The sequence below is a fragment of the Malus sylvestris genome, chromosome 2, assembly GCF_916048215.2.
Source record: "Malus sylvestris chromosome 2, drMalSylv7.2, whole genome shotgun sequence".
Classification (NCBI taxonomy): Eukaryota; Viridiplantae; Streptophyta; class Magnoliopsida; order Rosales; family Rosaceae; genus Malus; species Malus sylvestris.
Window position 1 is genome coordinate 16,676,307 of NC_062261.1, and position 71,530 is coordinate 16,747,836.

A 71,530-nucleotide genomic window follows, 5' to 3' on the forward strand; every position below is an offset into this window, starting at 1 on the left:
TCCGTCAATCAAGCGGGTTCCCTAATAACGGATTATGAAGGTATGTTAGTGATAGGGATGAGTCCAAGGAACAGCTTAACGTGAAAAGTTTCGTGTGACAAAATATTTCATTGCATTTCGAACCTAATTTTGTCGCATAAACATTCTTGCACAACAAAGCTTGATTGTTCATCGCGCAAACATTTGCGTCTCGAACTTCGCCCGATTACAACTGGGTGATAAAGATTTGGTTGCCCAAAGTTTTTAAAGATGAATTTTCACGTGGCGCCAAGAATTGTATTTCATCGGGAAAACACTTTTTTGTAGTAGGGTAAACTTCATTGCGTAAACTTTCTTGCGCGACGATCTATATATTTCGTCATGCAAGCCCTCTATCTCAAACTTTGCCCAAGTACAACTGCACGATAAAAATTTTGTCGCCTAAAGTTTTTAGTTACGAATTTATACTTGGTGCAACAAATTGTTTTTTGTTGGAAAAATACTTTTTTATAGTATTGTAAAGATATGATATGATGACATGTGGGCAAGGGAGAAAAAAAGAAGAATTTGGTTTAGGTGACATTACATTACTGTCCATAATTTTATATTGTGATAGAAGATATCTTTTTACGCTCTTTTGATTGATAAAAAGTGTTTTCTTTGTAATGAAAAATAAAAGTCAATAATTATCAGCTAAAACATAGAAAAAGGGCATTTAATTCAAAAGACTAAAGTCAATATTCAATCTTACTCCCCGTTTTAACGAGAAACGGATTTTTTCAAGGATGATAATCTAATTATGCCGTTTACAGTTGTGGTGAACTGCTTGCTCATACAAGGATTGATTATTAATAACACACCAAGAAGAAATAAAGTATTGAATATTATTTGGTAGAAGGACCTCTAGGTTTTAGTTTTGCTTAACGCTTGCTTATTGTGGTTGTCTTCCCAAGCATCCATCTTGGTCAATGAAAGAAGCTGTATTTGTTAAAAATGCCACTGTTTGGGTTAAAACTTAAACTTTGGGCTCAAAAGGGAGTTGGCCCAAAAAGAGGAGAGAAACTTGAAGCCCAGCCGAAGCCCAGAAGGCAGAAAAGGCTTTTCCCAACTAGGTGCAGATCATTTGCACCACTTGCTCACCTACTTAGGGACCAAGTGGTATAGACCAGCCAGATAAATCAGCCCAAAAGTACTTTACAGTGGCAATACAAGTAAATAGCTGATGAGTCATCACCCTTGCATTCGGGCAAGATTATTGCTACAGGAGGCCAAACTGAAGTGTCTATAAAAGAAGAAAGAGAAATCAGAGATAAAGACACTTAATCAAACAAACAAATACAAGCACAAACTCTTCTCAAAGCCAGATTTGCCTTTAAACGAAGCTGTAGTCAGCCCAAACCTTCATCCCTTTTGGGATAAACCCTCACCAAAAGCCTTTGTAATAGCTCTGCTACCTTGTCCCAAGCTTGCTGTAGTATCGATTTCTTTCTGTAAACTCATCTTCTTACCCCCTTTCTAAAAGCTCTCAAACCCCTTGATAAACCACAAAGATAGGAAGTTGCAAGACGATCAGCCTTGCCCAACAAGGTTAAACCTTGCCCGACCCTCTTTGTTTTTGTCTTTTCATTCATTAGCCTAGCAATATGTTGTATACTTCAGGTTGTATTCAAGTTATTTCTAGTAAGATGACTATTAAAAGACCCTTTCAGCTCTTGAATCCGATTTGAATATGTCTTCATAGTTCAAACCAGATCTAAGTTTTAAGCTCTCGGGCATGTAAGATTGATCATTTAAAAGTCCTTGGCCTCAAGGCATAAAAAAGAACCTTATGTGGACTTAACCCATCCACGACAAGCTTTGATAACAAGAAGTCTGAAGTTACTTGGGGCGCAAGTAATTGATCTATTTCTTAGTTTTATTTATATTATATTATGATTATAGTAGAATGTTTGAGTATAGAAGGGATTCTGATGAGAAGCCTCAAGGCCTATATCTAAGGCACTTATTTGGGTTCATTTTGCTCTGCGGGCTCGGATAATCAGAATTATAATGGTTATAACACTTCTGCAAACAATAAAACAGACATCATATACTCGAGTACTGGGTTAGTTCTTGATCGGAAGCTTTAAGGCCTACACCTAAGGCCCCACAAAGACACCTGTCATAACTAACATGGCCTCTCGAGTATATGTGCAACTAAACCTCAACATCCATTTTATATCTGCCATGCTAAAGATGGCAGTGGCACGCCTGAGCACTTAAAAGTTAATCTTGATTGTGAGCCTCAAGGCCTACACCTAAGGCCCCACAAAGGCACTTTTCAAAGTTAACTTTGTCCTTCTCTTTCAGCCTTGCTCGACAAGCTTTGCCCGACAAGCCCGCCAGTGAAGCAGAAGCCCAACAGAAAGCATCAACCGGCGCCAACCTCTCTGGAGGTTGTGTGCTCGTCAGCTAGGAGACATCCCCAAAGGAAATTCTAGCCACGAACATAGTTTTGGCACGCCCGGTGGGATACATTTGATCAAAAGAGATATGTCACAACGATCAGAAGATTTGCAAACTGCTTTGTTGCAAATGCTACAAAGACTGGAGAACGCCTCCACAGGCTCCAGAAAAGAAGCTGACTCGGTTATAAGACCAACTATTCCTATATCTTTACCTCAACTTGGGGAAAAAAGATGATAGAGAGAAGAGGGGATTTAAAACCAACCAGCCAGATGAAGCAGTGATGGATAAACCTACGGATCCTTTATCAGGGGTCCCAATAAATATGATCAGTATGGCCTGGGCTGAGAAGGGGAAAGAAAATGTCACAAGGGAAGAAGAAAGAAGATTGGTTGACAAACCCACAAAAGGGGTGGTCAACTTGCCTAAATATCCAAGAGCAACTATAATCAAAGGGATGATGCTGTACAGTAAGTGCCAATGCGAGTGTGAGCTCGAAATACTGCCCACAGGAGCCCTCATAGATCATGAACTGATCCGGATGAATGAAGAAGAAAAAAGAAAAGAGGCACATGAGAAAGCTAGGCGGACTGCAGGAAGGGATACCTCCCGAAGTGTTTTTCAGCGGTTAGAAGGCGATTCCCAACCTAGGGCTTTATCAGAGATATTTCGCAATCATGAAGTTTCTGAGGAGGCAGAAGATAAAGATGCCAAGAAGCCAAAAGAGAGGGGTGTAGAACATTCTCAGTACGGCCATATGGGAAGAGAAATCAGGAGAAATGATAGGATAATAAATCCTGTCAAAAAAGATAACCCTGCCCGCCTCGGACGAAAATGGTACGTGGTTGGGAAAAATGGACAGCCCGTTAAACAAATAGGAGCTTCCATGGTTAGAAGGGTTCAAAGGCAACACAAAGCCTACATGAACTCCTTAAAAACCCCTGCGACGTCAGAAGCATCCAAGAATCAAAAGTTGGAGAAAACATCATCTGGGGGAATAGTCAGCTCCGCTAGAGGAGTAAAAAAGAGGTGGAAAAGGCTAATAGCAAGGCTGAAGGCGAGGGAAACCATGTGCCACAAAGCCTACACCCTGGGAAATATAGGATCTTGAGGAGAGCTCAAGAAGATATGATCATGGTGCCAACTCCCGGATGGAAGACAGAGCAGCCTATTTGTTTTGGAACTGTTTCCCCTGAAAGAAAACCACATTCTCTATCATTAATCAGCAAGATGGGGCACTAGAACCACTGCTTCCAGCAGATGTGATGGCTTGGTTAGATGAGTTCATGGACCAGATTGGGAGCAAGAAAGAAGAACTGCCAGAGCTTAGCAATTTTCATATCAACATGGCGTACGTGCTATCCGCCATGTTTAGTGCCAGACCTAATCAGCCTGCCACGATGGAAGGAGACTATGTGACAACTGAGCCAATGATGGCCCATGTCAGTATGGAGGTAGCTGAAAAGGGAGAATCGGGAAAAGCTGAATCATCTGAAGCATCCAAATATGGTCCTTTAAAGATCTACACAGACAAGATGGTGTTCAGCCGCCCGAACATTTCGCTTGCCAATCATCTGAAGCCCATATATGTTACAGCTCATTTGGAGGGGGTGCCCTTCAAAAGGATTTTAATTGATGGAGGAGCAGCTATTAATGTACTACTGGCCAAGCAAATGAAAAAGTTGGGGAGAGGCACAGAGGATCTTATTCCTACAGACATCACAGTTTCTAGCTTCTCGGGCGCTATCACCAAGACTCATAAGATATTGCCTTTAGAAGTGGATTTGGGGTCTAAACAGATTATGCTGGCATTCTTTGTGGTGGACTGCACTTCCACTTATGGAGCCTTACTCGTAAGAGATTGGATCCACCAAAGTCTTGCCATACCCTCCACTTTACATCAACAAGTGGTTGTTTATCATGAGGCAAGCGCAGAGGGACCAGGCTTTTTGGAGATGGTAGAGGTCGAATCATGGCCATTTCTTCCCACAGCGAATGTTGCTGAAGCAAGTTTCTACAATCCCAATGTAGGAATTTTGAAATGTTCAGGAGCAGATGAGAACGGCCGCCCTACCAAGGTGACGGCCCAAAAGCTTCTAGAACAAGGAATGCTCCTTACTAGAGATGAGTGGGATAGACCTTGTATTATCCCAACACCCCTACATCATCAATGACAAAACAAAAAATGAAGGATCAGGTAATGGCAGTCAGATCCCTGATTAAACGACTGTTGGTGTATGGGAAAGGAAGAAGACAAGAAATGGAGCTCTTAGTCAAAGGAGAGCAGGAATGGTAGGTAGGAGCTTCAACCAGCTAGGATGAAAGCAGGGAGGAATCTTGTCGAGAAGAATTGGAAAGGGCCATTCAAATGGTCGAGTGCATATATGACCTAGATGGGCCACACGACCTGCCCGAGAGCCCAGAGCTAGTCGATTTTTGTGTGCAGAACCTGATAAGCTACCACCAGAGGTCCAAGATCCTCTGGAAGTTATTGATCTAGGGATAGAGGAAGATCCAAGACCAATACAAGTTAGTGGTTTATTGGAGCTTGATGATCGGGCAAAAATTATCTGTCTTTTGCAAGAATTCAAAGATTGTTTTGCTTGGCATTATACTGAGATGCCAGGTTTAGATGAAACCTTGGTGGAACACAAAATGCCCATCAAGGAGGGATATAAACCTGTTAAGCAAGCACCACGAAAGATGTCAAAGGAGATAGAAGAGAAGGTCAAAGAAGAGATTGAGAAGCTAGTAAAAACTGGATTTATCAGGCCAGCCAAATATGTGGAGTGGTTAGCCAACATTGTACTCGTTTTAAAGGCCATAACAAAAGCAGTACGATGTTGTGTTGATTACAAAAATATTAATGGCGCTACACCGAAAGATGAGTATCCCATGCCCATGACAGATCTATCCATAGATGCAGTAGCAAAACACAAAGTCTTATCTTTTATGGATGGAAATGTCAGGTATAATCAGATAAAGATGGCTCCGGAGGATATACATAAAACAGCTTTTAGGTGTCCTGGGCATGTGGGGGCATATGAATATCTGGTCATGCCATTCGGGCTCAAGAATGCTGGTGCGACCTACCAAAGGGCAATGAATGCCATCTTTCATGATCTGATTGGCCATAATATGGAGGTGTATATTGATGACATCGTGGTGAAATCCAAGACAGAAGAGCAGCATCTGATAGACCTCAGGCAGGCATTGACAAGAATGAGGGTTTATAAATTGAAGATGAATCCAAAGAAGTGCGCATTTGGAGTGAGAGCGGGCAACTTCTTGGGATTCCTAGTTCATCAAAGAGGTGTAGAAGTGGACAAGAACAAATCGCGGGCAATAATGAAGTCGTCTTCACCCACCAACAAGGTGCAACTCCAGAGGCTGCTAGGCAAAATTAATTTCTTAAGAAGATTCATTGCCAATTTAGCAGGCAAGATCCAGCCGCTGACTCCTTTGCTAAGACTGAAGCATAAGGAGAATTTCGAGTGGGGACCACCACACCAAAAGGCTTTCGACAGTATCAAAGCTTATTTGACTTCTCCGCCAGTGTTGGTACCACCTCAAAGGGGAAAACCCTTAAAGCTATATATCTCCGCTTCAGATAAATCAATCGGAAGTTTGCTAGCTCAAAATAATGAAGGCGGGAAAGAGCAGGTAGTGTACTACTTCAATAGAATTCTGACCGAGGTAGAAACAAGATATTCCCCAGTAGAGAGATTGTGCTTAGCTCTGTATTTTACTGCCAATAAGTTGAGGCATTACATGTTACCTTATCACGTGCACATCATCGCCAAGACAGATGTGATAAAGTACATGTTATCAAAGCCAATGCTAACAGGAAGGATTGGGAAGTGGATTCTAGCATTATCAGAATTCAGCTTTCAGTATGTACCCCGAAGGGCAGTCAAAGGCCAAGCAATTGCTGACTTCTTGGCGGAGCATCAAGAGTCTCAAGATGAGATAATCAATATCCCGGGAACCCTGGAAGTTACTAGTGTTTGGATCCCGCCAAACAAGGGTGTCTTAGGCAAATAGGAATGGGTCCAGCAAGAGATAAAAAGAGTGGATGGTCTATGGATTACTCCTTGGAAGCTATATTTTGATGGTTCCCACACTCAGAAGGCTTCAAGAGTTGGGATTATAATTATCAACCCTCAAGGGGTTTATCATTATTACTCATTTCTCTTAAATTACCAAGGGAATACCAATAATCGGGCAGAGTATGAGGCCTTAATAATTGGTTTGGAAATCTTGATGGATCTGGGGGCAATAGAGGTAGAGGTCTTTGGCGATTCAGAGTTAGTAATAAACCAGCTAAATGGGGAGTTCAAGTGCAGACATATCACTATGGCCGGATATTACTTGGCAGCCACGCAATTGCTGAGTTATTAGGATTTTGAGATATCGGTTAATCATGTTCCCAGAGGATCCAACCTAGCGGCCATCGAGATGGCGCAATTAGCTTCAGGCATGCCAATACAGGAAAGAAAATATGGGTTGGATGTAGAGAGTCAAAGAAGAAATCTTCCTTCTATCCTGGAAAGAGGATTTAGTCTGGATGTAATGGTTCTAAAAACTGAGATAGAAGATTGGAAGTCGCCCATCGTCCATCATTTAAAAGATCCTTCTTCACCCACAAGCAAGAAGGATAGACAGCAAGCAACTAAGTATGTTTTATGGGTGAATGACCTGTTAAGGAAAACTCTAGACGAGTTATTATTGAAATGCTTAGGCTAAGAGGAATCTATGAGAGTAATGGCCGAAGCACATGAAGGAATTTGTGGAGCACATCAGGCTGAAACGAAGATTAGGTGGTTGCTTAGAAGGTATGGTTATTTCTGGCCCGATATGGAGAAAGATTGCAACTCTTATGCCTGAGGCTGTGAAGAATGTCAGAGGCATGGTCCTCTCCAACATGTGCCATCAGTGCCTTTAAATCCAATGGTCAAGCCTTGGCCCTTCAGAGGATGGGCAAAGGATTTCATCGGGCAGATCTATCCGGCTTCTAGCAAGGGGCATACTTTCATAATTGTAGCAACGGATTACTTCACCAAATGGGTAGAGGCCTCGGTTGTAAAATCCATAACCTCAGCTGCAGTAAAAAATTTTATTGAGACCAAGATTCTGTATAGATTTGGGGTGCCCGAAACCATAGTAACGGATCGAGGGCCATCTTTTATTTCAGAAGAAGTTGAAGAGTTTGCAAGCAAATACAAAATAAAGATGATCCGGTCCAGTCCTTACTACCCGCAGTCAAATGGCCAGGCAGAATCCAGCAACAAGATTTTGGATAAACATTATCAAAAGAATGGTGATAAATAGTCCGAAAAAGTGGCATGAAAAGCTGGGGAATACTTTGTGGGCATACAGAACTTCCAAGAGGGCAGGAACAGGGACAACTCCTTATGCTTTAACTTTCGAGCAAGATGCAGTGTTTCCCATGGAGATTAATGTAAGTTCTGTCAGAATTCAAAATCAATTTGGGTTACACAGTGAAGAGTATATCGAAGCCATGTGTCAAGGGATTGAAGACTTAGATGTAGCCCAAATTGAAGCCTTGAACCAAATTCAGGAAGGGAAGAAAGCTATTGCCCGAGCTTATAACAAAAAGGTGAAGATAAAGTCTTTCAAGGAAGGAGATTTGGTGTGGAAAACAGTCCTTCCTCTAGGAGCTCAGCTTAGGGGCTTTGGAAAATGGAGCCCGACATGGGAAGACCCTTTCATGATTAGTCGAGTATTAGACAAAGGAGGATACTACTTGGCGGACCTTGAAGGAAATTGGCAGAAACATCCCATTAATGTTAAATTCTTGAAAAAGTATTGTCCTACATTATGGGATGTTAGAGATTGTTATATTGAAGAAGATGCAAAGTAAAGCAGGCTTCGGGATATTAAAGTGCAGTGCATGTTCATCAATCATTCAAGAAGACACAAAGTAATGTTTATTTCATTTCGACAAATTGGTGAAATTTACAACAGATTCAATTCCGATGTGCTACGTTCGATTCCTTCCAGGTGCAATGGTGTCTCAGCCGATTTTCTGATATCTTCATGGATAAAATTCGATCAGGTGATCGGGTTGTGCAGCCAAGATGAGCTTAGTAGAGGATCCTCAGGCAGAGTCATCACCATACATGATGGTGAAGCCTGACTTACCATAGCAGTAAGCAGGAAGACCAACCTTCATGAGGAAACCGCCTGACCAAGGGTGTTGGGGATAGCGGGGTGTTTGACCAAAGGTGTTGGAGATAGTAGTTATCTGATGAAAACTCTTTTTCGTACGAAAATGGAGTTTTAGAAAACCCCATTTGAATCCTAAAGAGCTCATTTTACAGTTTTGGGAAGAAAACTAAAGAGGCAGAAGTACTTAGGGTTAATAAAAGGGAAGGCTGAAGTAGGATTGTTGGCTGAAGTAGGATTGTTGGCTGAACAGAAGCAATTTCAAGCCTGAATTTATAGAAACCACATAGGATAGCCTAAAGGTCATGAGAAGAGCAAGAGACGCAGGATCGTAGTTATCATGTCTAGAAAACACAAGTTCCAAGAGCAGGTATACAAGCATGCGGATATTCAATCAATATCGGCGCCTGGAATTCCAGACTGAATATTGATTGAAGGGGGCACTGTTTGGGTTAAAACTTAAACTTTGGGCTCAAAAGGGAGTTGGCCCAAAAAGATGAGAGAAACTCGAAGCCCAGAAGGCAGAAAAGGCTTTTCCCGACTAGGTGTAGATCATTTGCACTACTTGCTCACCTACTTAGGGACGAAGCGGTATAGACCAGCCAGCTAATCAGCCCAAAAGTACTTTACAGTGGCAGTACAAGTAAATAGCTGATGAGTCATCACCATTCAAGCTGCATTCGGGCAAGATTATTGCTACAAAAGGCCAAACTGAAGTCTCTATAAAAGAAGAAAGAGAAATCAGAGATAAAGACACTCAATCAAACAAACAAATACAAGCACAAACTCTGCTCAAAGCCAGATTTGCCTTCAAACGAAGTTGTAGTCAGCCTAAGCCTTCATCCCTTTTGGGATAAACCCTCACCAAAACCCTTTGTAATAGCTCTGCTACCTTGTCCTAAGCTTGCTATAGTATCGATTTATTTCTGTAAACTCATCTCCTTACCTCATTTGTAAAAGCTCTCAAACCCCTTGATAAACCACAAAGATAAGAAGTTACAAGACGATCAGCCTTGCCCGACAAGGTTAAACCTTGCCCGACCCTCTTTGTTTTTGTCTTTTCATTCATTAGCCTAGCAATATGTTGTATACTTCAAGTTGTATTCAAGTTATTTCTAGTAAGATGACTATTAAAAGACTCTATCAGCTCTTGAATCCGATTTGAATATGTCTTCATAGTTCAAACCAGATCTAAGTTCTAAGCTCTTGGGCATGTAAGATTGATCATTTAAAAGTCCTTGGCCTCAAGGCATAAAAAAGAACCTTATGTGGACTTAACCCATCCACGACAAGCTTTGATAACAAGAAGTCTGAAGTTACTTGGGGCGCAAGTAATCGATCTATTTCTTAGTTTTATTTCTATTATATTATGATTATAGTAGAACGTTTGAGTATAGAAGGGATTATGATGGGAAGCCTCAAGACCTATATCTAAGGCCCTACAAAGGCACCTATTTGGGTTCATTTTGCTCTGTGGGCTCGGATAATCAGAATTATAATGGTTATAACACTTCTGCAAACAATAAAACAGACATCATATACTCGAGTACTGGGTTAGTTCTTGATCGGAAGCCTCAAGGCCTACACCTAAGGCCCCACAAAGGCACCTTTCAAAGTTAACTTTGTCCTTCTCTTTCAGCCTTGCCCGACAAGTTTTGCCCGACAAGCCCACCAGTGAAGCAGAAGCCCGACAGAAAGCATTAATCACCGCCAACCTCTCGGGGAGCTGTGTGCTCGTCGGCTAGGAGACATCCCCAACGGAAATTCTAGCCACGAACAGCCACTTCCTTAGGAGGTAACTGCTTCTCCCATTTAACACGATGTCTCATATCTGCTCCTCGTCCTGTACAACCCACCTCTGAGAATGTGATTAAATTCCTATTAAAAAAAGTAACACAAAAACACAAGAATTAAAGTTTAGTATTGCATCATCAACAATAGTTTAATATAATGTTATGGAAAATTTTGAAACTTTACTAAAGAGGTTGACACAGTGTGTTCTTTTAGTAGTATAGATTCCATGTGTAATAATTGACACATAAAAACGACTTTATAATTGTTCATCTAATGGAGTTAACCCTTATGTATTAGAGCGTGTCATTAACGATGTTAATTTTACATGCCCTAAATAGTATTGCCCTTTTATTTATCATGAAGAAAAATGCGTTGTTCAAAACAAAAGAAAACTTACTCAGAACCAGAATAATCCCATGCTTACCAACCCTCTGGGTTAATGTTATTTTCCATGTTGGTCGAGGCAAACAACACTCTTGCAAATTGTCTGTAGGCTCTCCCTAAAAGTATAGGACCTGTGCCAAATATATTGCAATCTTTGAATACAAAACCTGTCGTATCGTTAGGACTGTCACGACCTTGAGCTGTAATATAACCACCACCACCTATTTTGTCTGAGAGTGTATGTATATGGCATTTCTGCAAAATAATTTGATGGAGAGTAAATCAATAAATGCATACATGTTTTGTAATATACTAAATTTCTATACATATTTTTATTTATACGCAATATTCAGAGAAAAAAATTTGGAGTGTCAACCTTAAATGTATAATGCTCTTAATCAACTTATATGCAAACTAAAATGTGAAATTAAATACAGGAATGTGAGAAAAAGTAAAAAGGAATATTAGATATTTAACCTCATAAATTGACTGGCCATTGCCCCAAATAAAGTCCATAGCCCCTTCAATAAAGCAATTATAAAAGCAGTGACGACCTTTGAAATCAGTCAATGTATCTTGCAAGCTGATGAAAGAACATTGATAGAAACTTGCTTTGTCTGATTGAATTAAAGCCGCAGGTGCCCAGGTTGTTCTCTTAGTGGCTATCGGTTCGATCAGGTGGTCATATACATTCCGTTGTGAATTCAAGGGTAAGTTAAACAGAGAGACTTCAAAAACTACATATGCACAACCAGCATGTATAACGCTAAAATTAGTAATCTAACAAGAGTAATGCTAGGTAAACCAAAATTTTAAATTAAATTTGCAAACCAAATGATGTGTCACCAATAAGAAATAAGCACGATAATTAACATTTAAATAATAATCCAATTATCAACAACCACATCTTTTAATTTACAAAATTTAATTTAAAATTTTGGTGTCCCTAACATTATCTTATTGGTTGCCAGAAGTGAATTCACTTCGGTGCTACATAGCATTAAATATTATGAGTCTTTGACGACCTGGATTTACGAGACTACAATAAAAATAATTCAAGCCAATTTAGGTTATCCAATGCTCTTAAAATTTAATGCTACGTAGCATGAAAAAACTTTCCGATAATATTGATACTAAAAATATTGTACGCTCTAAATTTTCTATATTTAAAAAGAGCATAATAACTTTTCGAAGCACCAATTACAACAACCTTATATTAGAAAAGGCGTAACTTTTATCGTTGATTATTTTTCAATTCATTTGTGTGCTAGGAAATTATAAGATTTCATTATAGACGTTTAACCTTGAATACTATATTCCGCGCCACAAAATTATCAGCAGACAGCTCAAACGTAGAATTGGTAGCGCTACTCCCAGCATCACCAAATTCAATCGTGGTAAGATGTCTAGGGTTTCCTTCAAGAATAATATATGGTTTCTCCCTTGGAATCAAAACTTTTTCACTGCATGCAAAGAGAGCATATCAAAGTCTGTTCTTTTCTTTTCTTTTTCGATCAATAGCATATTATCACAGTTTGTGATTTATTAAACAGATTGGAAACAAAAACTATGAAAAAGTATTACTTACAAGTAGACACCTGGGCTAATAAGGATACGAGTCCATACTACATTATTTGGTGGTACTGAATCAATGGCTTGTTGCACTCTGAGAAAATTTCCTTTGCCCCTGTGATCGACTGTGATGGTAGTTGAAACAATATCTTGTGGACTGTATAACGTGCATCCAATGTTCTCAGTAAAAAGAATAGAGCAAATATGGTTGCCGCCATAAGGGACTCCATATTGCATGCAATATCGTAATTAAGGCTTCTCAGATTGGCATAAGAATATATATGAAATTCTTCATCTTATTACAAATAAAAGAACACAAATGTTAAGTTCTTTATACAATGTTTTTGGCTGAAAATAGAAACCAAAATCTTAACGAACTAATCAGCATTCTTCTTTTGGTTTCTAAATTTTTTTCATACTATATACACATTAATTTTAACTTTCTTGCTGATAATAAATATAGTAAGTCATTAATCATGCAATTGCATGACACAATATTTTACATATGGAGGGATAATCTTGACCTTGGACGGATTATAATTATTTTGTTCGTATGTGGTACTTTTACCGAAATAATTTAAAACAGTTTTAACTTATACCGCTTTTTTTTTTTTTTTTTGAAAAAGAATAGAGAACAACAAGTAAGCCTTATCTCATTAAATAGGACCATTTGACAGCCTGTCCCGAAATATGGAATATTTTGTCCTCAATAGCATGGAATGACAATTTTGCCCTTGGGCATTGAGTTGTAAATCTGTAAATTGGGCCAAGGAAATGGACCTATTATCTTTGGTCTTATTTCCTTGGAACCAATAGGAAATTAGTAGGGTTGTTAGGTTTAATTTTGGTAGCCCAATTGGAGGTTGAGTTGGGTTATAGGTGTGCCCAATCCAGGCATAGTCACACACATTCACACATGCGTTGACCTCTGTCCCTTTCCTTATCGATTTTCTTCCATTTCTATACAACCCGTACGGTCAATTGCCAACTAGCCTCTTCATTCGTAGATCGAGCTAGTGGACACCATCACCATCTTCTTCATAACCTCACAAACTCGCTTATACCCTTAGTTCCTTGTTTAGTGGCAGAAAACCTAAGAAATTAGAAACCCCGATGAGGTGCACAGTGACCCCATCATGATCACGGAGGTTTCATCAAGTTTTAAGGTTCTAGGGAGCTTTAGAACGTCTTTGTGAAAATTAGGGAAGAAATTTGAAGTGTTTTGGACGTCAGGAAACTCGAGTTCATCGAGCTGCATGGGTGGTCGGATTATCGAGATTTTTCCAGCGAAATCCCGTGAATTTTAGGACTAAAAGTGGTATGGTTTTGTTCTTCTCATTTTAAGCTTCATTTTGGTGAAAATTTCATGGATTTTGGTTGAGAAATGGAGGAGATATTGAAGTTCTAAGTTTTTCCAGAATCCGGCAATCGCAGAGATCAACGGCGCCAAACTCCAGAGAACCAAGGTTGAAGGAAGAGAATATTCCGTCAACTTTGACAGAATATGCTAATGACGTCAGGTATATTTAACAACATATTTTATATTTTAACGGAATGTTCCCTAACGCTGTTAGGGAATCCGTCAATGTGCCAAGCACGTGGGCGGCGCGTTTAGCCGTGGCTTGGCCAGTGCGTGAGGGCCCGTGGGACATCGGAAACTTTTTCTAAAAATATGGGGATGTTCCTGAGGTTGAGTAGGTCACGGTGGTATATTCAAATACCCCAATTGAGCAATGTATGAGAAGTGATTGCGTAGTTTTGTTTATGTGCTTGAAAATAACGTTTAAATAGTTATTGTGCATATAGGTGAGACCTATCCTGAGGGCGAGTGCAGTCAAGTAAGGCTCGGGGGTTACGACCCTTCCACATATCAGTGAGTGGGTTTTTGGTTTTCAATATATATTTATATACTTGGTATTTTTTCCCAAAAAACTTAATTAAATGGTTTTATATTTTGAAATGCCATGTCAAATGCTCTCTATATTTAATTGTGCATTAGTATGGATATATATATATATATATATATATATATATATATTATTGCTCGACGCTCATGTAAGCTTCAGGTGAGTATATTGATGGTAATGATGGTATTGAATATATTAGTGCTGAGATGTATTTCGAGCTTATTATCTTGCACCCTGGTGTTAGTGCTCCGCCCGAGGATAGGTCCTAGCCTTCACGTGATCGTTCACCTCCTGCAACACACGCTCACCTTGGATCCAAGGTAGGTGCCAACCTGTTGTACAAACCACTTTAGGTGGTTTCGACTCGTAGGTGACTTGCGATACTTCGCACAGCTTTCATGTGACCGAAGCACTTGAACGTATTTATTTACACCTAGCCTGTCGTATAGACCACATTAGGTGGTTCCGACTCGTGTGCAAAATTTGATTGATGAGTTGTGGACCCTGCCGTATAGGTTACTTTAGATGACTCCGGCTGGCATACTATTTCATATTGATTTATTGCACCTGGCTTACTTATTTCTTTCTGAGATTTGACATGGTATATTCGGTGGATTTGTTATTTTGAATATGATTTTGAGATATAATCGTATATGCTATTTTCTGGGAATTATACAGGTTTTACGGCGAGTGGTTACTACTTTTGATAGTGAAATGGTTTTGAAAAGCTTTGTTTTTGCCTAGTCACACCTTCTGTTTTGCACCCCTCTAGGTTCTAGTTAGGAGTGCTCGTTGGTGGCTTACGAGGAACTCACGGCAGCTCTGACAGATTATCACTAATGTAGGACCATCTTTTATATTGTATAGTTAGTATTTGTCCTGCTGGACTGCACCTAGGATACCTACGCTCTGGTTATGTTTAGTCACACTTAACTTTGTCCTGCACTTATTCTTATCTAGTGTTTTAGTCAATTTGGTTTCTATTTATTAGCATTTCTTTATATTAATATTGTTTCCGCACTGTGCACATGGCTACGTCACCCTCACGTGACGGTCAGCATGCCTCGATCTAGGTCGGGGTGTGTCAATTTGGTATCAGAGCCTAGGTTTAGCAATCCTGCATATCTTGTGAATACTCTAATTATTTTGGTGTCTTCTGTCAGAACTATGCCTCCTCATAGAGAGCCACGTCCTTCAGCTGAGCCTAGTTTCCCTAATATTGCTCAGTTAGGGGAAGCTATAGCTAATGCTATTCAGTCTTCACTTTGTCCTCCCCAAAGGACACTGTAGACATCGAAATTTTGGTAAATAAATGTTGACCGATAAATCAAAGTGTCAACGCTCATGTATTACATAAATTTTACACGTAGCGTGTGACTCAACGAAAATTGAAATGAGTTGGAAAAGTCATCAAATAGGACACGTGTCAACATCTGGCAGAAACGACTTATTTCATCTGGAATATTATATCCAAAATTAGGCCTTGGAAAATTCTATAAATAGAAGCCAATTTCATTCATTTGGGGAACCAATTCATATTACACCTTGAAGCTCTGAAGCTCTGAAACCCCGAAGCTTTCAAGCATCCAGGTTCCCGAAGAATCAAGAAAGCCTTCTTCATTCTTCGTTCATCGTTCTTCCAAGATCAAGCCCCGACGGCCCTTGAAGAAAGTGTTCTTCGTTCATCGTTCTTCCAAGATCAAGCCCCAAAGGCCCTTTGGATCAACAATCATCCACCAATTCAAGATCAAGCCCTGACAGCCCTTGAAGAAAGTGTTCTTCGTTCTTCGTTCATCGTTCTTCCAAGATCAAGCCCCGACGGCCCTTGGATCAACCATCCACCAATTCAAGATCAAGCCCCGACGACCCTTGAAGAAATCACCATCGTTCATCATCCGTTCATCCAAGATCAAGCCCCAACAGCCCTTTGGATCAACAACGTTGACAAATCCACACATCCAACCATTCTTCAAGATCAAGCCCAAAAGCCCTTGAAGATCCATTCATCACTGTTCTTCGAGATCAAGCCCAAAAGCCCTTGGAGATCCGTTCATCACTGTTCTTCAAAGATCAAGCCCAAAAGCCCCTTTTAAGATCCGCTCAAATCCACCTTCAAGATCAAGTCCACGGCCCTTGAAGAACCTTCATCCTTAGATCGAGCCCAACGGCCCTTTGGATCAATCACACATCCACAAATACACACCTTACGGAGATCGAATCAGATGATCAAATTTAAGAGAGATTGTAACCTAAAATCATCAAACACCAAATATTTGTTTGTGCACGTTGTTCTTGTCTCTTTCGTTTCAGGAATTTTCCGTGTTCACAAATTGGCACGCCTAGTGGGACAATCTCTACCTCTCATCTCTTTCTCCGTTCAAGGAATCCAAGCACACCTCAAAGTCAATGGCATCAAGCAAGGGACAAGCCATTCTCGCAACCACTGAGGGAAGGATCCTAAGCACTTCTGCCGCAAACGGACAATCCATTGGCGCCACAACCGCTCCTCAACATGCCACTTCAAAGTTGGTGCCGCTAAAAGAACAAGGGGAGCATCAAAGGTGTGAGTCTGTCATCAACCTGACCTCGCTGGGGGCACCGAAGCATGCTGCTAAGGCACACAAGATGACATCCCAAAACAGCCAACGACGTTCTTCGTCAACATCTTGGATGTCTAAAGGAAAGTCACGTCTATTGGTTGCACAAGTCATGACCATCGGCGTTACCTCCATCGAAAAACAACTGGCTCAAATGAATGAAGCGATCGCAAGGCTAACATGGATTGTTGAAGAAAAAGACTTGCAAATCGCTGCACTCGTCAGCCGACTAGAGCCACAGGACGACGAGAACCCCGACCCAGAGAATGATCCACTAAAGAGAACAGATGACGAAGAAGATGAGCCTCAGGTGGAGAAAAACGATGTGAAGCCAGAGCCAGACCAAGCAGCGGCACTCATGGGATCTCTTTCTATCCAGCAGCTGCAAGAGATGATCACCAACACCATCAAGGCACAGTACGAAGGGAGCTCAAATACCTCCGGGTTGTACTCAAAGCTATATTCAAAGAAGATCGACGCCTTAAGGATGCCGAGGGGTTATCAACCACCAAAGTTCATGCAATTTGATGGAAAGGGAAACCCGAAACAGCACGTTGCCCACTTCGTTGAAACTTGCAACAACGCAAGAACCGAAGGGGATTACCTCGCCAAGCAGTTTGTGCGCTCGCTGAAAGGAAACGCCTTTGAGTGGTACACAGACCTAGAACCTGAGTCCATCAACAGCTGGGAGCAATTAGAGCGGGAATTCCTCAACCGCTTCTATAGCACCCACCGCACTGTGAGCATGCTAGAGCTAACGAGCACAAAGCAGTGGAAGGACGAGCCAGTCATTGACTACATCAACAGATGGCGCACTCTAAGCCTCGACTGTAAAGACAGGCTCTCGGAAACCTCTTCAATCGAGATGTGCATCCAAGGCATGCAATGGGGTTTGCAATACATCCTTCAAGGCATTAAACCGCGGACCTTCGAGGAATTGGCCACTCGCGCCTATGACATGGAGTTGAGCATCGCCCATCATGGGAAGAAAGAACCGATCGCCGACTACAAGAACGAAAAAGTTCTTGGGACAAAAGTGGAAAAGGCTGCATGGAAACCCACCAAGGAAGCGATGACGGTCAACACATCTCCTGTCAAAATATCCACATGAGGCAAGGCGATTCAAACCGAAGCTTTTCGTGATCAAGAGACGCGTAGACGCACTTTGAATGAGCTTGAAGAGAAGACTTATCCATTCCCCAACTCTGATGTGGTTGCCATGCTAGATGACCTGTTGGACAAGAAGGTGATCAGTTTGCCTGAGTGCAGACGGCCGGAAGAGATGAATTGTACTGACAGTCTAAGATACTGTAAATTCCACCGCTTCATCAGTCATCCGTCAGAAAAGTGTTTCGTGCTGAAAGATCTCATCATGAAGCTGGCTCAGAAAGGAATCATCGAGCTAGATCTTGACGATGTGGTGGAGTCAAACTATACCACCTTCACTTCTGACTCTTCCAACTCAAAGTTTTCACCTCAACCGCTGAGGGCATCCTCCAAGACAAACAAAGTTGAAGGATGGACTCAAGTCACTCCTAAGAAATTGCACAAGAAGCATACGTCTCATCCACAAGTCCGCCAATCGGAAAGGGGGCAAAGCAACTCTTGTCAACCTTCAAAGCAACGTGAAAGTGTTGAGGATGATGAAATTACGACACAAAGATCGTCTGTTGCCATCACAATGCGCGATTTCTTTCCCAAAGACTTCTTCAATCACTCGGTCAAGGCTCCTTGCTATGAAGATTGTGAGGAACACCTCTCCAAAATTGCTTGACAAATCTACCAAATGCTCCTTGTTCGCACGAGCCTAAACTGCACGAACCAAAGCTCTTTGTCTGTAAGAGCCTAAACTGCAAGACACAAAGCTCTTTGTCTGTAAGAGTCTAAACTGCAAGACACAAGGCTCTTCGCCTGCACGAGCCTAAACTGCATGGCACTAAGCTCCTTGTTCGCACGAGCCTAAACTGCACGAACCAACGCTCCTGGTCTGCACGAGCATAAAAGGCAACACCAACGCTCCTTGCCTGCACGAGCTGAAACTGCAACACGGCACCAAATGCTCCTTGTCTGCACGAGTTGAAACTGCAAACGACAACAAACACTCCTTGCCTGCATGAGTTAAAACTGCAAACGGCACAAAAAGAAAAAAAAATGTATGTTTTTGAACTACGTTTTGACTTGATCTCTTCTTTTGAGGGGTACGTAGGCAGCTTGAATATTCAAAAAAATTCGAGTTCAGTCAAACCAAAATAAGGAATAAAGATTTTATTAAAAGTTTGATGCTATTACAATTTCTTTGTACAAAAAAAAAAAAGAAAAAGAGATACATGTTTTATGTATTTACAAAAAAAAAAAAAAAAAACATATGTTTTATGTATTAAAAAAAATATATATATATATATAAAGGGCCTCAGAAGTAGCCCGTGTCCAAAACCAAGCAAAACCAAGCCCATCCACTTGTGTCTCGGCCCAGCAGCAACAAAAGGCTCAAGCCACAAGCCACAAGCCCAATCCGAAGTCAAAACTAATGCCTGCTCAGACTTCACTTACAAATCCAGGCCTAATTCTTGAAGCCTTGATCTGCCGAGCCCACTCTCCTGGTCGTCTTCTTCTACTCCAAATCCAGCTCCAGGAAGAAGGCACCCAAGTCCACCAGCTACAAATCCGGGTACGGCTCTCAAAGCCCATCCTCACTAGGATCAAAGCCTTCATCTCCGCCGCCACTATCTCTAAACGTCTCGCAGGCTGTTGCCGCCTAAATCAGATGGCAGAGGGCCGTTGATCAGATTCGAACCCGCTGGGCAGCTCGCAAGAGATCAAATTGTACGACAAATCAAGAACCCGAAGCACCATGGCGTTAAAGAGCGACTGTGGAAGCGACCCGTTGAGGGGATTGTGGGAAAGATCGAGATTTTGAAGGTGTTCGACCATACCGAGGTTGGCAGGAATGGAACCCAGAAGCCGAGAGTTGGGAAGATTCAAACCCACACGACTCTGGGGTAGTTCTCCGGCGATTGGTGTTTACTGCGCCGCACAAACGACGCCTCCTCCTCTCTCTACCTCGAACCAAGACCTTCTTGCTAGAGGCAGTAAAACCTTCCCAGAATGCCAGATCTCGAAGCGGAGGTGATCGCAAGACCAGATCTGCAGCAAAGGCTTTCAGCGAGACCAGAACCTGTAGCTCGACCGGCGGAGCCACAACTTGCAGTGGAAGCTGAAGCAGCGGACGAGCAAAGAAGTACAGAAGCGGGTCTACGTCTCCGGAGCTCCAGGTCCCTTTCTCCCTCGAAGCAGACATCCTCCTTGCAGCGGTAAAGATCAGTTCACTTTTTTCTTCTCCACCGTGAGAACAATAACCACAGCTGCGCAACCAGAAGTTCAAGTAAAACTTTCATTGCAGAGAGTCGACGTGTGTGCTGAAAAGCGTGGGTTTTGTTCGAATCCGGATCGCGATTTGGATCCCTCGAGCTTTCTTCATGGCAGCCTCGTTTGCCCCGTTTGTAACTCTGCCTGGAAAGGCGTCCTTCCCCACGGCACAACCATCATCTTCTTCTCCCAGCCATTCTCGGCCTACATCGCCACCTATCAAGACCCGAAAGTAATTTTCAAGCTCTCTTTGCAGGTCGTCATTCACGCTGCCGTAGCCTTCGACATGGCTGCTATACTTGCAAGCACTAACCATTGATCAACGCTGACGTCAAAATCTCCTCATCCGCCTTGCCCCGAGCTTGACCATGCCTGAGGTACTGGACATTACATGCCTCATTGCTTTGCCTTGAACTCTAATGGCACCTGCTCTGCCTAGTATCTGCAGGTCTTCGACTGCGTTATCAGGTTTCAGAAGGGCTGCACGATCGAGATCTTTAGTAGCTTCGAGCCCTTGTTTTCTCCATCCCTGATATGTATTGCTAGCTACCTTCGTCTCCTTACTACTCGTTGTCAGATCGCTGCGGCTGCTGCCCGTCATTGTTTCGAGGCTTCCACTGGCTGCAGCAACTGCACCTCCCTCGTCAACACCTCCCCCGATTGCAGCAGCAAGCTCAACCTCGTGCCCTCCATGGCTGAAGCACCGGTGCTCCGAAGCCCTCTCCAACTTCCCATCCTCTCCTCCTTGCTCCACCATGGCTGCAGCCTTTGAATGAGATTGACAAAACCAAAGTTTGACAATCCACACCCAAAGACCTCATCCGTCTCTTGCCTCGCAGCTGCCACCAACTTCAAAGACCGCTATCAAACGACTAGCCGACCGAGAAGCTCTTCCTTAAACTCTACCTCCTCCGTCTCTTGCCTCGCAGTTGCCAACAACTTCAAAGACCGCTGTCAAACTACTAGCCGGCCGATAAGCTCTTCCTCAAACTTGAGCTCCGCTCCCTGCAGAAGTTCCTCTACCCATCACCTAAACTTATACAGAAAAAAAAAAAAAAAAAAAAAAAAGGGTGGTGGTGCACCTGGCACCACGTGAAAAAAGGAGAATGGTGCATCTGGCACCATAATTAAAGGCAATATATATATATATATATAATAATAATAAAAAATATATATATATATATAATAAATTTAAAAAAAAATTTGATCTTTGGTGCGTCTGGCACCATGTGACAAAAGAAAAAAAAGAGAAAAAAACAAAAGAAAAAAAAAGGATGGTTGTACAGCGCCAAAAGAAAAAGAAATAATATATATATATGTGTGTGTGTGTGTGTGTGTGTGTGTGTGTACATAATATATATATAGCAAAAAACAAAATTGCATTAAGAGAAATAAAGTCCATTTTATTTATTTTTCTGGAAATTTTGCATAAATTTGCATTATACATACCTTAAAAAAAATCAAATCAAATCAAATTTACAAGAGGGGATCTTCAAGGACGATCAGGTGCCGCCTCACCACTCGGCAGAGCTCCAGAAATGAGAGGCGCTGAAGGTTGACTATTTGAAGCCTCACCACTCGGCGGAACTCCAGGAAGAAGAGGAGCCAAAGGTTGGTCATTCGGAGCTTCACTACACGGTACAGCCCCAGAAGACGAAGGCAAATGTTGTTGGAACAAACCCACAAACCTCCGATGATCAAGTAAAATCTGACCATCAGATTCCTGCATCTGGTCAATTTTCCTCTTCATGTTTGTGGCATAGTTGTGTGCGAGCTTGTGCAACTGTTTATTCTTATGCTTGAGCCCCCTAATCTCCTGTTTGAGACTCATCACTTCAGCCGCCAACGATTCAACTTGACGGGTTCGAGCAAATAGGCGTTGGGCCATGTTGGACACAGAACCCGCACACTGCACACTAAGAGCCAGAGACTCCTTAACAGCCAACTCATCAGACCGCCTGGAAAGTAGTCTGTTATCTTTGGGGGTGACAAGGTTCCGGGCCACCACCGCAGCGGTCATATCATTCTTCATCACCGAATCCCCAACGGTAAGAGGACCAGTAGGGGATATGAAGGATGGGCGCCATATGTTATCTGGAGAAGACGGGACTACCTCTTCATCAAGGTTCAAATCAAAACGACGGTCGGAGGGCCCAGACATTTTCAAAGGTGTTGAAGAAAGAAGAGGTCGGACAAATCAAGACCTTAGAAGTGCAAGAAGGGAGTTTCTACAAGCGAAAATTCAAGTGTGCTTTGAAACGAACTGCGTACCTCTATAAAAAAAAATAAAATAAAAAAAAAAAAATCGGCACTCGACGGGACTTCAGAGATCGAAGAGGTGAGCTCAGAGTTCGAAAATGCCGATTCAAAAATCGAAGAGGCAAGCTCAGAAATCGGAGAAGCATCTTGCTTTTCCAGACGCGTCAGCACCCATCACACACAAACTCAGCTTTGCGGAAATCACGGGCAATTTGTTAAAGCGCCAATCCCAGATATCGAAGAGGCGCCAGTCTTTTTCAGCCTCGTCAGCACCCGTCACGCGCAAACTCAGCTTTGCAGAAATCACGGGCAATTTGTCGAAGCGCCGATCCCAGATATCGAAGAGGCGCCAATCTTTTTCAGCCTCGTCAACACCTATCACATACACACTCAGCTTGACGAAAATTACGGACAATTTGTCGAAGATTTCTGATAAAGAAGAAAGCACGTGAAGCCATATGATGCGAAATATATAAGCACACAAATTTAACCCTCTTTTTGACAATTGTAGTATAGATGTAAGTAGGGTATCGTTCTAGGCCGGGGATTAGGAGGGCTTGCTAAAAACCTCTCACTTGACTCAAAAATATAAGAAGAAACTTAAAAACACAAAAGTAGGCTTTAAAACACTAAACTAGACTCTAAGAGTTCAAAACAAACTTAAGCACACTTTGATACAAGAAAATAAATGGGGGGTATTGGTTTTGGTTGTGATTGAGATAAATAGTAAAACTAAATATATGGTTGATGGATTAGCTAGAGATCCATTCTTCACACATGACACACTTGAACATGAATTGATTTTCAGTTGCTTTTCGATAAGCTATTAATACTCAATGCCCCAAATTAACCGTGAATTGCACTAATTAACCCTCAGTTTTTCCACAAGTTATTGGGTTGGATGATTGCATACGACAACCCAAAACATTCCCTACAAGTTCCCTACATGAATTGCATAATAGAGAAACAAGCAAGAATCATTAAGTTCTATGAAAAACATAAGCATTGACGAGGCACTCGTTACTATGATTTGCATGAAACTTATGCCAAGAATTTACTTAACGTGATTGTGACTAGCAACCTTCACTACTTGTGAATATAAGTTCATAACGATTAGGTGAAATTCCCTTATATTCTAGCGTCAAATTCATGCATGAAAATTAAGCGTGCACTCTTAACCAACATACACAAATCATTTTTTATACGAACGGATAAGTAAATTGAATTCACAACTTATAAATCACAACTGAAGGTAATCAATTCATATTACAAATATATTCATGGTTTCGAATTAACCTCTAGCCAAAATAAGTTTAATTACACATTATTAAAACAGAAATAAAATAAAAGTAAAATATAGATTTGGAGGGAATTAACCAAAAGATGAGTGCTTCTGTTTTGCTCTTCCAGTTGCTGCGCAAGGGCCGACTGCTCCTCTGCCTTGCTGCCACGGGCAGCAGAGTTTTGTTTTTCTTTTCTCGCACCTTCTCTGACTTCTTCTCGGTACTGCCCAGCTGCAAAGGCAGCTTGTACCTTCTCTGCTGAGGCCTCCAGGTACTGCCCAAAGGGCAGCACACACACACTGCACAAAAATGCCGAGCCCCCCCCAAGCAGTTTTGCTGCTTTTCTTTATTCCCTACGCTTCCACGCAAAACTCACCTACCATGCTGCACTTGCAGCTTATATTATTTTTTTCTTTCTTCCACTATCACCACGCTGCAAAGCAGCCTTCCACCTTTGTATGTGCTCTCCTTTCCGCCCCATCAGCTTATTCTTTTTGTTTTCTATTTGCTTCACCAACCACACTGCCAAAATTTGTAATACAATTCCTCCAGAGACCAAAATTACCAAGGCAGCAAGTTTTCCAGTGTGCAAGCAAGCACTAACCTGAAATCATGTGGTGCTTAAAATAAATATATGGAAAACATAACTCAGCAAATTGACAATAGCAAATAAAAGAAAGCAGTCATGAAAATAACGTAAATAGATCTTATTTGTGCTATTTTTGTTTTCTTTACATAACAGATCTTATAAACACAAAAATAACGTAAATAGCTCAAAAATATAAGGAACTAACTAAGAAAAGACGAGTGAATTTGAAGTAAAAATATATATAAATATGATCCTATCACCATACTGATCAATCACGCATTGGTTGCCGACACGAGTGAAAGAATAGTACCTTTACAGGTATTAAGGGACCTCTTATAACTGTCCACCTTCACCTTCCATAGCAAGGCAGACATACAGAGCATTTCTTCATCTCCAAAAATGCTTTCCCAACGAAACTTCTCGAGTCATTCAGTGTTCCTTATTCCTTGGGGTACCTCTGCAAGCCAATGACTCCAAAGCAAAAGTATCTCATATCACCAGGGTAGAAAGCAAGAGTATCTCATATCATGCACTCTCCCTGTCCTTTCCTTTGTCCTTGTTCCTACCTACAAAGACAAGGATAAAGAAAACAATATGCCGGAACTTCCACTCAAACTCGGGTAAGGAACCGACTGCTTGGAACCCTTCCCTGATTGCCTACCTAGCACCGCTCTCGAGTACTCACCTTCCACTGCTGCTGTACTTTCAAAGAAGCTGCCATATCTGCCTGGAGGACAGATAAGGCAAGTGAAAATGATACCTTGCAGCATGTGGAGACAATGTGCAGAAGGAACAAGCAGAGAAGAATGCGGTCTGCACGGTCAACTCAGCAGAAGGAGTCTGAACTGAGGAACTCGAGAAGCTGCCACATCTGCCTGAAGAAACAAGCAAAGAAGAATGCAGCATGCACAGTCAACTCAGCAGAAAGAGTCTGAGATGAAGAACTCGAGAAGATGCCGCATCTGCCTGAGGACGGTGAATTCATTTTGACCCTCAAATTCTTGGGTCGACTTACTAGGCGTTGTGGGCTGCACGTGTCGTTTCACCACCCTTGAGTCAAACCCTTAAAGATCAAGTCCCCAACTGGAAGAAGAGCCCATCAATCTTGAAGATCATACCGTTGACCAAACTGCTCAGGTGCGAATTAGAAAGATTGAACAGAGCAATAAGCCATCACCTTCACCTCGTGCCTGCTTGTCATGTGTTCGAGTCAACCTTTAAGAATCAAACCTCAACGGCCTTTGAAGAAGTTTCCAGCCAAATTCAAGATCAAGCCTCGACGGCCCTTGAGGAAATCACAAGTCCGATTCAAGATTAAGTGTCTACCACCCTTAAATCAAAACCTAGTTCAAGAATAAGCTGTGGAAAATCAACAATTGGAGGAATCCAGAAAACCCTCCAACCTAGTTTAAGATCAAAGTTGTGGAAAGTCAACAAGCGCAACAAAATACGTGCCGATTCATCCACTACCAAAGCCAAAGATCATCTACCACATGAAGCACCTTGTGGCCCAATTTCAACCTTCAAGATCAAGCCTCGACGGCCCTTGAAGAAATTTCAAATGAAAGTTCAAGAACAAGCCTCAACGGCCCTTGAAGAAATCTCAAGCCCAATTCAAGATCAAGCCTCAACGGCCCTTGAAGAAATCTCCAGCCCAATTCAAGATCAAGCCTCGACGGCCCTTGGATCGACATCTACAGTAAGGGACTTCAAAACGCATCTCCTACACGTGACAAGCACATGTATACGACGTGCCTTGAAGTGGGGGCATTTGTAGACATCAAAATTTCGGTAAATAAATGTTGACCGATAAATCAAAGTGTCAACGCTCATGTATTACATAAATTTTAGACGTAGCGTGTGACTCAACGAAAATTGAAATGAGTTGGAAAAGTCATCAAATAGGACACGTGTCAACATCTGGCAGAAACGACTTATTTCATCTGGAATATTATATCCAAAATTAGGCCTTGGAAAATTCTATAAATAGAAGCCAATTTCATTCATTTGGGGAACCAATTCATATTACACCTTGAAGCTCTGAAGCTCTGAAACCCCGAAGCTCTCAAGCATCCAGGTTCCCGAAGAATCAAGAAAGCCTTCTTCGTTCTTCGTTCTTCGTTCTTCCAAGATCAAGCCCCAACGGCCCTTTGGATCAACAATCATCCACCAATTCAAGATCAAGCCCCGACGGCCCTTGAAGAAAGTGTTCTTCGTTCTTCGTTCATCGTTCTTCCAAGATCAAGCCCCGACGGCCCTTGGATCAACCATCCACCAATTCAAGATCAAGCCCCGACGGCCCTTGAAGAAAGCACCATCGTTCATCATCCGTTCATCCAAGATCAAGCCCCAACGGCCCTTTGGATCAACAATGTCGACAAATCCACACATCCAACCGTTCTTCAAGATCAAGCCTAAAAGCCCTTGAAGATCCGTTCATCACTGTTCTTCGAGATCAAGCCCAAAAGCCCTTGGAGATCCGTTCATCACTGTTCTTCAAAGATCAAGCCCAAAAGCCCCTTTTAAGATCCGCTCAAATCCACCTTCAAGATCAAGTCCACGGCCCTTGAAGAACGTTCATCCTTAGATCGAGCCCAACGGCCCTTTGGATCAATCACACATCCACAAATACACACCTTACGGAGATCGAATCAGATGATCAAATTTAAGAGAGATTGTATCCCAAAATCATCAAACACCAAATATTTGTTTGTGCACGTTGTTCTTGTCTCTTTCGTTTCAGGAATTTTCGGTGTTCACAGACACCTTTAGAGACTGTGTATAATATGAAGTTGAATCATTTCATGGGTAATGAAGGACATGAAATAGTAGAGCGGTGGCTCGATCATATTGAAAAGACTTTCCGTGTGATGCAGAGTCAGGGGAGTCTTCCTCTTGATAAGTGTGTCGAGATGACTACCTGGTTTCTAGGTCCATAACCTGCATCCTGGTGGAGACATGAGTCTTATCAGGTATCACCAAAGGAAGCTGCTGATTGGGAAATTTTTAAGCAGTTATTTTAGAAGAGATTCATTCCTCCAGAGTATATAGATCGCCAGAAACAAGAATTCACGCACTTAAAGTAGGGAAAGATGACAGCTAATGAGTACTACATGAGGTTTACTAATGTGTCTCGCTATGATCCGTAGGTTTCTGCTAATCCAGTTGAGATGCTTCATCGTTTCAGGTTGGGTACTCGAAAGAAATGACATTATTTGGCAACCACAACTCTTTATGCTACTTACCAGGAGTTTTATGAGATTTTACTTCGAATTGAAGATTCAGAAAATATGCCTAGTGAGAGCGAGGAAGAAGAAGATAACCAAAAGAAGAAAGATGATAAAGAAAATGGTCAATCATCTCAAGGACCTCGTAAGACTCAAAGTTTTAAGAGAAGTGGTGCCAGTTCTAGTTCTTCTAGCGGAGGTATGAGTTCCACTAGGCAGATGATAGGTGGTAAATTTTTTGGAGGTCCTTGTTTTCAGAGGCAGAGAGATTATGGTGGTTCTGATAGTCCGTTTTGTCAGAGATGTAATAGTCAACATTTTGGGGAGTGCAGGCAAGGTAGTAGAGGATGTTTTATCTGTGGTCAATTGGGGCATAGGGCTATGCATTGTCCTCAGAATCAGCAGAGGTCCCAACAATCTTCTTTACCACCATCAGTGCCGATCCAGCAAGTTTCAGGACCTAGTGGTTATGCCTAGGCGGGTCGTGGAGGTGCTTATCATTACCAGGGTGATGTAGCTCCTTATTCTGCAGGGCAGTATCAATACCCACAGAACCTGTATCAGCAGAGTGGTTATCCTCAGTATTCTCGAGGTTATATGCCATATCCACCATATTCAGCTGGTGGATCACAATGGTACCCTGGAGGACAATCCCAGCACGTGAAGGTTGCTTCTAGTAGTGCAAAATCATCGAGGCAATCTAATCAGCCAGTCCAGCAGCGTAATGTGCAAGGTCGTAGTGGTCAAACTAGCAGAGGCCGTGGAGGTCGACAGCATGCTCAGAGACGTATTCACCACATGACATTGCAGGATGCTCAGAATAATCCTGATTTGATCATGGGTACGTTGAATATTCTTGGTCCTAGAGTATTAATTGATTGTGGTGCTACATATTATGTTATTTCTCATACATTCGCTAAAATGACATAACCTCATCCTACACCTCTAGGGTATGATTTAGAGTTTGCTATACCTAGAGGGGAGAAATGTTATGTTAGTTGTGTATATCCAGGATGTCCCATGTTAGTGGAGGATGTAGTTATGCCAACTAATCTCATCCCGTTAGATATTATGGATTTTGATGGGATTTTGGGCACATATTGGTTGCATTATAATCATGCCAATATAGATTGTTACGGGGAAATCAGTTACTTTCCATCGTCCTGGATTGCCTAAGGTTACTTTTACGGGCGAGCGTAGTGGGGTAAGGTATGGTGTTATTTATGCCATAAAGGCTAAAAAATTGTTAGAGAAAGGTTGTCAGGGATATTTGGCTCATGTGGTGTTGAATGATAATACTCCTAATAGTGTGGAGAATGTTCGAGTGGTCAGGCATTTTCCTGATGTGTTCCCTGATGATTTACCTGGATTGTCACCAGACCAAGACGTGGAGTTCACTATTGATTTACTTCTAGGTACAGATCCTATATCTTTAACTCTTTATCGAATGACTCCTGCTGAATTGAGGGAATTGAAGATTCAGTTGCAGGAATTAGTTGATGAGGGTTTTCTTCAGCCTAGTACTTCACCCTGGGGAGCTCAGGTGTTATTTGTGAGGAAGAAAGACGGGACTTTGAGGCTATGTATTGATTATAGGCAATTAAATCGAGTAACGATTAAAAGCCGTTATCCGCTGCCGCATATAGATGATTTATTTGATCAGCTTCGGGGTGCCTATGTGTTTTCTAAGATTGATTTGAGGTCTGGTTATTATCAATTGAAGATCAAAAATCAGGATATCCCTAAGATAACTTTTAGGACTCAATATGGTCATTATGAGTTTCTTGTGATGCCATTCGGGTTGACTAATGCACCTGCAGCTTTTATGGATTTGATGAATCGAGTATTCCAGCAATATTTAGACAGTTTTGTCATTGTCTTTATTTATGATATTCTGGTGTACTCTAAGTCGAAATCAAAGCATGTTCGACATCTTACTTTGGTGTTGAAGAAATTGAGGGAACACCAGTTGTATGCCAAGTTTAGAAAGTTCCAATTTTGGCTAGATCAAGTGGCATTTTTTGGACATGTTATATCAGCTCAGGGTATTCTGGTGGATCCTCAAAAGATAGCGACTATTGAAAATTGGGAGCAACCACGAACTGTCACTGAGGTACGGAGTTTTCTTGGCCTAACTAGTTATTATAGACGGTTTGTTAAGGAGTTTTCCGTTATGGCTTTACCATTGACAAGATTGACTAGAAAAGATGTTAAATTTGAGTGGGAAGATAACTGTGAGCGGAGTTTCCAGCAGTTGAAGTATTGTCTCACTTATGCACCTGTTTTAGCACTTCCAGATGATAGTGGTAATTTTGAGATCTACAGTGATGCTTCCTTGAATGGTCTAGGTTGTGTGTTGATGTAGGGTGATTGCTTATGCTTTGCGATAGTTGAAGCCTCATGAGATGAATTATCCTACTCATGATCTTAAATTAGCAGCTATTATCTTTGCCTTGAAGATGTGGAGACATTACCTTTATGGTGAAAAATGTAAGATTTTTACAGATAATAAGAGTCTTCAGTATCTTTTCACTCAAAGGGATCTTAATCTTCGACAATGAAAATGGATAGAGTTGCTTAATGATTATGATTGCACGATTGATTATCACCCAGGTCGTGCAAATGTGGTGGCAGATGCACTTAGTAGGAAGCCTCAAGCGAGAATTAATGCTTTGTACACTTGTCATTTTCCTTTTCTTGCAGATTTAAGGTCCACTGAAGTGAAGTTAGGGGTGGAAAATCGAGAGGAAGCCTTGCTAATATTCAGGTTAGACCAATTTTAATTGATCAAGTGCTCGAGGCTCAGATGAATGATGATGAAACCCAGGAATTAATTCAAGCAAGAAATGATGGGAAAAAGAAAGATCTAAGAATTAGAGAATCGGATGGCATGCTTATGCAGGAGGGAAGAATGTATGTGCCGAATAATGCGGACTTAAAGAAAGAAATTTTGGATGAAGCGCATTGTTCGACATATGTGATGCATCATAGAGGTACTAAAATGTATCATACTATTTGACCATTGTATTATTGGTTGGGTATGAAAAGGGAAATTGCTGAGTACGTAAGTAGGTGTGCCATTTTGTCAACAGGTCAAAGATTAAAGGAAAAAACCATTTGGATTGATGTAGCCACTTCCCGTTCCACAATGGAAGTGGGAAGATATTACTATGGATTTTGTGTACAAGCTTCTTCATACACAAAATGGTTATAATGGCATTTGGGTGATAGTTGATCAGCTTACTAAGTCAGCACATTTTATTCCTGTGAGGGAGAAATATTCTTTAAACCGATTAGCTGAATTGTTCATATCAAAGATTGTTAATTACCATGGAGTTCCAGTTAGTATTATCTAGGATCGAGATCTTAGATTTACTTCTAAGTTCTGTATGGCATTTCAGGAGGCTCTTGGTTCGAGGTTACTTTATAGTATGGCATATCATCCTCAGACTGATGGACAATCTGAGAGGATTATTCAGACGTTAGAGGATATACTAAAATCTTCGGCATTGCAGTTTGGTGATGCTTGGCATCATCGGTTAGATTTGATGGAGTTTGCATATAATAACAACTACCATTCGAGTATTAGTATGTCACCATTTGAGGCACTTTATGGAAAGTCTTGTCGTTCACCTTTATGTTGGCCAGAGGTTGGTGAAAGAGTTTTAGTGGGCCCTGAGATTGTAGAGGAGACTACTCAGAATATTCAGGTAATTAAGTCTAACCTAAAAACGGCCCAGGATTGACAAAAGAGTCTAGCAGATAGGCATGCCACTGATCGAGTGTATAAAGTTGGTGATTGGGTGTTTTTGAAGCTATCACCGTGGAGAGGTGTAGTCAGGTTCAACAAAAAGGGTAAGTTAATTCCTAGGTACATCGGACCATATCAGATCACCGAGCATGTCGATAAGGTTACTTACAGACTTGAGTTGCCTCCGGAGTTGTCTAAAGTGCACGATGTTTTTCATGTTTCCATGCTTCGTCATTATATCTCTGATCCATCACAGGTGATACCTCATCCAGATTTGACTTATGATGAGGAGCCATTGACGATTTTGGATTGGAAAGACAAAGTTCTGAGGAATATGACCGTGCGCTTAGTGAAAGTTTTGTGGATGAATCACTCAATGGAGGAAGTTGCCTGGGAGACAGAGGATCTTATGAAGGAAATGTATCCACACTTATTTTATGGTTATTAGTGGGTTGTATGTTATTGTATGAAATTTCGAGGATGAAATTTTCTTAAGAGGGGTAGGTTGTGACAGCCCGTCCCGATATATGGAATATTTTGTCCTCACTAGCGTGGAATGACAATTTTTCCCTTAGGTGTTAAGTTGTAAATCTGTAAATTGGGCTAAGGAAATGGACTTATTATCTTTGGTTTTATTTCCTTGGAACCTATAGGAAATTAGTAAGGTTGTTAGATTTAATTTTGGTAACCCAATTGGAGGTTGAGTTAGGTTATAGGTGTGCCCAATCCGGGCATAGTCACACATACTCACACGTGCGTTGACCTCGCTCATTCTCATTCTCGATTTTCTTCCATTTATGTACAACCCATATGGTCAATTGCCAACCAGCCTCTTCATTCGTAAATCGAGCTAGTGGACACCATCATCATCTTCCTCATAACCTCACAAACTCACTTATACCCTTAGTTCCTTGTTTAGTGGCAAAAAACCTAAGAAACCAACAACCCCGAAGAGGTGCACAGTGACCCCATCATGATCGCGGAGGTTTCATTGAGTTATAAGGTTCTAAAGAGCTTTAGAATGTCTTTACGAAGCTTAGGGAAGAAATTTGAAGTGTTTTGGACGTCAGGAAACTCGAGTTCATCGAGCTGTAGGGGTGGCTGGATTATCGAGATTTTTCCGGCGAAATCCCTTGAGTTTTAAGACCTAAAAGTGGTAAGGTTTTGTTCCTCTTGTTTTAAGCTTCATTTTGGTGAAAATTTCATGGATTTTAGTTTAGAAATGGATGAGATATTGAAATTCTAAGTTTTTCCAGAATCCGGCAATCGCAGAGGTCATCGGTGCCGGACTCCGGTAAACCAAGGTCGAAGGAAGAGAATATTTCGTCAACTTTGATGGAATATGCTAATGGCGTCAGGTATATTTAACGGCATATTCTATATTTTAACGGAATATTCCCTAACGCCGTTAGGGAATCTGTCAGTGCGTGTGGGAGGTGCGTCTACCCGTGCCTTGGCCGACACGTAAGGGTGCGTGGGACATCGAAATTTTTTTCTAAAAATATGGGGATGTTCCTGAAGTTAAGCAGGTCACGGTGGTATATTCAAATACCCCAATTGAGCAATGTATGAGAAGTTATTGCTTAGTTTTGTTAATGTGCTTGAAAATAACGTTTAAATAGTTATTTTGCATATAGATGACACCTATCTTGAGGACGAGCGCAGTCAAGCAAGGCTCGGGGGTTAGGCCATCTCCAACCGAGGGCTGGCCAGAGGGCTCGTTTTAGCCCTCTGGCCTTCCTAGATATTAATATTTTAATGAACATTACAGGGCCATATTTGCCTCCGTCTCCAACTGAGGGCCAAAGGGCCAGATGGCTCGTTTTAGCCATGTCACAGAAAACCGTCTCCAATCAAGAGCCAAAGGGCCAAACATAATTTATTATTTAAAAACTACAACTTAAATGTTGTTTAAGTTTTATGTTGTTAAATGTTTTTTTTATGTTGGTTAATATTATTTAATGTTGTTTCATATTGTTTAATGTTGTTTCATGTTACTTAATTTAATTTAATGTTGTCTAATGGCTTAGGAAGTTATAGGAAAAAAATAGAATTAAAAAAAATAGGAAAAAAATTTTGTGAAATAGAAGTTATAGAAAAAAATAGAATTTAAAATAAAACGAACCAAATTTTGTGAAATAGAAGTTATAGGAAAAAATGGAATTTTAAAAAAAATATGAAACAAATTTTGTAAAATAAAAGTTATAGGAAAAAAAATAGAATTTAAAAAAATATATGAAAAATAGAAGTTATAGGAAATTTTTTGTAAATAAAAAATAATAATAAAACTATTCAAAAAAAATTCAAAGAATTCATGTCGGTTAGAACCGACAAGATTTCCATTTTTTCTAGCCAGCCCCTGATAGGAGCATATTTATACGATTGAGTTAGCTTGTTCTCATGCATTTATGTTGTTATTTCTTAGTTAATTATGTATTTTAAGCTATTTTCATGTGTTTGTAGGTCCATATGCCTTATGAAGCAATAAGATGCATTTTGATGCATTTTGGAGCAGTTTTGGGCTTGGAATGAATAGCACATGCATGGAGCAAGATGGATGGACGAAATTGAAGACTAAAGAGGTTAGGAATGTGTTAAAGAGAAAGAAAAATTAATGTAAAAAGGACAAAGAGCTCAGCCACAAAGGGGTGTCACTCCACCATTCACCTTTCCATCATTGCCGTGCACCACCATTACACTCCCTTTGGATTCCTATGCCGTGCATCATCATCCATGTTCCCTCCATTGACTCATTTGTTGCATCATTCCACCTCCCTTTCCTTTCTCTACCATGTGCACAATCATTCATGTTCTCTAGCTACAACACCACTCCATTTTACCCCCATGCTTTGCATCATCACTTCACTTTCACCTTTGAATCATTTCAAACACCACTCATTGCACTGAATTGCTACACCATTCCTTGTTCTCTCCATCATTTTAGATTTCATGCATCATTACATTTAATCATTGCACTCAATTGCTACACCATTCCTTGTTCCCTCCATCATTTCAGATTTCATGCATCATTGCACTCAATTGCTACACCACTCCATGTTCCCCTCCATTGCCATACACTTCCTCTATAAAAGGAAGTGTGTGTAACATAAATTTAGTTCATACTTTGTTAGATCATTCACTCCCATTTTCAACACAACCTTCATCCAAACACATCCATTCCTCCATACAAACAAACCTTCAAACACTCACCAACATCTTGTGCCGTAGCAAAGGAAGGGAAGGAAAGTGCTTGGACGTGCTTGTTGTCCAACTTGGATCGTTAGAGCGTTTAAGTGTTTTCTTTCTTTTGTTTCTAATGTTTAAATTCATTTCCTTTCGTTTTGTTGTAAATATGAGTGGCTAAACCCCTCTTAGCTAGGGTGATTTCAAAGCCATGATTATGTGTGCAATATAATTTGATAAATTCCAGTTATGAATTCTTGAATCGTGAATGCAATTGACTTAACTATTTGATTGATAACTTATTTGTATTTGTTAATTAAGGGTCGACACTTAATTGGCATGCATAAATTCGTTGCTAGAATATAAGGAAGTTTCACATAATCGTTACAAACTTATATTCACATGTAGTGAAGGTCGCTTATAAACGATCGTGTTAAGTTCAATTCCTAGCATGAGTGACATGATGTCATAGTTTCAAGTGCTTTGTCAATGCTTATGATTTTCATTAAACGTAATGATCTTTGATTGTATCTCTATTATGATGTCATGTAGGGAACTTTAGAAGAATATTTTGGGTTGTCGAATGATGTCATCCAATCCAATAAAACAAGGAAAATATGAGAGTTAACTAGTGATTTCACGGTTAATTTGGAGCATTATCATTCATAATTCAATGAAGTAGTAACTGGAAATCGAGTTATTTGCATACATGTCATGTGTGGAGAAAAAGCCTCTAGCTATCTCATCCATCATCTTATTTCTCACATTTGTTTTACAATCTGTCTAATTTTTCATACTTGTTTGTTTGTTTCAACTTCATCCAAATCAAAACCCCCCTTTTAGTTTCTTGTTTCAAAGTGTTTCAAATCTGTTTTAGTTTGTGTTCTTAAGTGTTTTGATTCAAGTAAAAGTCAATTTTCGTCCAAAAGTCACTTCTAGTGTCTAGTTTAAGTTTATTTGGTTTTTTAAGCTGTTTTGAGTATTTTAAGTTTGCTTTGAGTCTTGTGAGTCTTGTTAAGTGTTTTTAAATTTAGTTTTATGTTTTTGAGTCAGTTTAGAGTTATTAGCAAGCCCTCCTAATCCCCGGTCTAGAACGATCCCTACTTATACTTGTACTACAATTGTCAAAAGAGGGTTAAATTTGTGTGTTAAGATAATTTTCGCATCACCCTCCAGCCCTCCAACCCTTTCCGATTTTGTGGGGCCCTCTTAGATTCCATAGCCCTTTGGCCTAGCCCTCGGTTGGAGACGGTTTTCGGGGCTATTTTCGGCCCTCTGGCCCTCTAAACCCTTCGGTTGGAGATGGCCTTACAACCCTTCCACAAATCAGTGAGTGGGCTTTTGGTTTTCAGTATATATTTATATACTTGGTATTTTTTCCCAGAAAACTTAATTAAATGGTTTTATATTTTGAAATGCCATGTCAAATGCTCTCTATATTTAATTGTGCATTAATATATATATATATATATATATATATATATATTGTTGCTCGACGCTCATGGAAGCTTCAAGTGAGTATATTGATGCTAGTGAATATATTAGTGTTGAGGTGTATTTCGAGCTTATTATCTTGCACCTTGGTGTTAGTGCTCCGCCCGAGGATAGGGCCTAGCTTTCATGTGATTGTTCACCTCCCGTACCACACACTCATTTTGGATCCAAGGCAGGTGCCAGCCTGTCATATAGACCACTTTAGGTGGTTCCGACTCGTAGGTGACTTGCGATATTTCGCATAGCCTTCACGTGACCGTAACACTTAAGCGTATTTATTTACACCTAGCCTATCGTACATACCACATTAAATGGTTTCGACTCATGTGCAGAATTTGATTGATGAGTTATGGACCCAGCCGTATAGGTCACCTTAGGTGACTCTGGCTAGTATACTATTTTATATTGATTTATTACACCTGGCTTACTTATTTCTTTATGAGATTTGACATGGTATATACGGTGGATTTGTTATTTTGAATATGATTTTGAGATATAATCGTATATGCTATTTTCTAGGAATTATATAAGTTTTACGACGAGGGGTTACTACTTTTGATAGTGAAATGGTTTTGAAAAGCTTTGTTTTTACCCACTCACACTTTCTGTTTTGCGCCCCTCTAGGTTCTAGTTAGGAGTGCTCGTTTGTGGCTTACGAGGAACTCACGGCAGCTCTGACAGATTATCACTAATGTAGGACCATCTTTGATATTGTATAGTTAGTATTTGTCCTGCTGGACTGCACCTAGGATACCTATGCTCTGGTTATGTTTAGTCACACTTAACTTCGTTCTGCACTTATTTTTATCTAGTGTTTTAGTCAGTTTGGTTTTTATTTATTCCCATTTCTTTATATTAATATTGCTTCCGCATTGTGCACATGGCTACGTCACCCTCACGTGACGGCCAGCATGCCTCGATTTAGGTCGGGGTGTGTCAGGCCAGCTCTTAGAATGCATTCAGTTTGGGAAACTTTAGAATTTTTTTCTCCTTTCAAATCAGAGAACTCATCTTTTTATACAAATTCGAATATTCCATTTTAAAAACAAAAGGGTAAATTATTAAGTAAGAAACAAAAGATGCTAGGAGCCTGTAATGCAAATAGTCTATACAAAAATATTCTATTTAGGGGAGATTTGGTCTAAACCATACAGCAAGTTAGTCATAGTTCGATATTGGACTCAACACAAATATTAAAGTCTACTCATCATCCATTTGAGTCAAGTTTGAGACATCTGACTCACAAGTGAAGAGAAATATCACTAAAGCATAACACTAGTTAGTTGGAGCATTAATAGTTAATAAACATTTATGCATGCACTCTAGATTTTGCAATACACTACTACAAAAAAAACACTTGGCCCGACAAAATATTTGTCGCTCATGGTTGGTCTGGCAAAGTTTGAGGAGCAAAGTTTTGCACGACAAAATTTCAAAATTCACTACTAAAAAAACACTTTGCCCAATGAAGCTCCCTTCGTCTCACAAAAGTCAAAATTCGTCGTTCAAGGTTTTGCCTGACGAAATATTTGCCATGCATAGTTGGTCAGGCAAAGGTCGAGAAGCAAAGCTTTGCACGACAAAAGTTTAGACTCTGTTGCGTAAAGGCACTTTATCTGACGAAATATTTCGTCGCACCAAGTTTTTGAATTTTTATTTTTTAATATAATCATATTAATATTTTGCATGACAAATTCGCAACGAAATATGTTTTTGCTCCAGGTTTTTCGAATTTTTATTTCTTACATTTTTATTTTAATTTAATTATATTAACCTTTTGCACGATGAAATAGTTTGTCGCTCAAAGTTTTTTCAAATTTTTATTTTATTATATTTTTTTGTTTTAGTTTAGTTATATTAAATGTTTACACGGCGAAATATTTGGTAGCGCAAGATTTTTTAGTTTAATTTGTAATATAATATAATTGTATGGATATAATTTCTAAATTAATTTAATTTAATTAACATTTTTAAAATAAAATTACTTATAAGAAATAGTGATCAGCTTCTCAATGATATATTATATTAACAGTGTACATAGAAACATAATAAAGTAAAATCTTAATAATATTCTGGTTGGGGGGGGGGGATATGGTGCGATAACGTCATGGTCAAATAACCAAGAACCAACATAAAATTATAAAAAAAATAAAAAATCGGCAGAACCTTCCCTTAAAATATAACATTCATCATAAGTTGTGAACATTTATATCAATTTATTTCAAGCAACCAACCAACATTTACAAGAACAACCAAATTATAATCTAAACCTAATTTACTATGCAACTATACTTTGAAACAAAAAGCTTCCATATACTTTGAAACAAAAAACTTACGTAGAACCCAACCTTTCAAGGCCACACCCGACCCCCGAAGCCAACCCAACCCAAGAGCCCACCCCCACCCCCACCCCCACCCCCAAACCCGAACCTAAAGCCTACACCCACCCCACCCCACCCCCACCCAAAATCTGACCCTAAACTCCACCCCTCACTTTATACCCGACCCCAAACCCTACCCCTAAACTCAAAATCAACTCAAAAAACTCATATTAATGAAAAAAACTTAAAATTTTGGGAGAAAATACCTTTTGGTGAGATTGAGAGTGAGTGAGAGACAGAGATATGAGAGACTATGAGAGGGAGACAGAAGATAGTGAAGTGTGAAAGAGACAGGAACGAGTGAGTTAGTGAGAGTGAGAGAGATGAGAGATTGAGTGTGAGTGAGAGGAGATAGTGAGTGTGACAGAGAATGATAGAGAAGGAGATGGTCAGATTTGGAGAGAGGGAAAGAAAGAGGAAAGGTGAGAGAATAGAGAAATACATTGAGAAAATTGTGGAGGAGTTAATTGGCAAACTACAAATGTTGGTTGAACTATGTGTAAATGTTAATCATTAATTAATTGAATTACATTTTATCACCTATATGTTCTAGACTTTTGTAAATCAGAATTAGAATTACATCATTCATGTCCCGTCTAATATGCACTAGTATTGTCCTTAAGATCGTCTATGCAAAAACATGATGAACTTTTGAAAATAAAATATAATATAAAATAAAAGAAACAACTTTATATTATAAATATGATTATTTTTTCATCTTTTTCATTCTTGACACACCCCGACCTAAATCAGGGCATGTTGGCCATCATGTGAGGGTGACATAGCCATGTGCAGAATGCGGAAGCAATAGAGATATAAGGAATTACAAATAAACAAAAACCAAATCAACTAGAGTACTAGATAAGATAAGGTGCCAGAGCGAGATTAAGTGTGAAATACACAACCAGAGCATAAATGGCCTAAGTGCAGTCAAGCAGGACAAGTGCTAATTATACAACACTCAAGGGTGATCCTACATTTATGATGTTCTGTCAGAACCCCCGTTGAAATCCTCGTGATCCACCAAAGCACTTCTACCTAAAACCTGGAGTGGCGCAAAACAAAAAGTGTGAGTGGGCAAAAACAAAGCTTTTCAAAATCATTTCATTTCTCAAAAGTTCTAACCCCTTGCCGTAAAACCTGTATAATTTCCCAGAAAATAATAATAATAATAATAATAAGCTGTATCAGAAATCATACTCAAGATGAAAATCCATAGAAGTATATCATGCCAAAGTATCTCAATGCAATGCTATAAGTAATCCAGGCAAAATATATCAATGTCAAATTTCACATCAGCAAAATCTCTCTAACTCAATCTGCACGGCTGAGTATATAGCTCATAACCAATCTCAATCATATCCAATTAAATCATGCACACGAGTCGGAACCACCTAAAGTGGTCTGTATGACAAGAGTAGGTGTAAAATAAATATGCTCTAGTGCTACGATCACGTGAAGGCTGTAAGAATAATCGCGGGTCACCTACGAGTCGGAACCACTAGGCCTGGCAATTCCTGACACGACCCGATAACCCTACACGAACGACACGAAATTAACGGGTGTTTGGGTCGACACGATAACGAATCGGGTCGTTATCGGGTAACCCAATAAGCACCTATTAAGATAACGGGTTGATTCGGGTATACACGTGGGTAACACGATACACGAAAAGCAGAATATTAATTTTATAATTTTATAACCCTAAAAAAATACTGTAATAATTATATATATATATATATTAATTTAACAATTTTATACCCCTAAAAACTATAATATATATATTAAATTAAATATAATAATTATAATAATTATATATACTATAATAATTATACCCCCAAAATATTAACTATAATAATTATATATATATATATTAAATTTTAAATTAAATTTTATAAAAACTATAATAATTATTAATTAATATGCATCCATTGATTCCATAATTCCATTCCTTTCCTGCCGCACCCTTTGAAGAAAAAGGGAAGGAAAAATGAAAATTATAAGAAAAGCTGAAAATGAAACAAAAAAAGAAAGGGAAAGATGGATAGTCTGCTACCCTTTGAAGAAAAAGAAGGGAGGGAAAAATGAAAATTAATAAAAGTGGTGAGAATTTTTTTTTTTTTTAAGTTATTAACTTTTTATCATACATATGACATATCCCACTATTTTTATAGGGGTGTGCTATCCACACACCCCAAATTACTTCTTACACACCCCTTGTTAATTTCTGTCCGTTGATCTTCTTCAATTCATCCGATCCTACGGTCAAAAATTAGAAGGGTGTGTGAGAAGTAAAATGGGGTGTGTGGATATCACACCCCTTTTTATAATGACACGTGATGTACTACTCTGTGTACCGGTCAATTATACGTACAAAATAAATAGATTTAAATCTACTTAATAAATAAATATATATATATATATATATATATATACACCATTGAACTTGATGAGATACGAATTATACAATACTAATTTCAACGATCTAACCGTCAAACTTGTTTGTATATGCTTCGAGATCGTATCAACAAAAAATTACAAAAAACAAACATTCAGAGATCACGTAACCAAACAAAACTTTTCGATGGTTATAAAACGAAAAATCACGATTTAACGGTTATTTTAACTCCGATTTTGATTATTTTTTCTAGTTATACTCCTTAATCCTATATGAATACAATGAATGAATTCGATCTTCAATTTAAAATATTTACACTAGTGGATACCACAAAATCTTATGTTATACTTAATGAAAGTATGAATAAACTCTTAAGTATTAGTGAATCTATTGTTTTGATGGGATACTCATTCTACGAAACTAGTTTCAATGATCCAACCGTCAAACATGTTTGTATATACTTCGAGATCGCGTACGTCAAAAATTGCAAAAAACAAACATTCAGAGATAAAGTAACGGGACAAAACTTTTCGACGGTTATAAACGAAAAATCACAATTTAATGGTTATTTTAACTCCGATTTTGATGATTTTTTACAGAAACACTCCTTGACCCTATATGAATACAATGAATGAATTCGATCTTCAATTTAAAATATTTACACTAGTGGATACCACAAAATCTTATGTTATATTTAATGAAAGTATGAATAAACTCTTAAGTATTAGTGAATCTATTGTTTTGATGGGATACTCATTCTACGAAACTAGTTTCAATGATCCAACCGTCAAACATGTTTGTATATACTTCGAGATCGCATACGCCAAAAATTGCAAAAAACAAACATTCAGAGATAAAGTAACGGGACAAAACTTTTCGACGGTTACAAACGAAAAATCACGATTTAACGGTTATTTTAACTCTGATTTTGATGATTTTTTACAGCAACACTCCTTGACCCTATATGAATACAATAAATGAATTCGATCTTCAATTTAAAATATTTATACTACTAGATACCACAAAATCTTATGTTATACTTAATGAAAGTATGAATAAACTCTTAAGTATTAGTGAATCTATTGTTTTGATGGGATACTCATTCTACGAAACTAGTTTCAATGATCCAACCGTCACACATGATTGTATATACTTCGAGATCGCATACGCCAAAAATTACAAAAAACAAACATTCAGAGATCAAAGAACGGGACAAAACTTTTCGACGGTTATAAAAAGAAAAATCACGATTTAACGGTCATTTTAAATCTGATTTTTATGATTTTTTACAGCTACACTCCTTGACCCTATATGAAACAATGATTGAATTCGATTTTCAATTTAAAATATTTACACTAGTGGATACAAAAAAATCTTATGTTATACTTAATGAAAGTATGAATAAACTTTTAAGTGTTAGTGAATCTATTGTTTTGATGAGATACATGCATTTTACGAAACTAGTTTCAACGATCCAACCGTCAAACATGTTTGTATATAGTTCGAGATCGCATACGCCAAAAATTGCAAAAAACAAACATTCAGAGATCAAGCAACATAACAAAACTTTTCAACGGTTATAAAATGAAAATCACGATTTAATGGTTATTTTAACTCCGATTTTGATGATTTTTTACGGCTACACTCCTTGACCCTATATGAATACAAAGAATGAATTCGATCTTCAATTTAAAATATTTACACTAGTGGATTATGTTATACTTAATAAAAGTAGGAATAAACTATAATAATTATATATATTAATTTAACAATTTTATACCTCTAAAAACTATGCCCTAACTCCGGGCAGGAGCATTAACACCGGGGTGCAGGTTTATGAGCTCTCAATACATCACATCATATCTCACATAACTGAAGCAATCTCCTATCTTTAATTTATGAACTTACCTGGTACTTACCTGTGCGTCTGCAGGACCAATCATCAATATATGCAACTACTAATGCATAATAAAATAGACAGATACTTTGCATGGCATTTCAAAACGTATAATCATTCAAATTCATTTTCTGGGAAAAAATATCAAGTATATAGGTATATACGGAAAACCAAAAGCCCACTCACTGATATGTCAAAGGGTCGTAGCCCCCGAGCCTCGATTGATGACGCTTGTCCTCAGGATAGGTCTCACCTATATGCGAAATAACTGAATAAACGTTATTTAAAGCACATACACAAAATTAGGAAATAACTTCTCATACATTGCTCAAATGGGGTATTTGAATATGCCACCATGATCCACTCAACCTCAGGAACATCCCGATATTTTTAGAAAAAAATTTCGTGACCCCACATGCCCCCACGCGCGGCCAAGGCATGACCAGACGCGCGGCTCACGCGCAAGCTCGTGCCTGGCACACCAAACGGTTTCCTTAACGGCGTTAGGGAATATTCCGTCAAAAATTAGAATATGCCATTAAAGTTACCTGACGGCGTCAGAATATTCTGTCAACTTTGACTCCTTTTTCCTTGGTTCGCCGAAGTCTGGTGCTGGCCCCCTCTACGATCGTCGGAAACTGGAAAGTTTAAAACCTCAATATCTCGCTCATTTTCCCACCAAAACTCATGAAATTTGTACCAAAATGAAGCTTAGGACTAGAAGAACATAACCTTACCACTTTCAAGCCTTGAAATCCAAGGGATTTCGCCGGAGAAACCTCGATATTCCGGCCGAACTTGAAACTTGTCAAACTCAACTTCCCGACGTCCAAAACATTTCGTTTTTCTTCTCCGAGCTTCACGAAGACGTCCTAAAGCTTCTTAGCAGCTTAAAATCTCCTAAAAACTTCGAAATCACGAGTGCATGAACAGTAACCCAAAACTGGGTTCTTGGGAAAATGAGGTCTTCACGATCTAAAAATGGTATAAATGTGTTCCTGAGCTCACAAGGAACACGAAGGTGACTTCAAAAACCTCGATCCATGAAGAAATTTCTTGGTTTGAGGTTTGTCCGTACGTATTGTACGTAAAATGGAGAAAAACCGAGAGGGATGAGAGAGAAATAGGGTCAACGGGATTGGGTGTGTGTGTGGGTGTGTGGTCCAGCATGTCACCAACCAAAACTAGGAAAAAATTTAGTTCTAATTGGGTCCAAAAATTTAGGAAAGAAAATAATTGGTCCTCAACACAATTTAAACCACACAACACCACAAACGTTTAAGAGTAAATTAGACATTTCACACCATCAGAGAAAATCTTTCGAGACGAGCTGTGACAATTCTCATAAGTTTTGAGCTACGAAAATATTAGAATTTCACTGTAGAAAGTGTTTCAAATAATAAAATAATTTTTGTTTACAATTTAACATATAAAATTAAATAAGAAAGAAGATAAATAGGGCTTACGGACGAAATATTATGATATTGTCGCTCAAAGTTAAAAAAAAAATTTAAATCTTTATAAATTTAAAATATAAATTAATAAAAAAATAAAAGGTTTTCAAAAAGTAAAATAGGAAATGATTGTTTTTGCAATTTAAAATATAAAATCAAACAAAAAGAAAATAAATAGGACTTAGGCGACAGAATATTGGGATGTCATCGCACAAAGGTTTTGAAAAAAAAAAAGGGTAATGATTATCATTTATAATTTAAAATATAAAATGAAATAAAAAGAAAATAAATAGTATTTTCTTATCCAATATACAATATAAAATGAAATAAAAAAGAAAATAATTAGGATTTCGTCCCACAAGGTTTTTTAAAAAAGAAAAAAGAAAATATATTTTTACAATTTAAGAAATACAAAATAAATAGGGTCTAGGTGACAAAGTATATTTTGCCCCACAAAGTACTTTTTCTTAGAAATAAGAAAAGGAAAAAAAAAATTTTACTATTCAAATATCAAAAATAAATAAAAATAAAAAAGGTTTACGCGGTGAAATGTTGGTATTTCACTGAGCAAAGGTTTTTTTTTTAAAAAAGAAAAAAAAAAAATATATATATATATATATATATATATTGATTTTCTTATACAATTCAAAATATAAAATGAAACAAAAAAGAAAATAAAAATAAGGCTTAAGTGACAAAAAATTGGGAATTTGTCGAGCAAAACCATGTTATTAAGTGAAAAGCTAAAATTAAGACAACGGTTAACAATTTCTAGTTTGGATAATTTGTTGCTCTATATTATGTTAGGCGTCTACCGAACATAGATATGTCAAATAGATTCAACTGTGCTATGTTACGCCAATGTTGATAAGATGATATTATTGGTGCTCAAGCTTGGCCAAGCTCATAAAACATATAACCAAACTCAGCTCCTTGGTAAATCGAACTTGAGCTTTTGCTTGGCATGGTTGGGCTTGTTTTCTAAACTAGCTCAAGATTATGTTTAACTCGACTTAATGTAAATTGAAAGTTAATAAAATAAATAATATTACAAAACATGCATTACAAAAAGACACAAGCATTTCATGAGATTTATGAGCCGAATCATGAGAGATGAAACAATCATAAAGAGCCCAACTTCCTTTCCTATGTGGTTTCTCTTGGCCCAAATAATAGGCCCAACTACCGTCTTCCTCACCAGAGCTCACTTCAGCAGATCAAACTCAAAGCACAGCGGTTTTTTCCAATCGAAGAAGAAGCAGCAGCTGGAAATTTCACAGGGTTCAAATGCTGAGAACCATCTCTCTCTCGCGGAATCCTCTGAGGTCCTTCTCCCAAACCCTAACCCCTCTCACTTCAACTTCCACGCCAAACCCAACCCCATCACCGCCTTCGATTCCGACTTCCCACTCCTTCGGCTCCTCCTCCTCCTCGTCGAAGCAAGACAAGGAGGAAAAAACCGAGGCCGTTTCGGTTTTCAACAGAGATCCAACAGTCCCTCCCAAGCTCTTCGTCGTCCAGCCCCGCCTCCGCCCCGATACCTTCTTGCAGGCCAAGCTCAACGAAGCTCTCTGCCTCGCCAATTCGCTTGAAGAACAGCGAGATGGGTATTTTGATATCGATTTTTTCGATAAGGAAATTCCTCCCCATGTTGTTGTTCAAAACCCCATTGTTCGACGCCAAACCCGCGCAGGTCTGTCCTTATTTTTAATTTTATTTTTTTCAATGTATGATGTAAATGGTAAACCCCATTTGATTAAATTTTGGATTTTGCAGATACATATTTTGGAAAAGGGACTTTGGATGTTGTGAAATGCCATCTGAACGCTGTGGAGCAAAAGGTAAGAGCTTTCTTTTTGTTTTGTTTCGTTTTTCTGATCAGTTTTGATCACATTTGTATTTGTGGAATGTTTGAGAAGTTATTTATTGCCTCACGTAGTTTAGATTAATTTAGTGTAGACTATCGCTCTAAATTTGTGTAGTCTTAACAGGGTGAAGTGGATGCTGTATTTATAAATACAATTCTGTCTGGGATTCAGCAGAGGAATTTGGAGGCAAGTGAATTGTGCGTATTCAGTTTTTCTTCGTGCCCGAGAAAAATTGGATCTTATTTGTCCCACACCAAAGTGTATATGATGAAAATTGAAAAATGGTATTAACTTTAGTAATGCTGTTTTGAATGGCAGAAAATTTTGGGAAAGGCGGTGTTGGACCGCGTGGGTCTTATAATAGAGATATTCAATGCTCATGCCTGCACAAAGGAGGGAAAGCTACAGGTATTGGTGCTATCTTTGGTTAAGGAGTTAGTATTTTAGTGAAGGTGAAGAGCTTTGAAGGAGCTATGGCACTTTTTTTATTTTATTTTACAGGCTGAATTAGCGGCTCTAATGTATAAGAAAACAAGACTTGTACGACTGCGTGGCAAAGCTGGACGCTCTACTTTTGGAATGGATGGAGAAGCTGAAGTTGTTAGTGCCCGAGGGTAATGTTTTGTCTAAATTTGAAAAAATTAAGTAGACCAAAGAATTTATTTACTTAGTTGTTCGGTCCATACTTAGAGAAGATTTTGACTAGATAGGTCTTGATTGCAGGAGAGGAAGTGGGGGACGTGGTTTCATTAGTGGTGCAGGAGAAACTGAACTTCAGCTTCAACGACGAAGGTTCATTCCTTGACTCTAATATGTTCTGTTTCTTTATTTCTGAATGCTCTAGTTTTACGGAAGTTTCACTGCAAGTGGCTATTTCTTTGAGCTTATGAAGAAAAAGCACTAGCTTTTCATAACTGCATAGGTTTGACAAGTTACTCCTACTAAAATTTGTGTTATGTGATATTTCAGCCAATTCATTATCAAACGGTCTTTTGCCTATATCAACCACTAGATTCCAACTAATACAATTTTCTTTCTTTTTACTTGTTCCTTTTTCTTTTTTTTTTTCTTTTTGACTTGTTTCATTTCGGTATCTCTTTTCTTTTCTAGATTAAAGCTCAAAGTTTTGTCGCTACTCTTCTTTTCTTATATATAAATAAGAGTGCTATTGATCTAGGTGTGGAGTCTAAATGACTATTATTGCATATGTGCTTCCACCTAACTGGACTATAATCTCAGAATTTCAGAAAGGAGAAATAGTCTGTTATCGCAAATTCAAGATGTTCGTCGTACTCGAGCTGTGCAACGCGCTGGTCGCAAGAATCATGGAGGATCTTATGGTCAAGGTTTACCTACTGTTGCTGTTGTTGGGTATACAAATGCTGTATGTGGTCTAACCAACTGTATTTGTTTCTTGTTCAATTTGCACCAATTATCTAAACATTTAATTCTCACTTCTTGTGATAGGGGAAATCTACATTAGTTAGTGCCATCTCAAACAGTGATCTGTACAGTGATTCTCGGTAATATATTCCACTCACACAACATGTTATTCATGTATAACCATATGTATTTTAAGCCTTGATGTTGGGTTTTAAAATCTTGACAAAGATGTGGTCTGTTTGCAGATTGTTTGCTACAGTTGATCCAAAATTGAGAAGTGTTGTTCTTCCTTCAGGGTAACCGGCAATGATAACTTTACTTCTTGTTCGTTGTATTTTGGAATTTTGATAATGTATTGTTTCTTGGATGATTTTCTAGAACAATTTTTGCGCTTATTCTGAGTATCTAATCTTCAGGAAGAAAGTGCTCGTGAGTGACACGGTCGGATTTATATCAGATTTGCCAGTGCAGGTATATAGAAGCATGTCCAAACTACTTTACTTATTTTGTGTCTTATCACTAATGCTGTTCATTGCTCATAGAAACTACTTTTGTAGCTAGTGGAAGCATTTCATGCAACTTTAGAAGAAGTTGTGGAAGCTGATCTGCTTGTGGTACGATTAATTACTTGCCTTTCATTTTGGGTTTTTCCCCATGTACGTTTGAAATAAATTTTATGATACATATTAATACGATGTGATCAACTTCCCGCTAATGATATGTTTCTGAGCTTCTGTGTGGTATTGTACATCATCAGATATGATATGAAATAGAGATAAAACACAGCAGCAGAGAGATTAACATTTCGGGTTTGGGCTAATTAATACTGTCACATCTAATAAATGTTTATGTATCCTTTCAGCATGTGTTGGATTGTACGGCACCTAATCTTGATGAGCATCGATCAACTGTATTACAAGTTCTTGAACAAATTGGCGTATCCAAGGAAAAGCTTGAAAACATGATAGAAGTTTGGAATAAGGTATTGTTGGTCTCTCCACTTGTAAACTTACCAAAATGGAACTAAAAGTAAAAAAAAAAAAAAAAAAAAAAAACGCTGATGCATTCATCTGTATCCTTTGGAATTCCTCAGATTGACCATGAGGAGGACGGTGCAGATTTTAATGAGTGTCTTGTTGACGGTGAAGATGGTGAGACTAGCAAATTCTCAGGAGAAGAAGATATGGAATGTGAGTTCTCAGGATCAGAAAATGATCTGTCATCAGAGAATCTTGAAGCTGTGGATGACCAAGAAGGTGATTACTCTGATGGTTGGTTGGCATCAGAAGATGTCGAAGATCCTTGGGGGCGAGGTGGGTCATGTTCAGCCTTGAAAACTACGGATGACCAACAAAGTGAATATCCTAAGGACTGGGGAGCAGAAAAGCAAGTGCAATCACCAGTTCAGTCCGGTCCACATGTAAGAACATCTGCCTTAATGGGAGTTGGCTTGCAAGAGTTGATGGAGCTCATTGATGAGAAGCTGAAGAAGCTCCCAAAGGAAAATGTTGTGGAAAGGGGTACATTTGATCGGAAATGGAGGCCCCCTCGTACAGAGGAGGCCGCCATAGCAGTTGAACAATAATAAATGTTAAGGTACTCTTTCCCTCATTGATGCTATCTTCGAGCAAAGCCATGGGGTATATATAGCTGACGGGTATTCGACAACTATAGAGGAATTTCCCATGAAGCAAAAGAAATATTGGACCTGATGGGAGAATAAAATGAGAAGATTCTAAGTTTCAGAAGGTTTTGCAAGCATCTTGATTTAACCAAAATTTCACATGTATATATTTGTTTGATCATGTTTATTTCTTCTGTTTTCTTGGGACAATTAGACTCTTGACATGCTACGTCCCTTGGGTGATTTTCTATGGCGCTATAGGATTTTTAACTGATAGAATATTCGTAAAAAAATACAATGACTAAGATCTTATGGTTAAAAATCTTATACTTCGAAGCAACATGAACTATTCTGTCTTGTGGTGGATGCTTCCTGTGGAAAAAAGTTCATACCTACTTTTTCACTAATGTGCTTTTCGTACTGAAAAATTGTTGAGATTACTTTAGATAGGGTTTTCTTTCTTCAACTCACTGCAATCCCGGTTCAACTAATGCCCTCTACATGGTTTAGATAAATTTAGTATAAATTATTTACCGTCATTAAAAAAAAATTTGCAACAGTTTACAGTCACTTTTTGTCCCAAACATTAACAATGCGTATATGATTTTTTATTATGGAAATGACTATCTGATTTTTGTTTCAATAAATTACCGGGTGGTACATGTGGGGGTAATGTATTTTAATTTATGAACGGGATCCTGGATGTACCATCAATTAGATGTAACAATTTGCACCAATCCGTTCACCAAACCAAATCACCCGCCAAAATCAATAATTTGGTTGTTCTTAACGGTTCGGGTTGATAATGGTTGGGTTAGGATCCACCCGCGAAACTGTTATATATCCGTTAACAAAGGTGATTTTGTAATTTCGTCAAAATGAAAACCCCGATCCCTCCTTCGACTTACCTTCAACGACTACATGATCCCTCACCTCCCTCCACGACCCTCTCAGTTCCTTGTTTTTGAATGCGAAGCTCATCGTGCTCATCAGTCACTAACATCTTTGCTAGTTGAACGTTTTAAATAAATTGACAAATTGTTTTTAATTGGTGAAATGGTTAATTCGTTAATAGAACAGGTCACTTTGCGTGCAATCATTATACTCATAAGCTTAACAGAATGAATTTAGAGCTTAACATATTGAACTTAGATGAACAGTTAAAAGGATCACTTTGTGGTCAATCCAGTGAAAACCAACTAAACCCAAAATTTTAACCAATGATATTAATCAAAATTTTAACCACTTATTAATCAAACAGAGAAACAATATTTGCACATACTCTGTGATTGTTTTACAAAGAGAATTGCGTAGGCCTCATAATGTTCGGCCATTGGTCATCAATGGCATGCTACCATTTGAACCAATAAACAAATAAACCTCTCTAACAAGTAACCAATATTATTTCACTAGAAAAAAACTTACAGAAAATAAACCCAATAAATATCCAACAAAATGTTCCAAAGTGAAATTAAACCTCATACTAAACAAAAATTTAAAAATAAATCCTACAATAAAGCTGAGCAAAGGTCTAGACGTTATGTCCTCCCTTGACCATGGCAATACCTTCGTCTTCAATGACATACTTTTTCCAAAAGGAGTGCTTTTGCCAAATAGTATGCATTTCTTCAATCGGAACACCTTTAGTTTCTGGCAAAAGCTTGTAAATAAAAACGTTCATGATCACAACCCAGAACGCAAAGAAGAAGAACAAACCAAACTTCAAGTGGCAAAGCATTGTGGTGAAAACTTGAGCTATGGCGAAGGTGAAGATCATGTTGGTAGCGACATTGATGGATTGAGCAGCTGACCTTACTTCAAGGGGGAAGATTTCACTTGGCACCAACCATCCTAGAGGTCCCCAAGACCAAGCAAATCCAGCAACATATATACAGATGCAGGCCACCAAGCCATCAGCAAACCCCTTAGACAATACACCAGGGTTGCCACTAATCCCAAATTTAAGAGCAATTACAATTCCAATAATCACCTATTAATGCCAGAAAAAGAATAGAACACAGCTAAATTATTTTGTATGTGGAAAAGAAAAAATATGAACAACATAGAGAAAAGGAACTAACCTGAGTGATGAACATTTGAGCACCACCCTCAATGAAAAGGGCCCTCCTTCCAACCTTATCGACAGTGAAAATTGAAACAAGGGTGGCTAGGGCATTAACAGCGTTGGTAATCACGGTGGACATGAGAGAAGCGCTACCTCCAAATCCCATTGTTTTGAACAAGACGGGGGCATAAAATGTGATCACATTCATTCCGGTGAGTTGCTGAAAGGCAGGAATTGCAAGTGCAAAGACAAGCTGAGGTCTGTATTTCTTGGTCAACAAGGTTCTCCAGGGGTTTTTTACCAACTTGGATGCACCACTGGCCGCAACTAGGTCATCAAACTCCTCGTCAACATTGTCAACGCCTCTGATTCTGAGGAGCTGAGTTTTGGCTTCCTCATTCTTACCACGCTCAACCAAGGAGTTTGGAGTTTCCGGTAAAACTAATGCGCCGATCATGATCATAATTGCAGGGACTGCAGCACCGCCCAAACTCAAACGCCATCCCCAACCTCCTTTGATCTCAGAAAAGAAATAGTTTATGACACCCGCAGCAAGTATTCCAATAGTGATTGACAATTGGAACATCATGTTTAAAGCACCACGGTATTTGTATGGGGCTACCTCAGAGACATAGATCGGCACAGACTGCACACAAAAATTGAAACAATTAAATAAAACTTAAGATAAAATTAAGTAACATTAAAAAAAACATTGAATTTAGACCACATTAAGGAACTCGATCATACTAAACTTAGAAAGAAAAAAATTAAAGCATAATTTATAATGTACCTGATTGGCACATCCAATGCCAAAACCGAGGAGTATTCGACCGACAACAAGCATCCAAAGGTATTGAGCGCCAGCATTGAGGAGTGCACCAATCAAGAAGAGAACTCCACCCAAAAACATTGTACGTCTCCTACCAAACTTTCTGGTTATAGTTGATGCACAAACACATGAAACCAGAGCAGCTACATACAGTGACGATGTGAAGAGCGTCAGCATCTGGCTGTCAAACTTGCAGTACTGATTGTCGGAAGGCTTGACCGAGGATTCTTTGCTATAAACCGCTGGAAAAAACTTTTTCAGGAATGAATCCATCGATGTCACACCACCTGCATAATAATCAATGTCAGATACTTTAATTAATTTATACGAACACAAAATCAAAACTATATGTGAACAAGTTTGAGTGTGTGGATATATAGGTACAGTCGGCTAATTTTCCAATTGAACAATTCAGGGCATGCAGTTCTAAACTTTTTGAAGCTATCTGTGATTTCGGTTGATTGTGTTTAATTTGTTTAAAAAGTTTTTCTCGTATAGTGCATTGTTGGTATCTTTTATGATTGAAGCTGAAGAAAAAATATATTCCGATATGATAATTCAAAACGTTGATAACAGGACGCTAAACGTTGCTGCATAAACTTAAAATCAACAGCTCATATTATATAACAATGGCGTGATATATAATCTGGAAGTTTAAGGATTCATAAACGTAAAACATGTTATATATGTACCTGAGACTCCAAGATCGTAGCCAAAAATCAAACCACCGGTAGCTGCCACCATACATGTGAGAAGAACCCTACCAGTGAGTTTGCCGGGGTATTCTTTTCCACCTTTCGTTATCGTAGCTATACCGTCTCCAGCCATTGTAGCCTGCTTACCCTTTACTATCTACTCAAAACTGACTTAAAAAGCAAAAGCTAACTGGAAATAACGAAAACAAGAAGAGAAAACTCAGAGATATACAACAACGTGAAAGAATGGTGGATGAGAGGTAATATTTATAACCCTCCGCAGACTTACAAAACCCTAAGTTGTTAAATTAGATAAGGAGAATAAAGATAAAAGGATTTGATTAGAGTTTGAGTTTGAGTTTAATTGATCTCTGTATCTGTAGCCAATAGAACTTCTTTGAAGGTTTTGCTACTTAAAAATTTGAAATTGTAACTGGGTAGGACTTTCAGTTTGACTCTTCTTCTTTGTATCTAATTTAACTACTTAAGCTGGTTGAGGATTTATTTATTTATTTATTTTTAAATTGACAAAGGTCAAAATTTTGGTCTTATCCACATGCTAAATTTATATACATGAGCGGATTAAGCTGTAGTTAAAATAAATTTTACAGAATGATAGGATAAAGGATATTGAATCCAAATAAAATAAATTTAATCCAAAAAGGATAAAACATTTATTAGGTAAATTGTTTCACTAACAAGAAAAACTCAAAGACCAACTATTAGTATTTGGATTAGGAGCAATATAGTTTAAGTGATGATGTAATTAATTGGCACATTTTATGGGCGTTTTTTTTTTAATAGGCATTTTTTTATTTTAATTATTGTGTAGCCTGATTTCTCTTGTGTTTTTTAATGGAAAATATATAAAATATTTTTGCCACAACAAATTAACATGCACGATAATAATGGGCCAACAGATAAATTATTATCGAATTCACGATAAATATTTATCATCCTCATGCCTATATTAGTGAGACTTCCTTTAACAAACTCACCACTGAAATTCGAGCAAAAAAAAACTCATCACTGAAACTAAAAAATCAACAATCTTGTACATCTGTAGTAAAAAATATAAATATATTTATTATCGACAAACGTATAGTGGAGTTATATATATTAGTAATCTTGGAAACAAAGTTGCTAATATTTATTCTAAAGTTTGTAACGTTTAGAATCAGAGTAATCTCAAACATTTCAAAAATGTTGTAGTATTAATTATAGCACATGTGTGATTGTGTAAAATTATTAGTAGATTGTATTTAAGATACACGAAGATGTCATCCATTTATGAGTGTGTTACTTGTAGGGCAAGAAATTTTATCCAATTCACTTATATAAAGGCACAGATGATGGAAGCAAGTACCACAAAAATTCCTCAACCTTTTTTCTCTCCCCGCCACACCCTCTCTCTCCCTTCTGTAAAATAGGTTACAACAAATAATTAATAAAATAGTTTACAACAGAAAATTAATATTTTTACAAGTTTTTAAATATTCTCACACTTTTTCTCACATGCAACTTATTGTTCTTTCTATTTAATGCATATGCACCTGGTGCTTATGAAAATAGTAACAGAAAGTAATAATATTTAGGGTTCTTTAGATCTAGACCCCTGCAACTCTTATTCCCTAGATAAAAACCCACCTAATTCTAAACATCCAAATAAAACCCAAATTTGAAAAAGATTACCAAGTAAAAAAGTAATTGACCTATTATTACAAAATATTTACAACTTGTGCCACAATATTCAAATCAAATCAATAAATGTTATTACTCACCTTAATTATAATGAACAAATAATTATTGCACATACTATTACCCCTAACATATATAACATTAAATAACATTAATAATGAATCAAATAACATTTTTTTATTTTTGTAGGTAACTTATTGTTCATATATTATTACATATATTTGACACATTTTATTATTATAAGATATGTACAAATAATAGGTAAATTAACTTCGAATCAAATAACCTTGCTTTATTTTGTAAGTAAATTAATTTTGAATCAAATAGCATTCTTTTGTTATGTAGGTATTTTATTTTGTATGTATCAATATCATATATATTTGACACATTTTATTATGTACGTAAATTATTTTGGTTGTATTTTGCATATATTGGGTTTGTTATTATGTAGGTAAATTATTTTTCATGTATTTTACATATCTTGGGTAATTTTTTTTTAAGCAATCTAACATTTTAAAATTTTAATAGTAGGTGCACTATTTGAATCAAATGTTTTTATTTTTTGTAGGTCAATTATTTTACATGAATTTTACATATATCAGGCATTTATACATACATATATATATATATATATATATATATATGTATGTGTATGTGAAATAATTTATCTACATTAATATGTAAAATATAATTTTATTGACTTAATTAAGCATGTATAATAACATATATTAGACATGTTTTATGTTATTATATATTAGGCAATGAATTTATAACGTTAGTGGTTTTTTTTTTTTTTTTTTTTTGTAAAATCATTAATTCTTCCTTACAATCTGCATGACATTAATTATGTACATCAAACATCCAAATAGGGTTTATCAATAAAAAAAATTCAAATAGGGGTATTTTAGGCATTCGAAATTTTTAAATGTGTGAAGTCAAACATAATTAATGAATTTGTTGATGTGGAATCTAATTAATGGGTTTTATTCAAGTAAAAAATCTATGTCGGGTTTTATGTAGAGAAAATTAAGTTTTAAGGGCTAAAGTTATATTTTCAGTAATATTTATGGAGACTCTAGTGTGGGTTCGATCCCCACCATCTATTTTTCTCTAATATTTAACAAATTAAACTATCGTTTTTCAAAAAAAAAAAAAAATTCTTTGTTAATGTGTTTTGAGTACACTTTAAAATTTCTCAATTTCATAATCCATAAGCTTGATCTAATATCACAACAAAGATGATGATTTACATTATAAGTCAAACTCAAACATGATTATTACGGTGGAATTTTTTCTATGTTCCATTTCAGGATCATTTTCTGATAAATTATTAACTGGTTATAGAATGAACGTGTAGACATCGAAATTTCGGTAAATAAATGTTGATCGATAAATCAAAGTTTCAACGCTCATGTATTACATAAATTTTACACGTAGCGTGTGACTCGACGAAAAATTGAAATGAGTTGGAAAAGTCATCAAACAGGACACGTGTCAACACCTGGCAGAAACGACTTATTTCATCTGGAATATTATATTCAAAATTAGGCCTTGGAAATTTCTATAAATAGAAGGCTAATTCATTCATTTGAAGGAACCAAAATCATTAGGCAAAATTCTTGAAGCTCTGAAGCTCTGAAACTCCGAAGCTCTCAAGCATCCAGGTTCCCGAAGAATCAAGAAAGCTCTCTTCGTTCTTCGTTCTTCGTTCTTCGTTCATCGTTCATCCTAAGATCAAGCCCTAACGGCCCTTTGGATCAACAATCATCCACCAATTCAAGATCAAGCCCCGACGGCCCTCGAAGAAAGTGTTCTTCGTTCTTCGTTCATCGTTCTTCCAAGATCAAGCCCCAACGGCCCTTTGGATCAACAATCATCCACCAATTCAAGATCAAGCCTCGACGACCCTTGAAGAAAGTGTTCTTCGTTCTTCCAAGATCAAGCCCCGACGGCCCTTGGATCAACAAGCCACCGTTCTTCAAGATCAAGCCCAAAAGCCCTTGAAGATCCATTCATCACTGTTCTTCAAGATCAAGCCCAAAAGCCCTTGAAGATCCGCTTATCACGGTTATTCAAGATCAAGCCTCAACGGCCCTTGAAGAAACACTCATCCTCAAGATCAAGCCCCAACGGCTCCTTGAAGATTCGCTCAAACCCACCTTCAAAGATCAAGCCCACGGCCCTTGAAGAAACTTCCAACAGTTCATCCAAAATCAAGCCTCGACGGCCCTTGGATCAACGAAACATCCACAAATCAACACCTTACGGAGATCGAATCAGAGGATCAAAATAGAGAGAGATTGTAACCCAAAATCATCAAATACAAATATTATTTTGTGCACGTTGTTCTTGTCTCTTTCGTTTCAGGAAATTTTCGTGTTCACAAATTTGGCATGCCCAGTGGGACAATCTCTACCTCTCATCTCTTTCTCTGTTCAAGGAATCCAAACACACCTCAAAGTCAATGGCATCAAGCAAGGGACAAGCCGTTCTCGCAACCACTGAGGGAAGGATCCTAAGCACTTCTGCCGCAAACGGACAATACATTGGCACCACAACCGCTCCTCAACATGCCACTTCAAAGTTGGTGCCGCTAAAAGAGCAAAGGGAGCATCAAAGGTGTGAGTCTGTCATCAACCTGACCTCGCTGGGGGCACCGAAGCATGCTGCTGAGGCACACAAGATGACATCCCAAAACAGCCAACGACGTTCTTCGTCAGCATCTTGGATGTCTAAAGGAAAGTCACGTCTATTGGTTGCACAAGTCATGACCATCAACGTTACCTCCATCGAAGAACAACTGGCTCAAATGAATGAATCGATCGCAAGGCTAACACGGATTGTTGAAGAAAAAGACTTGCAAATCGCTGCACTCGTCAGCCGACTGGAGCCATAGGACGACGAGAACCCCGACCCAGAGAATGATCCACTAAAGAGAAGAGATGACGAAGAAGATGGGCCTCAGATGGAGAAAAACGATGTAAAGTCGGAGCCAGACCAAGCAGCGGTACTCATGGGATCTCTTTCTATCCAGCAGCTGCAGGAGATGATCACCAACACCATCAAGGCACAGTACGAAGGGAGCTCACATACCTCATTGTTCTACTCGAAACCCTACTCTAAGAAGATTGATGCCCTGAAGATGCCAAGGGGTTATCAACCACCAAAGTTTATGCAGTTTGATGGAAAAGGAAACTCGAAACAGCACGTTGCCCACTTTGTTGAAACTTGCAACAACGCAAGGACCGAAGGGGACTACCTTGCCAAGCAGTTTGTGCGCTCGCTGAAAAGAAACGCCTTTGAGTGGTACACGGACCTAGAGCCTGAGTCCATCAACAGCTGGGAGCAATTAGAGCGGGAATTCCTCAACCGCTTTTATAGCACCCGCTGTACTGTGAGCATGCTAGAGCTAACGAGCACAAAGCAGTGAAAGGACGAGCCAGTCATTGACTACATCAACAGATGACGCACTCTAAGCCTCGACTGTAAAGACAGGCTCTCGAAAACCTCTTCAATCGAGATGTGCATCCAAGGCATGCAATGGGGTTTGCAATACATCATTCAAGGCATTAAACCACGGACCTTCGAGGAATTGGCCACCCGCGCCCATGACATGGGGTTGAGCATCGCCCATCATGGGAAGAAAGAACCGATCGCCGACTACAAGGACGACAAAGTTCTTGGGACAAAGGTGGAAAAGGCTGCATGGAAACCCACCAAGGAAGCGATGACGGTCAACACATCTCCCGTCAAAATCTCCACACGAGGCAAGGCGATTCAAACCGAAGCTTTTCGTGATCAAGAGATGCGTAGGCACACTTTGAAGGAGCTTGAGGAGAAGACTTATCCATTCCCCGACTCTGATGTGGTTTCCATGCTGGATGACCTGTTGGACAAGAAGGTGATCAGTTTGCCTGAGTGCAGACGGCCGGAAGAGATGAGTCGTATCGACAATCCAAGATACTGTAAATTCCATCGCTTCATCAGTCATTCGACAGAAAAGTGCTTCGTGCTGAAAGATCTCATCATGAAGCTGGCCTAGAAAGGAATCATCGAGCTAGATCTTGACGATGTGGTGAAGTCAAACTATACCACCATCACTTCTGGCTTTTCCTACTCAAAGTTTTTACCTCAACCTCCGAGGGCATCCTTTAAGACGAGCAAAGTTGAAGGATGGACTCAAGTCACTCCTAAGAAATTGCACAAGAAGCATACATCTCCTCCACAAGTCCGCCAATCAGAAATGGGGCAAAGCAACTATTGTCAACCTTCAAAGCAACGTGAACATGTTGAAGATGATGAAATTGCGACACAAAGATCGTCCATTACCATCACAATGCGCGATTTCTTTCCCGAAAACTTCTTCAATCACTCGGTCAAGGCTCCTTGCTATGAAGATTGTGAGGAACGCCTCTCCAAAATTGCTTGACAAAATTCACAAATTCTCCTCGCCCGCACGAGTCTAAACTGCATGGCACAAAGCTCCTGGTCTGCATGAGCATAAAAGGCAACACCAAACACTCTTTGCCTGCACGATCCTAAACTGCATGGCACAACGCTCCTGGTCTGCATGAGCATAAAAGGCAACACAAAATGCTCATTGTCTGCACGAGTTGAAACTGCAAACGACACCAACACTCCTTGCCTGCATGAGTTAAAACTGCGTACGGCACAAAAAATCCATCGCTCATTTGAACTACGTTTTGACTTGATCTCTTTCTTTGGAAGGGTACGCAGGCAGTTTGAATATTCAATTTCAAGTTCAGTCAAAATCAAAATAAAGAATAAAAAAAATTATTAAAAGTTTGATTTACAACAATTTCTTTGTACAAAAAAAAACAAAAAAACAAAAAAAAAAAAACAAATATATATAAGAATGGACTCCAGGGTCTTAACAATTGGAGGATGTGCAATTCCGGACGGCCCAGTGTGAAGGCCACTACGACCCACGACGAAGACTCGTCGAACCCATCTGCGGCGCTGCCCTCTTTCAACACCAGGCCCAGGCCCAGTCTCTCCACCATCTCCACAACGCATAAGATCCAGGCCCGATTCTCTCTCTGTCCGTACACCCCTCACCCAGCTCACCTCCACAGGTTAAACCCGTAGAGCTTCAACCCAAGAAAGCTCCCGACGTCACCACTTCCTGCAATCTCTCAGTGCTCCCAAGACCTTAGTCGCGGTTGCAGACTTCGACGATGACGGATCATGTGCTGATGCAGGCTACAAAACCAAGCAATAGAGCACGGCCAAGAACGCAAGCTTCACCTCTTCCCCTGCAATTCCAGCGAGGTTGGACCAAATCCATCAAGCTCCTTCTTCCTCATCCAAGCTCCTCTCCCTCGCCATCTTTTATCTCCGCATCCTCCTCCTCCATGTTGCCCCCCTCGACTTCGTCCTTCCCTGCAAGTTCTTCATCCCATCACCAGAATTTATATAAAAAAATATATAATAACAAAAAGATAGTGGAAGAAAGTGGCAGGCACCACTAAAAAAAAATAAAAAAATAATATATATATTTATATAATAAGAAAAAGGAGGAGAATGGTGCCACACCATTCTGAAAGCAAAAAAAATATTATTTTTTACAAAAAAAAAAAAAAAGAAAAGAAAAGGATGGTGTGGATTGCACCATCTGAAAAGAAAAATATATAAAAAAATAGTGGGTGGTGCATGATTAAAAAAAAAAGAAAAAAAAAGAAGGGATGGCGCGGATTGCACCATCTGAAAAGAAAAATATATAAAAAAAAATAGTGGGTAGTGCATAATTAAAAAAAAATGCATTGAGAGAAGTAAAATCCATTTTATTTATTTCTCTGGAAAGATTACATAAAATTGCATTCTACATGCAAAAAAAAAAAAAATTTACAAATGTGCCAGCAACAAATATAAGGGGGCCTTCATTGATCAGATGGCGCCTTATCACTCGGCGGAACCCCAGGAGGAGTAGGCACCAAAGGTTGATCATTTGGAGCTTCATTACGCGGTACAGCCCCAGAAGACGAAGGCAAATGTTGTTGGAACAAACCCACAAACCTCTGATGATCAAGTAAAATCTGACCGTCAGATTCCTGCATCTGGCTAATCTTCTTCTTCATGGTTGTCGCATAGCTATGTGCGAGCTTATGCAACTGTTTATTCTCCTACTTGAGCCCTCTAATCTCCTGTTTGAGACTCATCACTTCAACCGCTAATGATTCAACTTGACGGGTTCGAGCAAATAGGCGTTGGCCATATTAGACACAGAACCTGCACACTGCACGCTGAGAGCCAGAGAATCCTTAACAGCCAACTCATCAGACCGTTTGGAAAGTAGTCTGTTATCTTTGGGAGTGACAAGGTTCCGGGCTACCACCGCAGCGATCATATCATTCTTCATCACCGAATCCCCAACGGTAAGAGGACTAGTAAGGGATATGAATGATGGGCGCCATATGTTGTCTGGAGAAGGCGGGACTGCCTCTTCACCAAGGTTCAAGTCAAAATGACGGTCGGAGGGTCCAGACATTTTCAAAGTGTTGAAGAAAGAAGAGGTTGGACGAACCAAGATCTTAGAAGTGCAAGAAATGAGTTTCTACAAGCAAAAAATAAATAAAAATTCAAGTGTGCTTTGAAACGAACTGCGTGCCTCTATAAAAAATCAGCACTCGACAGGATTTCAGAGATCGAAGAGGCGAGCTCAGAATTCGAAGAGGCCAATTCAAAAATCGAAGAGGTGCTAGCTTTCTCAAATGCTGGGCTTGCTTCGGAAACCACGGGCGATCTTCCTTTCCAGACTTGTCCGCACTTGTCACATGCAACCTCTACACTTAACGAAGCTCAGAAATCGAAGAGGCCAATTCAAAAATCGAAGAGGAAAGCTAAAAAATCGGAGAGGCATCTTGCTTTTCCAAACGCATCAGCACCCATCACACGCAAACTCAGCTTTGCGGAAATCACGGGTAATTTGTCGAAGCGCCGATCCCAGATATCGAAGAGGCGCCAGTCTTTTTCAACCGCGTCAACACCTGTCACATGCACACTCAGCTTGGCGGAAATTACGGACAATTTGTCGAAGACTTCTGATGAAGAAGAAAAACGCGTAAAGCCATACTGATCAATCACTCAATAGTTGCCGACACGAGTGAAAGAATAGTACCTCTACAGGTATTAAAGAACTTCCTATAACTGTCCACCTTCACCTTCTATAGCAAGGCAGACATACATAACCTTTCTTCATCTCCGAGAACCTTTCTTCATCTCCGAGAATGCCTTCCCAACGAAGCCTCTCGAGTCACTCAGTGTTTCTTATTCCTTGGGGTACCTCTGCAAACAAATGACACCAAAGCAAAAGTATCTCATATCACCAGGGTAGAAAGCAAGAGTATTACATATCATGCGTTCTCCCTGTCCTTTCCTTTGTCCTTGTTCTTACCTACAAAGACAAGGATAAAGAAAACAATATGCCAGAACCTCTACTCAAACTCGGATGCCACATTTGCCTGGAGAACAGATAAGGTAAGTGAAAATGATACCTTGCAGCATGTGGAGACAACGTGCAGAAGAAGCAAGCAGAAAAGAATGCAGTCTTCACAGTCAGCTCAGCAGAAGGAGTCCGAGCTGAGGAACTTAAGAAGCTGCCACATCTGCCTGAAGAAACAAGCAGAGAAGAATGCAGCCTGCACAGTTAGCTCAGCAGAAGGAGTTTGAGCTGAAGAACTCGAGAATATGCTATGTTTTGCCAGAAGAATAGATAAGACAAGGGAAAATGATACATTGAAGCATGTGGAGACAAGCACAACAAAGCACGTGCCGATTCATCCGCTACTTCTTCAAAATCAAAAGTATCTCATATCATCAGGTTTGCAATCATTCTGGGTGGATGACTCGTTTTGACCCTCAAATTCTTGGGTCGACTTGCTAGGCGTTGTGGGCTGCATGTGCCGTTTCACCATCCTTGAATCAAATCCTTAAAGATCAAGTCACCAACTAGAAGAAGAGCCCATCAATCTTGAAAATCATATCGTTGACCAAACTGCTCAGGTGTGAATTAGAAAGATTGAACAAAGCAACAAGTCATCACCTTCACCTCGTGCCTGCTTGCCATGTGTTCGAGTCAACCTTCAAGAATCAAGCCTCAACGGCCCTTGAAGAAGTTTCCGGCCAAATTCAAGATCAAGCCTCGACGACCCTTGAGGAAATCACAAGTCCGATTCAAGATCAAGTGTCTACCACTCTTGAATCAAAACCTAGTCCAAGAATAAGCTGTGGAAAATCAACAATTGGAGGAATCCAGAAAATCCTCCAACCCAGTTCAAGATCAAAGCTGTGGAAAGTCAACAAAGCGCAAAAACAAATACGTGCCGATTCATCCACTACCAAAGCCAAAGATCATCTACCACATGAAGCTCCTTGTGGTCCAATTTCAACCTTCAAGATCAAGCCTCGACGGCCCTTGAAGAAATTTCAAACAAAAGTTCAAGAACAAGCCTCAAACGGCCCTTGAAGAAATCTCAAACAAAGTCCAAGAACAAGCCTCAACGGCCCTTGAAGAAATCTCCAGCCCAATTCAAGATCAAGCCTCGACGGCCCTTGGATCGACATCTACATTAAGGGACTTCAAAACGCATCTCCTACACGCGACAAGCACATGTATACGACGCGCCTTGAAGTGGGGGCATTTGTAGACATCGAAATTTCGGTAAATAAATGTTGATCGATAAATCAAAGTTTCAACGCTCATGTATTACATAAATTTTACACGTAGCGTGTGACTCGACGAAAAATTGAAATGAGTTGGAAAAGTCATCAAACAGGACACGTGTCAACACCTGGCAGAAACGACTTATTTCATCTGGAATATTATATTCAAAAGTAGGCCTTGGAAATTTCTATAAATAGAAGGCTAATTCATTCATTTGAAGGAACCAAAATCATTAGGCAAAATTCTTGAAGCTCTGAAGCTCTGAAACTCCAAAGCTCTCAAGCATCCAGGTTCCCGAAGAATCAAGAAAGCTCTCTTCGTTCTTCGTTCTTCGTTCATCGTTCATCCTAAGATCAAGCCCCAATGGCCCTTTGGATCAACAATCATCCACTAATTCAAGATCAAGCCCCGACGGCCCTCGAAGAAAGTGTTCTTCGTTCTTCGTTCTTCGTTCATCGTTCTTCCAAGATCAAGCCCCAACGGCCCTTTGGATCAACAATCATCCACCAATTCAAGATCAAGCCCCGACGGCCCTTGAAGAAAGTGTTCTTCGTTCTTCGCTCATCGTTCTTCCAAGATCAAGCCCCGACGGCCCTTGGATCAACAAGCCACCGTTCTTCAAGATGAAGCCCAAAAGCCCTTGAAGATCCGTTCATCACTGTTGTTCAAGATCAAGCCCAAAAGCCCTTGAAGATCCGCTCATCACCATTATTCAAGATCAAGCTTCAACGGCCCTTGAAGAAACACTCATCCTCAAGATCAAGCCCCAACGGCTCCTTGAAGATTCGCTCAAATCCACCTTCAAAGATCAAGCCCACGGCCCTTGAAGAAACTTCCAACAGTTCATCCAAAATCAAGCCTCGACGGCCCTTGGATCAACGAAACATCCACAAATCAACACCTTACGGAGATCGAATCAGAGGATCAAAATAGAGAGAGATTGTAACCCAAAATCATCAAATACAAATATTATTTTGTGCACGTTGTTCTTGTCTCTTTCGTTTCAGGAAATTTTCGTGTTCACAGAACGTTTATGCTCAAATTAGCTTACAAATTTAAATTTTATATGTGCGTGTAAACTATAAAATCTTGATTGCCAGGGATTAGGGAAAAGAAATTTGAAAGCATTGATCAAGTTTAATCGATCAATTTGACATGATTAAACTAAGTACATATCTCTTGTTGATTATTCTATTTGCCTAACATTGGGAGAATCACTATTTTCGTAAGCAATGAATTTGTTTATGGTAGGGGATTCTCTCCGGATCCACCTTGTGGGGATTTACATCCTAACCATTCATCGTATATCGTGCGATTTGTTTTCTTCAAGTACTATTTGTATTTAATTCTAAATAAAAAAAATCAAATGATTTATGACCGCATGATGCACGATGAATGGCTAAGATATGAAGATCCCTAGGATCCCCACAATTTGGATCCGGATGGGATCAAAATCCTTAGTTTATGACCAAATAAATTGAACACCCTCATGTGTTCGATCACTGGAGCTTCTTTGTCCCATGTACGCCACCAAACAAATAAAGTTGCTCATCGCATGGTAAGAGTAGCTGTCGTTAACAATGGTGTTTGTAGTATATTCGAGGAACCTCTTGATACTATTTGAGATTTTAGGGGAGTCTTCTCTCTAATGTATTGGATTAGCCTCTGGATTTTGAACGAAAATTTGTTGTTTTTGATAATAATTAAAAAAAAAAAAAAAAAAAAAAACACAGTACACCAACCAGAAATAGTAGCATTTGGTTAGTACTAAAAATGGGAGCATTACAATAGTAGCTATAGACCACTTATTTGGTAGTGTTTGTATGTTGTTTTGTATTTGATTCAGTGAAGAGCTTGAAGAAAAATAAGATGATTTTCTTTTTGGACTTTTTGAGATAGTAGCTTCTAAGAATAGCCTTTTGCACCAATCTAGCTTGTTCTTATGTATTGATCCATCCAAGTTAAGCTTTGTCTTGTAGCCCCATTTGACATTAATGATAGGCTTATCAGATGGTCTATCAACTAGCTTCTATGTGTGATTCTTCTCAATCATTTGTATATCATACTGCATAGCTTTTTTCCAAGAGTCATCTTGTGCTGCTTCTTCATAGTTCTCAGGTTCCACAATGCACACATTTCACTAAGCTAGCACATCACTCAAACTCCTCCACTTCAATGGAGTGTGATCATAGCTATGAGAGATCCTTGATTTGGTTTGTGAGATAGAACCAGTAACAAATGGAATAGAGCCACTTTGTTGACATGTCTGTGGTGTAGTCAACAATGTGTCTAGAGATTATGTAGTTTCTAAGATTCTTCAACTTATATACCTCTTTCTCTTTCAATTTCACCAATCATTGGAACATTGACATTTTTTTTCATTCTCATGATTCCAATCCAAGTAATAATTTATGGTGTATCTCTTGATTGAATAATCTTCTTAGTGACTGGATTCTATAATCTGTAGTCTCTCACTTGTGTCATAGCCTACAACTATGCATTTGTAGCTATTGCTTTCAAGTATGTGTCAAGTTTGACGGAACATTAACATAGCACAAAGAACCAAAGATTTTGAGATGGCTAATTTTTTGTTTTCTTCCACTACAAGCTTCAAAAGAAGTCATCTTGTCAAGTGCCTTAGTGAGACACCTATTGAGAAGATATACTATTGTGTTTATAGCTTCTGCCCAAAACTGGTATGGCAAATTTTTCCAATGCAGCATTGGCTTTGCCATTTCCACAACAATTTTGTTTTTCCTTTCAACAACACCATTTTGCTCTGGTGTATGTCTTATTGTCAATTTCCTTTGAATTCCTATTTCATTGTAGAACCTTATAAAATCAGTTGACATGAACTGTCTAGCTCTATCACTTCTGAGGCACTTCACTTTGTAGCTACATTGCAATTTTGTCATTGCTTTGAAATTCTTGAAGCACTCAAAGACATTTGACTTATGTCTCATGAAATAGACATGTCATTCTTGGGTTGTCATCTTCACATCAAGATGTATTTATTCTCATAATTTGATTCAATTTGCATTGGTCCACAGATGTCTATGTGAACCAATTTTAGAGGGAACTTAGCTCTCTATGTGGATTCAGCTGGGAATGTATTTCTATGTTGCTTACCAAGCATGCACCCTTCACACACCCTTTTAGTCCTCCAATTGTAGCAATCCATGAACTATTTCTTGCTTCTGAAGCAATCTGAGACTTGTATCATTTAAGTGAACTAATTATTTGTGCCAAGTTTAAAAGCAATGCGTCATACTAGCTCTCAATACCATTTGCATTACAGGCATCATTTTTAGAGGAAAGCATATATTTCCACTCATTTTTACTCTAACCACAATATTATCTATTAGCACCCATAAAAGCGTTCTCTACATTTCCTCCAAACAACAAATAGTAGCCATGCTTCATCATTTGACCAACAATGAGTAGATTTTCTTGTAATTTAGGAACAAACATCACTTCTTGAATGTGTTTTTTTGAGGAGTTTGGTTTCAATCAGTAGAGTGCCTCTTCTAGCAACTTTTACAATATCTCCAGTTCCCATTTTCACCTTGGAAGTGAGATTTCTCTTCACATTGATCAACAAACTTCATCTTTTGTCATATGGTTGCTACACCCAATGTCAATGTACCAGTAGATGTTCACTTTTATCTCAATCATAGCATTGCAGACATAGAAAAGTGTTCCAGTATTCTCAAGTTGATTGGCGTGGTTCAACTTCTGTATTCCTTTTTTTCCAATTGCAATCTCTAGGCATATGACCAAACTTCCCATAATTTATGCATTTGGGTTTTCATTCAAACCACATTTTCCATAATGCGAACTTGGTTTTGTCTTGAGTAGCAGTTTGCTTGTAAACAAAGTTCGACTTATTATCCCACTTATTTCCCTTGTTCTTCTAGTTCTTCTGAATTGTTTGATTTCTAGAAGGCCCACTGGATTTGAGATGCTTGTAAGTTACATTTAGTCTAGAATATGTCTTTTCAATGGAGTTCGTAGCATGCCCATCAAATTTTTGCTTAAACCCCTTCAAAGAAACTACAAACTTGCAATTTTACACTTCTAACTTGTTTGTCTCCTTTGAATTCTTATTGCAAAATATCCCAAGATCCCTTCAAGGTGTTTTCATTGGAAATTCTAGGTAAGATCTAGTTTGAAACCGTGTGCACAGAAAATTCATAGAATATGATGATTCATTGATTTTTCACACGAAGTGTATGAGCAAATGATACCTTTAAAAAGTGAGAGCATTCTCAACCTTACATCAACAACAAACAAACCCAACCATCCAAATAAGTCACCCTATGAGATGCTTACTCATGGCATGAGCTATACTTACTAAGACAAAATCTAAGTGATGCACATGGACTATGATCCAATGACTCACATTGCATCATCTAGAATTTAATTAAAAACAAACTTCAACTCCATATGATCTGCAAGTAGGTTTATATGTCAACATTGTTCTCGGTTTTTTAACATCATTTTTGTATCCCATTTTCTTTTGGGATCCATTAGTTTCATGGTTTTGAAGCATTTGTAAGTTTTGCAAACATAAGATCACAAAAAACTATTCACATTTGTTGACATATACATATATATAATGTGGTTAAGTCAAGCATGGTTTTGAAATGTTGTCATTTACCCCAAAGTATACCAGTCTTCTTCCGGTCTTGTGGTAATTTTCCTTACCATTGATCCTAAAGGTTTCAGGTCCAAAGGCTGGTATCGTAGAAAAGGAGTGAATTTTGGTTCACCCAAAATGTTGACCAGGGTGGTTAGAATGATCGGAAAGCCCTCAAAGTGAGATCAGAGCTATATAGGTATTCCATATTGGACTTATACAAGTCATGGTAGTCCGGGATGACTCCATTAGCTTGAAGCCCATTAAAGAATATTACTTGTCTCCCAAGTAAGAAAGTCTAATTCAAGTCAAATTAGGATTACTTAGGGATTAAGCAACGTAATCATAATCCTAATAGGGTTGAATATCTTATCGTAACTTCTCTCTTATATAGTCTATCGCTTGACTTGGAATTGCTCTATCTCAAGATTTCTATAAATACCCTAATTTATCTCTGTGTGTCTTTAATTATCCAAAAAGTCTCTTATGATCCAATACTCTTTACCAAGGATTGTCTCGTATTCTCTCATACACGTCGTTCGTATACGCATAGACATGGAGAAGCATTTTTCTACACGTATCGTCATAGGCTAGTCGTCAAGGATTTGATTCTCTAATCTTGGGAATATGTAGGCAGTATAATCTGAATTCATTTACACCCCATTAATCCCATCCTCCCACGCATGAGTTTATTGACAATTGGGACTAAATTACGCCTTCATCCGTGAATGCTACACCTAAGTCAAAATTCTTCATTTCATAATTTATATTAAATTAAAATATCGCTCAAATTATAATGTAAACAAATTCATATGTAGAATAAAAGGTCAAAAGTATCCTTAACCATTTGCAGGCACGGAAACATGATCCCCGCCGACACATGATGCCAATGCCGCGTGCCGTACAGCCATACAAAATTTAGATACATTCCCACTCACTTCCCACTCTCTCTCTCTCTCTCTCTCTCTCTCTCTCTCCAGCTAAAAGCAAAACAATTTTGTTTTCCGAAAGAAAAAGAATCCGCAGATCTAAGATCCAAAGCCATTGCCGCTGATCAAATCCCCAGTGTGCTGCTCTCGTTCGTCGATCTGAATCTGAGGTACCTCCAAAACCCAATTCAATTTCTCCATTATTTGTAAAATACGACCTTCTGTTTGTTTCGCGGGAAAATTTGACAAGAACCTAAACGAATTCGAGCTTCGATTCACGTTCATAATAGTGGACATGGATCTAATCTACAATGTTTAATTAATGTTGTCTTTATGCAGTAATTTTCGGATTCGTTTCCTTTTAAAGAAGCAGCATTCATGTCGAGGAGGGCGGTGGGATCCACGCGCCGCAATGGGAGCTTTCCGTTTTCCGGAGCCTTCAATTCTAAATCGAAGTCGTCGCCTTTGTTATCCATTGGCCTTGTAGTCGTGGTAACTTTTTTTATTTTTATTTTTATTTTTTATCGATTCGATTTTTCGATTTCCTTGGGTAGCTCCTGCATTGTTCAGAAAATCATGTTTAAATTATGATGAAGAATGCGAATGATTACGATTTTCGCTTTGTAATTGTGTTTTTTTGTTGGGTTTTGGTTGAATTTTCAGGGAGCCATTCTTCTTATCGGCTATGTTTACAAGGGTTCAGGTTTGTGTTATATTGAATGTATTAAGTTATTAACTACCCCATTTACATTTAATGATGTCAATTTGTTCATTTTGATCTGCTAGCTCTGCAATCAGTATATAGAGGTCGTTGATTCTCGGAATTTAATTGCTTTCTATTTTAAGATTTTGATACTTACATATGAATGTGCTGATTGAAATGTTTGTTCTTAAAATTCAGGTGTCCGCGGGGGTGCCAACATAGTTAGTAGGATTGAAGGTGAGTTTGGGACCTTTTCTGCTTGTCTTTTCACGTTGTGTTGTACATTTTATCACTTCTGACGTTGGACTTTATTTGTTGGCGTGAAATGCGCTTCTTTTGTTTGATGATTTTTGTATTTTTTTACAAGTGTTTAGCAATTTCCTCTCACATACTTGTAATAATAGCATTTTGCCATTTGCTTCTATAATCAGGTGACTTCTCATGCACGCTAGAAGTTCATAGAGCAATACCTTTCCTAAAGAAAGCGTATAGTGGCAGCATGCACAAAGTTTTGCATATTGGCCCGGATACTTGTTCAGTTGTATCCGCATTGTTGAAAGATGAGGAAATAGAAGCATGGGGTGTGGAACCATATGAGATAGAGGATGCTGATAGGACTTGCAGGAGTCTTGTGCACAAAGGCATTGTGAGGGTGGCCGATATAAAGTTCCCTCTACCCTATAAAGCAAAGTCTTTTTCTCTTGTGATTGTGTCAGATGCTTTAGATTACCTTTCTCCAAAATATCTGAACAGGACTCTTCCAGAATTGGCAAGGGTGTCTTCTGATGGTCTTGTTATTTTTGCAGGTACTTTCCTTTATAGTTCATATTGCCTGTTCTGTGTTAACGTTATAAAAGCTTCATATAGTTTGGTAGTAGGAATTTATGTTCATAACAGACTAGATTTTCACGTAATAAATTTCATTTCAGTCAAAAGATTCACATTCATTTGGTCCCCTCTAGTATTCCTGTTTTGGTTGGTGCATCGACTCACAACGAATTTAGAGATATTTAGCAGTTGTACTCTTGGAGACACATGAACACCCCCAGTCAACATATTAACTTTTCTACATCCCTTGTCTTTAGATTCTAGTAAAGATACTGGATCAGAAATACACCGACACCAAAGTGTTTCTGACCATAATGATTTACTGTTGACTCAATGTTCTTTAACTTTTTTACTTTTATATTCCCGTAGACACTAATAAACATTTGTTGATCTTTTACTTTTGGTAATAATAATTTCTAGTTTCATTGCCATTTACTTTCATGTTTAGGTTTCCCTGGACAACAGAAAGCAAAGGTTTCTGAGCTATCCAAATTCGGACGTCCAGTAAGTGATCATATGCTGCCTGTATAATGTCACCATGCTACTTTATAACTGTTGGACTAGTACTCTATAGGATGTTGTCACTCACCGTTTGTATTGGATGGTCATTACTCATTATGTTTATCATGTGCTTGAGTTTAAAATTTTACGCATGATCCTATCCAAGCGCATGGTTATTTTTTGGTAAATGAAGCGGATAGATGAAGCAGTGACCTGATCCTACTTTCTAACTTGAAATAATTAAAGGAGATGTTGGAGAGAGAGCATTCATGATCACTTTGGGTTTTGAGTTATTACAACGAGCTTTAATAATTGTTCCACGTACATAAGTTGTGTTCTGTTTTGGGTTGTTTAGTGGTGACATTTTATTGCCCGATTGACCTTATGACCAATATATCTTTGTTTTTCTTTTAGGCCAAAATGCGGAGCTCCTCTTGGTGGATACGCTATTTTGTCCAGACCAGCTTAGAAGAAAACGAAGCTGCCACCAAGAAGTTCGAGCAGGCCACATCAAAGGAATCGTACCAGCCAAGCTGCCAAGTGTTTCACCTTAACTCATACCACTAATACATATCATAGCATCATTTATTCGTAAGTTTTGGTATGCAACATTGGCGGATAAAGGGAAAATTTGTTTTTGCTGTCGTATAAAAACAACCCCTGTACTGGGTTAATTTTTATTTTTTATTTTTATAAGACACGTCGTTAAGGACATCAACTTTTGTTGTGAAGGATACAGTCACTATTGATTGACATAGTTGACTGAATGCATAGGGTGATTGATTTCCGTACCGTGCTTTATTTCGTTCTCCAAATCTTTCAGCTCCACCTTTCCACCAGCAATTTTCTTCTATAGCTGTATAAGAAAGTGACTGTAATGACAAATACAATGCGGTGGTAGCGAATAAAATCTGGCTTGTTACACGGAAATCGGGA

At 38.9% G+C, this 71,530-nt stretch overlaps 6 protein-coding genes across 6 annotated transcripts in view; 2 read left to right on the forward strand and 4 right to left on the reverse strand.

The window, feature by feature from the left end:
- Positions 1-10,379: 10,379 nt before the first annotated feature.
- On the reverse strand, positions 10,380-14,015 carry LOC126601717 (probable pectinesterase 29). Its single transcript, XM_050268469.1, has 6 exons — positions 13,930-14,015; positions 12,380-12,520; positions 12,096-12,254; positions 11,269-11,485; positions 10,832-11,046; positions 10,380-10,491 (listed from the first exon to the last, which is right to left on the reverse strand). Exons 1-6 carry the CDS (start codon positions 14,013-14,015, stop codon positions 10,380-10,382), a joined length of 930 nt encoding a protein of 309 aa, XP_050124426.1.
- A 6,137-nt stretch (positions 14,016-20,152) lies between these two features.
- On the reverse strand, positions 20,153-21,226 carry LOC126611295 (uncharacterized). The gene is made up of 2 exons (XM_050279511.1): positions 21,140-21,226; positions 20,153-21,049 (listed from the first exon to the last, which is right to left on the reverse strand). Exon 2 carries the CDS (start codon positions 20,988-20,990, stop codon positions 20,565-20,567), a length of 426 nt encoding a protein of 141 aa, XP_050135468.1. The 5' UTR covers positions 20,991-21,049; positions 21,140-21,226; the 3' UTR covers positions 20,153-20,564.
- A 24,123-nt stretch (positions 21,227-45,349) lies between these two features.
- On the forward strand, positions 45,350-49,364 carry LOC126611244 (GTP-binding protein At3g49725, chloroplastic). Its single transcript, XM_050279453.1, has 13 exons — positions 45,350-45,842; positions 45,926-45,990; positions 46,141-46,203; positions 46,336-46,425; positions 46,519-46,631; positions 46,741-46,809; positions 47,257-47,401; positions 47,485-47,540; positions 47,646-47,696; positions 47,817-47,871; positions 47,958-48,014; positions 48,263-48,382; positions 48,494-49,364. Exons 1-13 carry the CDS (start codon positions 45,437-45,439, stop codon positions 48,983-48,985), a joined length of 1,782 nt encoding a protein of 593 aa, XP_050135410.1. The 5' UTR covers positions 45,350-45,436; the 3' UTR covers positions 48,986-49,364.
- Positions 49,365-50,407: 1,043 nt separating this feature from the next.
- LOC126611253 (sugar transport protein 1-like) lies at positions 50,408-52,846 on the reverse strand. Its single transcript, XM_050279462.1, has 4 exons — positions 52,611-52,846; positions 51,880-52,205; positions 51,106-51,735; positions 50,408-51,014 (listed from the first exon to the last, which is right to left on the reverse strand). Exons 1-4 carry the CDS (start codon positions 52,744-52,746, stop codon positions 50,556-50,558), a joined length of 1,551 nt encoding a protein of 516 aa, XP_050135419.1. The 5' UTR covers positions 52,747-52,846; the 3' UTR covers positions 50,408-50,555.
- Positions 52,847-68,495: 15,649 nt separating this feature from the next.
- On the forward strand, positions 68,496-71,381 carry LOC126611290 (probable pectin methylesterase CGR2). Its single transcript, XM_050279505.1, has 7 exons — positions 68,496-68,732; positions 68,902-69,054; positions 69,226-69,265; positions 69,464-69,502; positions 69,697-70,071; positions 70,542-70,597; positions 71,009-71,381. The coding sequence occupies exons 2-7, from the start codon at positions 68,941-68,943 to the stop codon at positions 71,159-71,161; spliced, it is 777 nt and encodes a 258-aa protein (XP_050135462.1). The 5' UTR covers positions 68,496-68,732; positions 68,902-68,940; the 3' UTR covers positions 71,162-71,381.
- Positions 71,255-71,530, reverse strand: part of LOC126611210 (pentatricopeptide repeat-containing protein At3g49710) — a 2,645-nt gene continuing 2,369 nt past the window's right edge. The window contains exon 1 of the mRNA XM_050279408.1: positions 71,255-71,530. This exon is cut by the window's right edge and continues 2,369 nt beyond it. The gene's annotated coding sequence lies outside the window, so the exon portion shown is untranslated.

What these genes read in the sequence shown, in the direction of transcription:
- LOC126601717 (XM_050268469.1), bottom strand. Translation starts at nt 14,015, where the DNA reads ATGTCCCACGGGCCCTCACGCACTGGCCAAGCCACGGCTAAACGCGCC. An exon ending in TTGACGGATTCCCTAACAGC is followed by an intron (nt 12,521 to 13,929) that starts GTTAGGGAACAT and finishes CACGTTATACAG; the next exon opens with TCCACAAGATATTGTTTCAA. An exon ending in ATTAGCCCAGGTGTCTACTT is followed by an intron (nt 12,255 to 12,379) that starts GTAAGTAATACT and finishes CTTTGCATGCAG; the next exon opens with TGAAAAAGTTTTGATTCCAA.
- LOC126611295 (XM_050279511.1), bottom strand. Translation starts at nt 20,990, where the DNA reads ATGGTGGAGCAAGGAGGAGAGGATGGGAAGTTGGAGAGGGCTTCGGAG.
- LOC126611244 (XM_050279453.1), top strand. Translation starts at nt 45,437, where the DNA reads ATGCTGAGAACCATCTCTCTCTCGCGGAATCCTCTGAGGTCCTTCTCC. An exon ending in TCGACGCCAAACCCGCGCAG is followed by an intron (nt 45,843 to 45,925) that starts GTCTGTCCTTAT and finishes TGGATTTTGCAG; the next exon opens with ATACATATTTTGGAAAAGGG. An exon ending in GATCTGTACAGTGATTCTCG is followed by an intron (nt 47,541 to 47,645) that starts GTAATATATTCC and finishes GTCTGTTTGCAG; the next exon opens with ATTGTTTGCTACAGTTGATC.
- LOC126611253 (XM_050279462.1), bottom strand. Translation starts at nt 52,746, where the DNA reads ATGGCTGGAGACGGTATAGCTACGATAACGAAAGGTGGAAAAGAATAC. An exon ending in CTACGATCTTGGAGTCTCAG is followed by an intron (nt 52,206 to 52,610) that starts GTACATATATAA and finishes ATTATTATGCAG; the next exon opens with GTGGTGTGACATCGATGGAT. An exon ending in CTCAAATGTTCATCACTCAG is followed by an intron (nt 51,015 to 51,105) that starts GTTAGTTCCTTT and finishes TGGCATTAATAG; the next exon opens with GTGATTATTGGAATTGTAAT.
- LOC126611290 (XM_050279505.1), top strand. Translation starts at nt 68,941, where the DNA reads ATGTCGAGGAGGGCGGTGGGATCCACGCGCCGCAATGGGAGCTTTCCG. An exon ending in CTATGTTTACAAGGGTTCAG is followed by an intron (nt 69,266 to 69,463) that starts GTTTGTGTTATA and finishes CTTAAAATTCAG; the next exon opens with GTGTCCGCGGGGGTGCCAAC. An exon ending in CATAGTTAGTAGGATTGAAG is followed by an intron (nt 69,503 to 69,696) that starts GTGAGTTTGGGA and finishes TTCTATAATCAG; the next exon opens with GTGACTTCTCATGCACGCTA.